This window comes from Rhinopithecus roxellana, chromosome 2 (assembly GCF_007565055.1).
Source record: "Rhinopithecus roxellana isolate Shanxi Qingling chromosome 2, ASM756505v1, whole genome shotgun sequence".
NCBI classification, from domain to species: Eukaryota; Metazoa; Chordata; class Mammalia; order Primates; family Cercopithecidae; genus Rhinopithecus; species Rhinopithecus roxellana.
The window spans coordinates 168,470,041-168,542,129 of record NC_044550.1 but is presented as its reverse complement, the minus strand read 5'-3'; the positions used below and the strand labels follow the sequence as shown (position 1 = coordinate 168,542,129).

Sequence of the window (72,089 nt, the reverse complement as noted above, 5' to 3'; positions counted from 1 at the left end):
CCTTTTTTTCTCTTTCCCTTTGTCTATATCTACAAATCTCCTACATGTTACTTTCCTTCAGATGATTGTCCAGCAGATATTCTGAGAAGAGGATCAATGACTTTCTTATGTAGTCCCATAGCATCTAGTTTTGAAAGGATGATAACACTCCAACCACTGACTTTTCCCATTACCAAGTCTGCATTGCTCCACTAGATTATAATAATCTTAAATAATTTTGTGTTATTCATTTCTGTCTCTCCAACAACTGCCAGAGTGTTATACACTCAGTATTCCACAAGTAGTATATATACATTCTCAAAGAGTCATATTTTAGTATAGGGAGGATTGATGAGGTCATTTATTTTCTGATGTGCCAAAGGAAGTTTTATGTTATAATGGTAGGTGCCAGAAATGACTCTATGTGGCTAGTTAAACAAGAGGCTTAAAAACACAGCAGAATGTAGCAATTACTGATCCCAACATATGCTTATCATAGTGAAATTTGGTCTTTTGATTTACCAATCTATTCCCTCCTTTATTGCTCTGCAGAGGATCTTTGACAAATCAAGTGGCTCATTTTTAAGCCAACAGATTATTTCACATTCTTAAGAGTAAAACAATAGCTAAAGATGTATTAAAAATTAATTCTTAAAATAAAATTTTTTTGATTTGGAAATATGTCAGCAATGCTTATTATGGAAGAATGAATCCACAAATCCAATGATGAAAATATTTTATTGAAATACAACTTTTATATTAAGATATGAACTCAGTCTCATTAAAACATTCTTTTATTTTGATCTCACTGCCTACTCATTTTCTGCCAATAAAATTTCTTAAATTTGTAATTCATAATCTATATCTAAATACAGTTAAATTCTTCTCAATGTATTTTCTCTGTATTGAGCTACGTTTTTAATTTCATGTGTCTTATACTATTTCTTTACAGCCTAATGTTGTACTTTTTACCAGTTCATTTTTCTAACTGAAGATATTAATTAGATAACTGTTTACATTTATATTTCTAAAACTGATTTTTAAAATTACATAAAATATGAGTATGGATTTATTAAATTTGATATGATGAAAAAATACATACATCTCAGTCTCAGTCATTAATTCTTGAGGACTAAATCCTATCTATACTTCCCAGGACCTGAAAAAGGAAGAGTTCAATAAATATTTGTTTAATTAATGTAAAAAAAATGGGCACATGTATTAAACTGTGAACTTGAAGCTATCAATTATATTCTCATTTGACTGAAAGATTCTAAATTGTTAAATTGTCCATTTATATTTAAGTACTGCATTGTTGACATAAATACATAATAATAATTTATAAAATAATTGGTGAAAAGAAAACTCCAAATTCTCTGTTCCATTCTTCTTTCCAACTGCTTTTTCTTCTTTTATTTTTTTTTTCACTGAGAGTAAAAGGAGGCACTTATAGCAAACCGTGTTTTGTTTTAGTTAGTAGAGTATATGTTTTATCTGTTTCCTCCTGTTTATTACATGAATGTTAAGATCTCTACCTTGACCACGGTAGTATATCACAAAAAGTAAAAGTGTCATGGAAATGTCAACAACTTGTTTTAAAAACAAAGCAGTCCAGGCGCAGTGGCTCACGCCTGTAATCACAGCACTTTGGGAGGCCAAAGCTGGCGGATCACTAGGTCAAGAGATCGAGACCATCCTGGCCAACATGGTGAAACCCCATCTCTACTAAAAATACAAAAATTAGCTGGGTGTGGTAGCAAATGCCTGTAGTGCCAGCTACTCAGGAGGCTGAGACAGGAGAATCATTTGAACCTGGGAGGCAGAGGTTGCAATGAGCTGAGATTGCGCCACTACATTCCAACCTGGCAACAGAGCAATACTCTGTCTCAAAACAAAACAAAACAAACAAACAAAAACAAAGCAAACAATTTTACTAAATACACATAGAGATAGAGTATTGTGTTAGTTCAAGTTCCTCCAGCACAATGCCTGAGACAAGGACTCGGGTGTGGGTAGTTTATTTGGAAGGTAACCCCACGGGCCTTACTGATGGCATCTTTATTGAGAAGCAGACTGAATGCCTCTCAGGTCATCCAATTGAAAGATGAAAGGCTGAAACATTATCTACCAGAGTCTGCCTGCTATCTAGTGCCGTAGAGCTGTTCCCCACTCTGAGATGAAATTTCTTCAGTGTCTAGAGCTGCATAAGCCTTGGTGGAGGTCTTGGGAAACATTGAAAAGCCAGAAACGTGCTTGAGGTTGCTGCTTATAGTCAAGGTAAATGAGTACTTTTGGAAGAGTTGAGTGAAATCAGAGATAGTGCAAAGAGTTGTGACACTGGCACCCAGATCACCTGCATAACAGTCTTTGATAGGACAGACTGAAGATTGAATGACGCAGACACAAATCCTACTCTTCAGGAGCTTCTGATATGGTAACGTTAAAATATGCAAGACTTGGTTATTAAACGTATGGTTTACTGTTTAACTGAGGTTCTAAAATAGAGAATTATTTTTAACACTCCACAACAAACCTTTGACTAAAAACCATTTACCTCTGCATGACAGTATGACAGTATTTTCCTTCTGGGCAACAGAAAAAGGCAGTGACATTCAGTGATAAGAAACAGTGCTAAGATATTATTATTAATTATTTATAAATATCTTCATAATCAGACCATGCACAGTGGCTTACGCCTGTAATCCCAACACTTTGGGGGCTGAGGTGAGCCAACAGGTGGGCCTAACATCACCTGATGTCAGGAGTCCAAGACAAGCCTGGCCAACATGGCAAAACCCCATCTCTATTAAAATTACAAAAATTGGGGACTACAGGCGCCGCCACCAAGACCGGCTAATATATTTTTTTTTTTTTCAGTAGAGATAGGGTTTCATTTAGCCAGGATAATCTCGATCATCTGACCTCGTCATCCGCCCACCTCGGCCCCCCAAACTACTGGGATTACAGTCCTGAGCCACCTTGCCCCTTATTTTCCTTTTGTAAACTTTTGAAATAAAAGACGTCAAGCTGCTGTTAAATTCTCCCAATCGAGGGCAGAGCAAGATGGCTGAATAGGAAAAGCTCCAGTCTCCAACTCCCAGTGTGAGCGACACAGAAGACCGGTGATTTCTGCATTTTCAACTGAGGTACTGGGTCATCTCACTGGGGAGTGCCGGACAACAGGTGCTGGTCAGCTGCTGCAGCCCGACCAGCGAGAGCTGAAGCAGGGCCAGGCATTGCCTCACCTGGAAGTGCAAGGGGGAAGGGAATCCCTTTTCCTAGCCAGGGGAACTGAGACACACAACACCTGGAAAATCAGGTAACTCCCACTCCAATACTGCACTTTAAGCAAAAGGGAACACCAGGAGATTATACCCACACCTGGCCGGGAGGGTCCCACGGCCACGGATCCTCCCTCATTGCTAGCACAGCAGTCTACAATCTAACCTAAACGGCAGCAGAGAGGCTGAGGGAGGGGCGCCCGCCATTGCTGAGACTTAAGTAGGAAAATAAAGTCGCTGGAAAGCTCGAACTGGGTGGAGCTCACAGCAGCTCAAGGAAAACTGCCTCTCTCTGTAGACTCCACCTCTGGGGACAGGGCACAGCTAAACAACAAAAGGGGAAGCAGCAGAGGCCTGTGCAGATGCGAACGACTCTGTCTGACAGCTTTGAAGAGAGCAGTGGATCTCCTCACACGGAGGTTGAGATCTGAGAATGGACAGACTGCCTGCTCCACTGGGTCCCTGACCCCTGAGTAGCCTAACTGGGAGACATCCCCCACTAGGGGCAGTCTGACACCCTACACCTCACAGGGTGGAGTACACCCCTGAGAGGAAGCTTCCAAAGTAAGAATCAGACAGGTACACTCGCTGTTCAGCAATATTCTATCTTCTGCAAACTTTGCTGCTGATACCCAGGCAAAAAGGGTCTGGAGTGGACCTCAAGCAATCTCCAACAGACCTACAGCTGAGGGTCCTGACTATTAGAAGGAAAACTATCAAACAGGAAGAACATCTATACCAAAAACCCATCAGTACGTCACCATCATCAAAGACCAGAGGCAGATAAAACCACAAAGATGGGGAAGAAGCAGGGCAGAAAAGCTGGAAATTCAAAAAATAAGAGCGCATCTCCCCTTGCAAAGGAGCGCAGCTCATCGCCAGCAATGGATCGAAGCTGGTCAGAGAATGACTTTGATGAGATGAGAGAAGAAGGCTTCAGTCCATCAAACTTCTCAGAGCTAAAGGAGGAATTACGTACCCAGCGCAAAGAAACTAAAAATCTTGAAAAAAGAGTGGAAGAATTGAGAGCTAGAATAATTAATGCAGAGAAGGTCATAAACGAAATGACAGAGATGAAAACCATGACACGAGAAATACGTGACAAATCCACAAGCTTCAGTAACCGACTCGATCAACTGGAAGAAAGAGTATCAGCGATTGAGGATCAAATGAATGAAATGAAGCGAGAAGAGAAACCAAAAGAAAAAAGAAGAAAAAGAAATGAACAAAGCCTGCAAGAAGTATGGGATTATGTAAAAAGACCAAATCTACGTCTGACTGGGGTGCCTGAAAGTGAGGGGGAAAATGGAACCAAGTTGGAAAACACTTTTCAGGATATCATCCAGGAGAACTTCCCCAACCTAGTAGGGCAGGCCAACATTCAAATTCAGGAAATACAGAGAACACCACAAAGATACTCCTCGAGAAGAGCAACTCCAATATACATAATTGCCAGATTCACCAAAGTTGAAATGAAGGAAAAAATCTTAAGGGCAGCCAGAGAGAAAGGTCGGGTTACCCACAAAGGGAAGCCCATCAGACTAACAGCAGACCTCTCGGCGGAAACTCTACAAGCCAGAAGAGAGTGGGGGCCAATATTCAATGTTCTTAAAGAAAAGAATTTTAAACCCATAATTTCATATCCAGCCAAACTAAGTTTCATAAGTGAAGGAGAAATAAAATCCTTTACAGATAAGCAAATGCTTAGAGATTTTGTCACCACCAGGCCTGCCTTACAAGAGACCCTGAAGGAAGCCCTAAACATGGAAAGGAACAACCGGTTCCAGCCATTGCAAAAACATGCCAAAATGTAAAGACCATTGAGGCTAGGAAGAAACTGCATCAACTAACGAGCAAAATAAGCAGTTAATATCATGATGGCAGGATTAAGTTCACAAACACAATATCAACCTTAAATGTTAATGGACTAAATGCTCCAATTAAAAGACATAGAATGGCAAACTGGATAAAGAGTCAAGACCCATCAGTCTGCTGTATTCAGGAGACCCATCTCACATGCAGAGACATACATAGGCTCAAAATAAAGGGATGGAGGAAGATCTACCAAGCAAATGGAGAACAAAAAAAAGCAGGGGTTGCAATCCTAGTCTCTGATAAAATAGACTTTAAACCATCAAAGATCAAAAGAGGCAAAGAAGGCCATTACATAATGGTAAAGGGATCAATTCAACAGGTAGAGCTAACTAACCTAAATATATATGCACCCAATACAGGAGCACCCAGATTCATAAAGCAAGTCCTTAGAGATTTACAAAGAGACGTAGACTCCCGTACAATAATAATGGGAGACTTCAACACTCCACTGTCAACATTAGACAGATCAATGAGACAGAAAGTTAACAAGGATATACAGGAATTGAACTCATCTCTGCACCAAGCAGACCTAATACACATCTATAGAACTCTCCACCCCAAATCAACAGAATATACATTCTTCTCAGCACCACATCGCACTTATTCCAAAATTGACCACATAATTGGAAGTAAAGCACTCCTTAGCAAATGTAAAAGAATAGAAATTATAACAAACTGTCTCTCAGACCACAGTGCAATCAAACTAGAACTCAGAACAAAGAAACTCAATCAAAACCTCTCAACTACATGGAAACTGAACAACCTGCTCCTGAATGACTACTGGGTACAGAATGAAATGAAGGCAGAAATAAAGATGTTCTTTGAAACCAATGAGAACAAAGATACAACATACCAGAATCTCTGGGACACATTTAAAGCAGTGTGTAGAGGGAAATTTATAGCACTAAATGCCCACAAGAGAAAGCAGGAAAGATCTAAAATTGACACTCTAACATCACAATCAAAAGAACTGGAGAAGCAAGAGCAAGCACATTCAAAAGCTAGCAGAAGGCAAGAAATAACTAAGATCAGAGCAGAACTGAAGGAGATAGAGACACAAAAAACCCTCCAAAAAATCAATGAATCCAGGAGTTGGTTTTTTGAAAAGATCAACAAAATTGACAGACCGCTAGCAAGACTAATAAAGAAGAAAAGAGAGAGGAATCAAATAGACGCAATAAAAAATGATAAAGGGGATATCACCACGGACCCCACAGAAATACAAACTACCATCAGAGAATAACATAAACACCTCTACGCAAATCAACTAGAAAATCTAGAAGAAATGCATAATTTCCTGGACACTTACACTTTTCCAAGACTAAACCAGGAAGAAGTGGAATCCCTGAATAGACCAATAGCAGGCTCTGAAATTGAGGCAATAATTAATAGCCTACAAACCAAAAAAATTTCAGGAACAGATGGATTCACAGCTGAATTCTACCAGAGGTACAAGGAGGAGCTGGTACCATTCCTTCTGAAACTATTCCAATCAATTGAAAAAGAGGGAATCCTCCCTAACTCATTTTATGAGGCCAACATCATCCAGTCACCAAAGCCTGGCAGAGACACAACAAAAAAAGAAAATTTTGAACCAATATCCCTGACGAACATCGATGCAAGAACCCTCAATAAAATACTGGCAAACCGGATTCAGCAGCACATCAAAAAGCTTATCCACCATGATCAAGTGGGCTTCATCCCTGGGATGCAAGGCTGGTTCAACATACGCAAATCAATAAACGTAATCCAGCATATAAACAGAACCAAAGACAAAAACCACATGATTATCTCAAAAGATGCAGAAAAGGCTTTTGACAAAATTCAACAGCCCTTCATGCTAAAAACGCTCAATAAATTCGGTATTGATGGAACATACCTCAAAATCATAAGAGCTATTTATGACAAACCCACAGCCAATATCATCCTGAATGGGCAAAAACTGGAAAAATTCCCTTTGAAAACTGGCACAAGACAGGGATGCCCTCTCTCACCACTCCTATTCAACATAGTCTTGGAAGTTCTGGCTAGGGCAATCAGGTAAGAGAAAGAAATCAAGGGTATCAAGTTAGGAAAAGAAGAAGTCAAATTGTCCCTGTTTGCAGATGACATGATTGTATATTTAGAAAACCCCATCGTCTCAGCCCAAAATCTCCTTAAGCTGATAAGCAACTTCAGCAAAGTCTCAGGATACAAAATTAATGTGCAAAAATCACAAGCATTCTTATACACCAGTAACAGATGAACAGAGGGCCAAATCAGGAATGAACTTCCATTCACAATTACTTCAAAGAGAATAAAATACCTAGGAATCCAACTTACAAGGGATGTCAAGGACCTCTTCAAGGAGAACTACAAACCACTGCTCAGTGAAATCAAAGAGGACACTAACAAATGGAAGAACATACCATGCTCATGGATAGGAAGAATCAATATCGTGAAAATGGCCATACTGCCCAAGAATATTTATAGATTCAATGCCATCCCCATCAAGCTACCAATGAGTTTCTTCACAGAATTGGAAGAAACTGCTTTAACATTCATATGGAACCAAAAAGAGCCCGCATTGCCAAGACAATCCTAAGTCAAAAGAACAAAGCTGGAGGCGTCACGCTACCTGACTTCAAACTATACTACAAGGCTACAGTAACCAAAACAGCATGGTACTGGTACCAAAACAGAGATATAGACCAATGGAACAGAACAGAGTCCTCAGAAATAATACCACACATCTACAGCCATCTGATCTTTGACAAACCTGAGTGAAACAAGAAATGGGGAAAGGATTCCCTATTTAATCAATGGTGCTTGGAAAATTGGCTAGCCATAAGTAAAAAGCTGAAACTGGATCCTTTCCTTACTCCTTATACGAAAATTAATTCAAGATGGATTAGAGACTTAAATGTTAGACCTAATACCATAAAAACCCTAGAAGAAAACCTAGGTAGTACCATTCAGGACATAGGCATGGGCAAGGACTTCATGTCTAAAACACCAAAAGCAATGGCAGCAAAAGCCAAAATTGACAAATGAGATCTAATTAAACTAAAGATCTTCTGCACAGCAAACCATCAGAGTGAACAGGCAACCTACAGAATGGGAGAAAATTTTGCAATCTACTCACCTGACAAAGGGCTAATATCCAGAATCTACAAAGAACTCAAACAAATTTACAAGAAAAAAACAAACAACCCCATCAAAAAGTGGGGAAAGGATATGAACAGACATTTCTCAAAAGAAGACATACATACAGCCAACAGACACATGAAAAAATGCTCATCATCACTCGCCATCAGAGAAATGCAAATCAAAACCACAATGAGATACCATCTCACACCAGTTAGAATGTCAATCATTCAAAAGTCAGGAAACAACAGGTGCTGGAGAGGATGTGGAGAAATAGGAGCACTTTTACACTGTTGGTGGGATTGTAAACTAGTTCAACCATTATGGAAAACAGTATGGCGATTCCTCAAGGATCTAGAACTAGATGTACCATATGACCCAGCCATCCCACTACTGGGTATATACCCAAAGGATTATAAATCATGCTGCTCTAAAACACATGCACACGTATGTTTATTGCGGCACTATTCACAATAGCAAAGACTTGGAATCAACCCAAATGTCCATGAGTGACAGACTGGATTAAGAAAATGTGGCACATATACACCATGGAATATTATGCAGCCATAAAAAAGGATGAGTTTGCATCCTTTCTAGGGACATGGATGCAGCTGGAAACCATCATTCTTAGCAAACTATCACAAGAACAGAAAACCAAACACCACATGTTCTCACTCATAGGTGGGAACTGAACAATGACATCACTTGGACTCGGGAAGGGGAACATCACACATCGGGGCCTATCATGGGGAGGGGGTGGGGGGAGGGATTGCATTGGGAGTTATACCTGATATAAATGACGAATTGATGGGTGCTGACGAGTTGATGGGTGCAGCACACCAACATGGCACAAGTATACATATGTAACAAACCTGCACATTATGCACATGTACCCTAGAACTTAAAGTATAATAAAAAAAAAAGTAAAAAAAGAAAATACAAAAATTACCAGGGCATAGTGATGTGTGCCTGTAATCCCAGCTCTTTGGGAGGCTGAGGCAGGGAAATCTCTTGAACCAGGGGGCCAGAGGCTGCAGTGAGCTGAGATTGCGCCGTAGCACTTCAGCCTGGATGACAGAGTGAGACTCTGTCTCAAAAAAAAAAAAAGTTTTCATAATCAGAACATAACAGGTATATGCAGATAAGTGTATTTTTATAGAATAGTAAAATTTTTCATATATAACTTTAATAGTATCTTCCCTGAACAAAAATGAGAATAATGTGTTTAAAAATTACTTATCTTGAAGACATACTTCACTTTTACTGCTTCATAGGGAATTCTATAATTGGCAGCCTAAACAAAAGTATGCTACATTTGTCATCTAAAATTGTTCTCATTTTCCATGGATTTTAAACTACTTAAAAGTGGACTATTGTATTCAAATATTTTTCATGTTGGACAAAAGAAGAGCTAGTTAAGGTATCCAATGCAGGTATCCAATGCAATTATAAGGTCTACTATGCAAATAAAAATTATATCTTTATAATGAATTAATTACTAATGCTAATGATAAAAAGCAATAACACCAACATTAATAATATTAGTTAATATTTATCAAACACTTACCACGTACTAGTTATTGTACTAAATTATTTGCTTACCTTGTCTAATTTAACCCCTCTGCAATTATACTAAGTAGATACCATTATTGTAATATAAAATCATTATTGAAAATTATAATTATTACTAAATACAATTAAGAATGAAGGTTCCTCATTTTTCTCAGAGTAAAAGCAAGTAGATATGTATCAGCATATAATGACACACACCGTGTTGCACACTGAAAATTACTTGATCACACTTCTCTTCCACCTTTCTCTTACTCCATTATAGAAACCCTGGCCAACTTGCTCATCCTAAAGCAAACCAGGCATCTCTTATGTACTGGATGTTCCATCTACTTGGATCAACTTTGACAAAAGGACGTGTGACTTCTGTCTTCCCCTCCTTCTATTCTTTGCTCATATTAAGCTTGCACCTTCTTATTGAGGCCCACACTCATCATTGCATTTACAATTTTGATCTACTCACTCTCCTCCATTCCCCTAACCTTGTCCTTCTCTGTTTTTCCTTTATGACTTGTCACCTTCTAGCATATTGTGCTAGAACTGAGAAATATTCTGCTAGAACTAAGATTGGCAAACTACATCCCATAGGCCAACTTCAGCCCAACTCCTTTTTTTTCTAAACAAAATCCTGTTGGAACAAGGAAATGCTCATTCAATTATATATTATCTATGGCTATTTTTGTGATACGGTGGCCAAGTTGAATAGTTGCAGCAGCAATTCTTGACCTGCAAGGCTGAAAATGTTTACTCTAGGTCTTTTCACAGAAAAATCTGCTGGCCCTCATCACAATATACATTTCAATAGGTGAGAGAATCACACTTTGTTCACATCTGTATTCCAATTTTAATTTGAAAAACAAATTAAAAATTTTTGAATAAATTAATTATTTAGCCCATTCTTCTTTATTAGACACCCATACACTAGTGCTATTATAAATACTTTGTCAAATATCAACATAATGGAGGAGAAAGATTTTAAGGCAGAGAAAATAACAAAATTGTTTTAAAAATTTAGGTACAGTAGATTCATCATATAACTGGATAGATAAATTTGACTTTTTTTTATGCTAGAGTTACATCATTCTCAGCAAACTATCACAAGAACAGAAAACCAAACACCGCATGTTCTCACTCATAGGTGGGAGTTGAACAATGAGATCACTTGGACTCGAGAAGGGGAACATCATACACCGGGGCCTATTAGGGGAGGGGGAAGCGGGGAGGGATGGCATTGGGAGTTATACCTGTTGTAAATGACGAATTGATGGGTGCTGACGAGTTGATGGGTGCAGCACACCAACATGGCACAAGTATACATATATAACAAACCTGAACGTTGTGCACATGTACCCTAGAACTTAAAGTATAATAATAAAAAGAAAAAAGAAAAAAAAAAGTTCTGAAAGAAAGTTTCTGGAAGTTTCCAATAAAAAAATAAATAAATAAAAATAAAATATCTTCCACCTTTAAGACAATCCCTAACGCTGCCCAAATAGATTATGTTAATGAAAGATGTTTATAATTTCCTCCTTTTTTGAAAATGATTTATTACAAAAAACTTCTTGAACAGCAAACCTCCCACTGAATGTACTTACAATTCTTCTGAACACATTCTGACCATCTTTATTTCATATGATCTCTTGGTGTTCTCAATGCAATTGCTAAATGTTGCCACAATTGGAAACCTATATACTTTTCTCCTTTGAGTTACATACTCATCTGTATAAAATATATCTCCTTGATTATAATTATTTTAGACCCCTGATGGCAAGAAACATGTCCTTTTTAAAAAATATTACATATTACCCTTAAAACAGTACTTTATTAGATGTTCAAAAACATTCTGAATGAATGAATCATGAAAAATAATGAAAAATAAATTTACCATGTAACACACACTTGACTCATGGTTGAAATATTTTGTCTATCTGGTTGGCACTTCCAGCAGATAGCTTCATCCTTTGCTCTCTCATTTTTTCCAAAGTCTGTTGAACATTATCTTAGAGAGACTTTCTGGGACTATCCTATATAAGAAGACAAACCAGGTCCCCCCTTTGACCCTTGCAATACATCGCCCTACGTTACTTATTCTCATAACCCTTGTACTCTGAATATTCTCTCATCTTTCTGTTATCTATTGTCTATTTATCATTCCCAAACCTAGAATAATGTTCTCATGAGGGGCAAAGATTTTCATCTGCTTTAATTTTTCTGTTTCCCTAGCCTATCATATAGTGTCTAACATAAAGTAGATATTTTATAAATACCTTTTATTTATACTACCAATTGCACCTTTCTAAAAATAGTAGAATAATGACCAAATGATATTTCAGTCTTTCTTAAATGTTAACTTGTTGTGTCATTTACTCCATGACTCTTAAACGTAGAATATGTGAATAAAATATTATTTAAATTTAGCTATTAATTTTAAGTTATAACTGGTTTTGTTTAGCTCCTATTCGAAAGTAATAAACTGAAATTTAATTACTTCAAAGTGTTGCCTTACCCCTTTATAGGTGACTTGTAACCCAATAATTAATTCAACATTTATTAAGAATATTGATACGGCATTTTCTCGGTTATAAGTGGGAGGAAAATATTGAGTACTCATGGACACAAAGAAAGAAAAATCAGAATTGGGGCTCACATGAGGGTGGAGGGTGGGAGGAGGGTGAGGATCAAAAAACTACCTAGTGGGTACTATGCTTATTATCTGGGTGATGAAGTAATTTGTACACCAAATCCCTACCAAACCTGTATAACATGCAATTTACCTGTATAACAAACCTACACATGTACCCCTGAAACTAAAATAAAAGTTAAAAAAGAGAATATTGGTATATAATTTTTACAAAGTTCTGTGAAATACCTAGAGGAGATAATGTCATTTTTTATAAAGGAACACCAATAGAAAATGTTTTCCTTTTACTTTTGCCTTTAAATTATTTAATGAAAATTTAGAGACAATTAACAATTTTATTTAAAATGTTGATTATGAAAATGCTACCTAAAGGCTCAAAAATTTTAGGGCATTACAAAGATACTCATTTTAGATTAAGGAAGAATAAGCACAGCTTAATACACATTAGTCACCAGCCTTTGTTCCTGTGATGCTTACATTTCCTTTATTTATTTTTATTTTTGTTTTTCTCAAATTTAGGTTTTTATTTATTTATTGACAGGGTCTCACTCTGTTGCCCAGGCTGAATTGCAGTGGTACAATCATACTTCATTTCAGCCTGTAACTCCTGGGCTCAAGTGATCCTCCCACCTCAGCATCCGCACTAGCTGGGACTACTGATGTGCACCAACATGCCTGGCTAATTATTTCTATTTTTGGTAGGTAGAGGGTCTCACTTTTTGTTGTCCAGGCTGATCTCAAACTCCTGGCTTCAAGCAGTCCTCCTGACTCGGGCTCCCAAAGTATTGGCATTATAGGCATGAGCCACTGCACCTGGCTCCCTTCTTTTTACTTTTCTAGTGATTTGGGGCAATTTCAACACAGAGGAGTATGAAATACACAAAACCTAACAACCAACTAGTATTTAAATTGTTTTATGTTTATCCACAGCATCTTGTAGAGAAACTATACATCTAACAACCTGGAAGAAGCTTTCTATGTACCATGTAAATGCTCTATGTATGATATTGCTCTAACTTGAGCCATGGGCTGATTGGAGGAGAGAAGGCTCTTGGATCCATGGGAATGCAACCAATGTATTAGATGACCACCTGGCTCAAGGAGCTGTCTTGGAGCAATCAGATATAGTTCTTGAATATATAAAGCAAAAAGCACAGGCAATTTTAGAAGACAATGGTAAATATGCAAACTTTGAGCTCATTCAATTATTCATTGATTACACTAATGTTTTTTGAACCCCTGCTACATGCCAACTGTTATCCCAAACACTGGGGATAGAACAGTAAAAAAAAACAAAATGTAAATTTAATACATCCATAAATATATATTCTAATGAAAGGAGAAAAAAAATAACAAAGAAATAAATAAAATACCTAGTATGTCAGATGGTGATTACAAAAACCACAGAAATCAACTGAGTGGGATAGGAGTATAGGGAGTACAGAAGGTGGGGTACTGCCTCGTAGACCAAATAAATATATTAAGATTTGATGTTGGGAAATGAGGCATGACCCGGGAGACCTGCGCCTTCTGTGATGTTTCATATTAACAGATAAAACAAGTAATGGAATTGATTTTTATGATTATTTTATATGTTATTGAAGATGAGGTTGTAAGTGTTGGAGGAGAGGTGGGCAGCGGCGGACTTGCAGAAGCACACAGAGTTCTGAGAAATCTGCTTAATTTACCGAATAACTATGTTAAACCAAAGAAAGGTCAAGTTCATCTAGAGCAGGCAGAGCTGCTGAGCACCTCCTCGGTTGCTGTCAATGGAGGTGTGGGTAAACGTAGGGAAGGCAGCCTCATCCGGAGCACGTGTTGCCCTGGGGCACCTTGGAGATCTCTTGACTGTCATAATAAACAGCTGGGTTGGAAAGTTGAGTGGAACATATAAAATATAATTAAGCAAATATCCAAAATCCAGGAAAATGGAATTTGCAGATTTTTTCTCCAGGTCCTGCCAGTGTGAAGAAAGTGAGTGTGATTTTGTAAGTTGAAGTTTTAAAAAAAGTGACTGCTATGGAAAATGTGGAAATGCCAGACATAATATTTTGTCAGTGGTTTCCATTCAGTTAATTACACCCTTCATTATTCAAAGAAGCTGAGATAAACATCGCTGACTTTCTGTGATTCCTGAAACTTCCTGAATTTTTGGAATATTGGTAGTTTTCAGTGACCTTTTTCTTCTAGCCCTTCCACATATTTTGTAAGCACCTAATTCCCTGTGTTAAATCCTTTCCTGCCTGAAAAAAAAAAAAAAAATATATATATATATATATATATATGTACGTACATATGGATATATATGTACACACACATATGTAATTAAGTCTGTTTGCTTGAGTCTACCTTGGCTCATACGGCAATGGGGTTTAATTTAATAACAGAAGATCAAGCAGACATGCAGCGTGAAGCAGAAGTAAAGAATATCATGTAGACTCTGATGAAAGAGAGGACATTACCTGTTTCCTGATAACATTTTTTCCCCATAAATGCCTTTTGTACTTCATTTTCTGATCACAGGTTGATATCTGTGTCTTTATAGTTAGCTCCTTTATTCTAGCCCATTTGAGTGGTTTCCTTTTATTGATTGCTATGCTAATTGGCTAGGGTTGCATAATAAAGTATACAGATTGGGTGGCTTAACCAATAGAAATTCTCAAACTCTGGAAACAGGAAGTCCAAAATCAAGGAATGTCAGAAGATTTGGTTGCTTCTGAGGGTCACGAGGGAAGATTCTGTTTCAGGATGTTCTTAGCTTGTAGGTGACCATATTCTCCCTTTATCCTGACATTGTCCTCTCTCTGTGACTTCCTGTGCCCCAAATTCCTTTTCTTAAAAGGACACCAGTCATGTTAAATTATGGTTCATCTTTACAATCTTATTTTAAATTAATTACCTTTTTAAAGACCCTCTCTCCAAATATAGTCACATTTTGAGTTACTGGGAGTTAAGACGTCAACGTATAAATTTTACGAGTGACAACATTTAGCCCATTACAGTTACTAAAACAGTATTTATTCTGAAACCTCAGAAAATTACTTTCAAGACATAGAATAATATTCTAATTGAAACATATTTATAGAATTCTTATCATAGTCCAAGATCTCTGCACAGCATATATATAACTTATAAAACAACTATAGAAAGTTATTATGTTTTTATCTTCATTTTATATGGTACTCAAGGGTCTGAGATGTTAGGTAACCGGCCCCATGTCACATTTCTATTCTGGTATCAGTTAACAGTGAGTTATTTTGGATGGCTGTAAACGGGGCGGGAAGAGATGGAAGATACACTATCAGAGATAATAATAGCAATGATCTCATTGAAACAAATGGTTTCCACCCCAATAATCTGAAAATTGTATGTTGTCATACCTGGAAACTGTTTTGCTGTTGAGAATTATGTTTCTTGGTTTATTTGTTTCTGTGTTTTTGCTTCTTGTTCTTTGCCTTTCTACCTATCTGATGACATAATTTTATTTTATTTATTTATTTATTTATTATTTTTTTTTTGAGACGGAGTCTCGCTCTGTCGCCCAGGCTGGAGTGCAGTGGCGCAATCTCGGCTCACTGCAAGCTCCGCCTCCCGGGTTTACACCATTCTCCTGCCTCAGCCTCCCGAGTAGCTGGGACTACAGGCGCCTGCCATCTCGCCCGGCTAGTTTTTTTTTTTTTTTTTGTAGAGACAGGGTTTCACCCTGTAGGCCAGGATGGTCTCGATCTCCTGACCTCGTGATCCACCCGTCTTGGCCTCCCAAAGTGCTGGGATTACAGGCTTGAGCCACCGCGCCCGGCCGATATAATTTTAGAACTTCCCAGGCCACACCTGTAATTTTGATTCGTTGATGTTGATAATCTGGAAAATGTCAGTAGTGAATTTACCAAAGGATCTAAATTCGTCTTACAGAACCAATATTGACATATACTGCTACAAGAAATGTATTAGTTTGAAATAATATGATTTTTTTTGTTTTATTCTCTGGGAAGAATTTGGCATGATTGATCCACATTGGGTGGAAAGCCATAAGCTGCAAAGACAGGGAGGAAGAGAGACAGAAAGCGAGAAAAAGAGTTTCTGTAGTTCAGTATTTCAGGAAATAGTAGATATTTGTTTTCACAATGATTTATTTGGTATCATAGTAAGTGAAACTGCTAAAGAATCCTCAGATTTACTAAACAAAACACAATTTACCTATATAATGATCACCTTGAGTTGGAAAAGGGAGAGGCTCAATAAAAGTATCTTCACTCAAAAGTTTACTCTGTGATTAGAAAGTCTCCAAAGTTAGTCATTCACACAAAAACTATTTGAATCACTATAAAAGATGTTTAAATTTTTATTTCTAAGGTTCGCTAATACATTTGTTTTGAGCAAGTTATTAGTTTGGTCATTTGAACCAGTAGAAATGTATAACATAACTATTTTGTGCCCAGAATCTTCTTAGGTACCAGAAGAAACATAAAGAAAATCTATACTTCAATTCTTACCCACAACTGAGTTACTGTCTTCTGAAGTCAAAGATCAGTTTTTATTAACACAATAAAATACTATCAATTTAGGTGACTTTAACAGTAATAAAAAAATCTCTCCAACTATTTCAATAAAATACCTCGTTATACTTTTTCCATGAATTCTAGATTTTGAAGTATTTTCCAAAAAATTTGACTTCTACTCCCAATTAAAAATAAATAAATTCCTAAATGCTTGGAGCGACAATCATATCTTTTATTGTTCTTGTGTTTCTTATATGTATGGCTAATGTAAATTTTGGAAATCAGCACTAACTTTAAGAACAAATAAAAAATGATGTGTATAGATGCCCATGAGGAGAAGTTTCTGAGCAATGTGAAACATATATGAACTCTAAAAGAAAAGTAGGTTTTCAATAAGAGTTGGGCAAATAATTATGAAAAGTGAATGCAATTGCGTTGGTCATTATTTTAAGTCATCTGTATATTATTCTGTACGCATAAGAAGCGATGATATTTCCTTCCTGCCATGTGTGAAGGAAATGCTAGAGATATGGATGGTGATTAAAAGATAAACTTGGCTTTAATCTATACCTTTTCTTTGTTGCCAATTGATTGCCAGCTCCAAGAGTTAAAAGAATGTCAGCCTCATAGTGGGCCACATAAAGGGGCAACCTGATGAAATAGAAGAGAAATAAAAATCCCATTGCAAGATGATTATGGAATCATGTATAAACCATTAAAGGTTAATGAGCTCTCTAGAGAAGATGAATTATGCTGTGGAATCTGTTGTCTGCTCATAATCCATTTTCAACATAATCCTAGTTGTGAAGATTTGACATATTACAGGTAATTTGAGGTGAATGTTAACTGTGAAAATGGTAATTGAAGTAATGCGAGCTCTCCACTGGTGTTAAAAGAAACATCATTCGGTCAAGATATGAAACAGAAGAATTTAAAATTTAGTGGTTAGAAAACCCAGAGCACACATTAGTGATCAAAAAGTAAAGTAAATAACCAAAGAATTGATCTATGATTTCATTCATTTAGGCATGAAACAAAGTAAGACCTATCGTTTCATTCCTCTTTTACATGAATTTTCAAGTATATCGCTAAGCAAATTATTTTGTTTAGTTAAATAATGTAATGATAGGAAAAGACAAATGATACAAAGAAAAAAATGTTTAGCAGAACAAATTTGAAGCACCTAGGTAGCTTTAACTGAAAGTAGAGGAATACAGCATGATGTGAGTTCAAGACAGTCCATTTCTCTTTTGTGTTTTCTCTAAGGTCACACACTCTATGGGAAGATGAGGACTTACTTCATCTACTAGAGGTAGTTCATTCATTAATTAGGGAAATGAGTTAATGTAAAAATAGTTTGTAAAATTAAATTGGTGAAATTAGTAAAATTATTCTTTCATATAAAAAAGGTAAGCCTCTCAAAAGATTTTTGTTTTTGTGCATATGCTATCAAATTTTAATAAAATTGTGGGGTTTGCAGAGGACATTTATTATAGAAAACATAAAAAAAAAACCCGAACTTTAATTGCAGACACTGCTGTCCCACTAGCTATAGCTGGCTCAGGAATAAAATCTTCCAGCCCTTCTTCTCTGTTAAGAGTGTATATCGGGCGGAGCAAGATGGCCGAATAGGAACAGCTCCAGTCTCCAACTCCCAGCGCGAGCGACACAGAAGACCGGTGATTTCTGCATTTTCAACTGAGGTACTGGGGTCATCTCACTAGGGAGTGCCGGACAATCGGTGCTGGTCAGCTGCTGCAGCCTGACCAGCGAGAGCTGAAGCAGGGCGAGGCATCGCCTCACCTGGAAGCGCAAGGGGGAAGGGGATCCGTTTTCCTAGCCAGGGGAACTGAGACACACAACACCTGGAAAATCGGGTAACTCCCACCCCAATACTGCGCTGTAAGCATACAGGCATTCCAGGAGAATATATCCCACACCTGGCCGGGAGGGTCCCACGCCCACGAAGCCTCCCTCACTGCTAACACAGCAGTCTGCCGCGATCTATCCGCAAGGCAGCAGCGAGGCTGGGGGAGGGGCGCCCGCCATTGCTGAGGCTTAAGTAGGTAAACAAAGCCGCTGGGAAGCTCGAACTGGGTGGAGCTCACAGCAGCTCAAGGAAGCCTGCCTGTCTCTGTAGTCTCCACCTCTGGGGACAGCGCACAGCTGAAGACCAACAGGGGAAGTAGCAGGAGCCGGTGCAGACGCGAACGACTCTGTCTGACAGCTTTGGGGAGAGCCGTGGATCTCCCAACGCGGAGGTTGAGATCTGAGAACGGACAGACTGCCTGCTCAGGTGTGTCCCTGACCCCTGAGTAGCCTAGCTGGGAGAAATCCCCCACTAGGGGCAGTCTGACACCCCACACCTCACAGGGTGGAGTACACCCCTGAGAGGAAACTTCCAAAGGAAGAATCAGACAGGTACACTCGCTGTTCAGCAATATTCTATCTTCGGCAACCTCTGCTGCTGATACCCAGGCAAACAGGGTCTGGAGTGGACCTCAAGCAATCTCCAACAGACCAACAGACAGTCCTTCTGACTGTCAGAAGGAAAACTATCAAACAGGAAGGACACCTATACCAAAACCGCATCAGTACGTCACCACCATCAAAGACCAGAGACAGATAAAACCACAAAGATGGGGAAGAAGCAGGGCAGAAAAGCTGGAAATTCAAAAATTAAGAGCGCATCTCCCCCTGCAAAGGAGCGCAGCCCATCGCCAGCAACGGATCAAAGCTGGTCAGAGAATGACTTGGACGAGAGGAGAGAAGAAGGCTTCAGTCCATCAAACTTATCAGAGCTAAAGGAGGAATTACGTACCCAGCGCAAAGAAACTAAAAATCTTGAAAAAAGAGTGGAAGAATTGACAGCTAGACTAATTAATGCAGAGAAGATCATAAACGAAATGACAGAGATGAAAACCATGACACGAGAAATACGTGACAAATGCACAAGCTTCAGTAACCGACTCGATCAACTGGAAGAAAGAGTATCAGCGATTGAAGATCAAATGAATGAAATGAAGCGAGAAGAGAAACCAAAAGAAAAAAGAAGAAAAAGAAATTAGCAAAGCCTGCAAGAAGTATGGGATTACGTAAAAAGACCAAATCTACGCCTGATTGGGGTGCCTGAAAGTGAGGGGGAAAATGGAAACAAGTTGGAAAACACTCTTCAGGAAATCATCCAGGAGAACTTCCCCAACCTAGTAGGGCAGGCCAACATTCAAATTCAGGAAATACAGAGAACGCCACAAAGATACTCCTCCAGAAGAGCAACTCCAAGACACATAATTGCCAGATTCACCAAAGTTGAAATGAAGGAAAAAATCTTAAGGGCAGCCAGAGAGAAAGGTCGGGTTACCCACAAAGGGAAGCCCATCAGACTAACAGCAGATCTCTCGGCAGAAACTCTACAAGCCAGAAGAGAGTGGGGGCCAATATTCAACATTCTTAAAGAAAAGAATTTTAAACCCATAATTTCATATCCAGCCAAACTAAGTTTCATAAGTGAAGGAGAAATAAAATCCTTTACAGATAAGCAAATGCTTAGAGATTTTGTCACCACCAGGCCTGCCTTACAAGAGATCCTGAAGGAAGCCCTAAACATGGAAAGGAACAACCGGTACCAGCCATTGCAAAAACATGCCAAAATGTAAAGACCATCGAGGCTAGGAAGAAACTGCATCAACTAACGAGCAAAATAACCAGTTAATATCTAATGGCAGGATCAAGTTCACACATAACAATATTAACCTTAAATGTTAATGGACTAAATGCTCCAATTAAAAGACACAGACTGGCAAACTGGATAAAGAGTCAAGACCCATCAGTCTGCTGTATTCAGGAGACCCATCTCACATGCAGAGACATACATAGGCTCAAAATAAAGGGATGGAGGAAGATCTACCAAGCAAATGGAGAACACAAAAAAGCAGGGGTTGCAATCCTTGTCTCTGATAAAACATACTTTAAACCATCAAAGATCAAAAGAGACAAAGAAGGCCATTACATAATGGTAAAGGGATCAATTCAACAGGAAGAGCTAACGCTCCTAAATATATATGCACCCAATACAGGAGCACCCAGATTCATAAAGCAAGTCCTTAGGGACTTACAAAGAGACTTAGACTCCCATACAATAATAATGGGAGACTTCAACACTCCGCTGTCAACATTAGACAGATCAACGAGACAGAAAGTTAACAAGGATATCCAGGAATTGAACTCATCTCTGCACCAAGCGGACCTAATAGACATCTATAGAACCCTCCACCCCAAATCAACAGAATATACATTCTTCTCAGCACCACATCGCACTTATTCCAAAATTGACCACATAATTGGAAGTAAAGCACTCCTCAGCAAATGTAAAAGAACAGAAATTATAACAAACTGTCTCTCAGACCACAGTGCAATCAAACTAGAACTCAGGACTAAGAAACTCAATCAAAACCGCTCAACTACATGGAAACTGAACAACCTGCTCCTGAATGACTACTGGGTACATAACGAAATGAAAGCGGAAATAAAGATGTTCTTTGAAACCAATGAGAACAAAGATACAACATACCAGAATCTCTGGGACACATTTAAAGCAGTGTGTAGAGGGAAATTTATAGCACTAAATGCCCACAAGAGAAAGCAGGAAAGATCTAAAATGGACACTCTAACATCACAATTAAAAGAACTAGAGAGGCAAGAGCAAACACATTCAAAAGCTAGCAGAAGGCAAGAAATAACTAAGATCAGAGCCGAACTGAAGGAGATAGAGACACAAAAAACCCTCCAAAAAATCAATGAATCCAGGAGTTGGTTTTTTGAAAAGATCAACAAAATTGACAGACCGCTAGCAAGGCTAATAAAGAAGAAAAGAGAGAGGAATCAAATAGATGCAATAAAAAATGATAAAGGGGATATCACCACTGACCCCACAGAAATACAAACTACCATCAGAGAATACTATAAACGCCTCTACGCAAATCAACTAGAAAATCTAGAAGAAATGGATAATTTCCTGGACACTTACACTCTCCCAAGGCTAAACCAGGAAGAAGTTGAATCCCTGAATAGACCAATAGCAGGCTCTGAAATTGAGGCAACAATTAATAGCCTACCCACCAAAAAAAGTCCAGGACCAGATGGATTCACAGCTGAATTCTACCAGAGGTACAAGGAGGAGCTGGTACCATTCCTTCTGAAACTATTCCAATCAATAGAAAAAGAGGGAATCCTCCCTAACTCATTTTATGAGGCCAACATCATCCTGATACCAAAGCCTGGCAGAGACACAACAAAAAAAGAGAATTTTAGACCAATATCCCTGATGAACATTGATGCAAAAATTCTCAATAAAATACTGGCAAACCGGATTCAGCAGCACATCAAAAAGCTTATCCACCATGATCAAGTGGGCTTCATCCCTGGGATGCAAGGCTGGTTCGACATTCGCAAATCAATAAACGTAATCCAGCATATAAACAGAACCAAAGACAAGAACCACATGATTGTCTCAATAGATGCAGAAAAGGCTTTTGACAAAATTCAACAGCCCTTCATGCTAAAAACGCTCAATAAATTCGGTATTGATGGAACGTATCTCAAAATAATAAGAGCCATTTATGACAAACCCACAGCTAATATCATACTGAATGGGCAAAAACTGGAAAAATTCCCTTTGAAAACTGGCACAAGACAGGGATGCCCTCTCTCACCACTCCTATTCAACATAGTGTTGGAAGTTCTGGCTAGGGCAATCAGGCAAGAGAAAGAAATCAAGGGTATCCAGTTAGGAAAAGAAGAAGTCAAATTGTCCCTGTTTGCAGATGACATGATTGTATATTTAGAAAACCCCATCGTCTCAGCCCAAAATCTCCTTAAGCTGATAAGCAACTTCACCAAAGTCTCAGGATACAAAATTAATGTGCAAAAATCACAAGCATTCTTATACACCAGTAACAGAGAAGCAGAGAGCCAAATCAGGAATGAACTTCCATTCACAATTGCTTCAAAGAGAATAAAATACCTAGGAATCCAGCTTACAAGGGATGTCAAGGACCTCTTCAAGGAGAACTACAAACCACTGCTTAGTGAAATCAAAGAGGACACAAACAAATGGAAGAACATACCATGCTCATGGATAGGAAGAATCAATATCGTGAAAATGGCCATACTCCCCAAGGTTATTTATAGATTCAATGCCATCCCCATCAAGCTACCAATGACTTTCTTCACAGAATTGGAAAAAACTGCTTTAAAGTTCATATGGAACCAAAAAAGAGCCCGCATTGCCAAGACAATCCTAAGTCAAAAGGACAAAGCTGGAGGCGTCACGCTACCTGACTTCAAACTATACTACAAGGCTACAGTCACCAAAACAGCATGGTACTGGTACCAAAACAGAGCTATAGACCAATGGAACAGAACAGAGTCCTCAGAAATAATACCGCACATCTACAGCCATCTGATCTTTGACAAACCTGAGAGAAACAAGAAATGGGGAAAGGATTCCCTATTTAATAAATGGTGCTGGGAAAATTGGCTAGCCATAAGTAGAAAGCTGAAACTGGATCCTTTCCTTACCCCTTATACGAAGATTAATTCAAGATGGATTAGAGACTTAAATGTTAGACCTAATACCATAAAAACCCTAGAAGAAAATCTAGGTAGTACCATTCAGGACATAGGCATGGGCAAGGACTTCATGTCTAAAACACCAAAAGCAACGGCAGCAAAAGCCAAAATTGACTAATGGGATCTAATTAAACTAAAGAGCTTTTGCACAGCAAAAGAAACTACCATCAGAGTGAACAGGCAACCTACAGAATGGGAGAAAATTTTTGCAACCTACTCATCTGACAAAGGGCTAATATCCAGAATCTACAAAGAACTCAAACAAATATACGAGAAAAAAACAAACAACCCCATCAAAAAGTGGGGAAAGGATATGAACAGACATTTCTCAAAAGAAGATATTCATACAGCCAACAGACACATGAAAAAATGCTCATCGTCACTCGCCATCAGAGAAATGCAAATCAAAACCACAATGAGATACCATCTCACACCAGTTAGAATGGCAATCATTAAGAAGTCAGGAAACAACAGGTGTTGGAGAGGATGTGGAGAAATAGGAACACTTTTACACTGTTGGTGGGATTGTAAACTAGTTCAACCATTATGGAAAACAGTATGGCAATTCCTCAAGGATCTAGAACTAGATGTACCATATGACCCAGCCATCCCACTACTGGGTATATACCCAAAGGATTATAAATTATTCTACTACAAAGACACATGCACACGTATGTTTATTGCGGCACTATTCACAATAGCAAAGACTTGGAATCAACCCAAATGTCCATCTGTGACAGACTGGATTAAGAAAATGTGGCACATATACACCATGGAATACTATGCAGCCATAAAAAAGGATGAGTTTGCGTCCTTTGTAGGGACATGGATGCAGCTGGAAACCATCATTCTTAGCAAACTATCACAAGAAGAGAAAACCAAACACCGCATGTTCTCACTCATAGGTGGGAACTGAACAATGAGATCACTTGGACTCGGGAAGGGGAACATCACGCACTGGGGCCTATCATGGGGAGGGGGGAGGGGGGAGGAGGGAGGGATTGCATTGGGGAGTTATACATGATATAAATGATGAATTGATGGGTGCTGAGGAGTTGATGGGTGCAGCACACCAACATGGCATAAGTATACATATGTAACAAACCTGCACGTTGTGCACATGTACCCTAGAACTTAAAGTATAATAAAAAAAATATATATATATATAAAAAAAAAAAAAAAAAGAGTGTATATCCACGTTACCTTCCCTCTGGATTCAGCAGGTATTTAATCTTCAATATTGTCACTACCAAAGGATAGTTTCAAAACTAGTATTATTTTATTATGTGAGGCAATATAATTTCCCTTTCTATAAATATCAACAATCTAGACTAAGTGCTACCTTTTCACCACTTTCTTTTCTATAACATTTTTCTCCTACACACAAAGAGTTATTGACCACTGAACAGAATTTATTTTTGACTTATAACATAGGGCACGAGATTGTCATTCCTTTTTATTCAACAACTTTATTGAGCTATAATTATCATATAATAAACTGCACATCTCTTAAGTCTGCAACTTAATATGTTTTAACAAACTAATATAATTGGAAAACTATTACCATAATTAAGAAAATGAATGTATCAGTCACCCCCCGAAATTTATCTGTGTCCCTTTGAGTGACCTCTTTCTTACCTATTCCTACCCCTTACTGCTACCAGACAAACTCTGATCTCTTTTCTATAACTATGGATTAATTTGTTACTTTAGGATTAAAATAAATGAAATCGTATGGTATGTATTTTTTTAAGTCTGGCTTCTTTTACTCAGAATAATTACTTTGAGATTCATCCATAGTGAATACGTATTGTAGCATGTATCAATAGTTCATTTATTTTTATTTGCTGAGTACTAGTTCATTGTATGGATACATCATAGTTAGTTTATACATTCATACATTGATGGACATTGTGTAATTGCCAGTTTGGGGCTGCTGCAATAAAATCTCCAGTAAACATTTGTTATTCGTATATTTTACAGACATATAAAATTTCATTCCTCGTGGACAAAAATCTAGAACTGAAATTGCTGGGTCATATGGTAGAGGTACCTTTAACTTTTCCAAATAAAGACTTCCATACAAAATGGTGTTAATAATTAATGTATACAAATTGATGAGTTTCAACATAATTATACACCTGTGAAACTATCACCACAATTTATGCTATAAACGTATTCACTACATTCAATAGGTTACTACTCATGATGATGATGATGACAAACATGCTAATAATAATGATGATGATGAATAATATGCCAATAATAATGATGCTGATGATGAATAATTATATGCTAACAATATTTAGCATAAGATCTACAGTCAGCAAAATGTTTAATTATATAGTACAGTATTAACCATAGTCATTGTGTTGTATAGTATTTTTCTAGGGCTAATTTATTTAATGTAACCAAAACGTTTTACACTTTGACTAATAACTCCCCTTTCCCTTACTCTGGGCCCTGGAAAATAACATAATACTGCCTGCTTTTCTGAGTTTTACTGCTTTAGATTTATAATATAAGTGATATGATATAGTATTTGTCTGCCAGTGTCCGGTATATTTCACTTAGGAATTATTGTCATAACATAACATTCTATATTATGACATTATGTCCTAACATAATGTTCACAGAGGCAATTTTTGTCTCCCAGTTTCATCTGTGTTGTTGCAAGTAGCAGAATTTCCTTTTTGTTAAGGCTGAATATTTTATTGTACGTAAATACCATATTTTTTAATCCTTGTTTCCATCCATGGAGATTTAGGTTGCTTGCATGTCTTGGCTACTGTGAAAAACGCAACAATGAACATGGAAGTGCAGATATCCATCTGAGATGCTGAATTCAATTCTTTTGGATACATATTAAAAAGTAGAATTGTTGGATTATATGGTAGTTCTATATTTAGTTTTTTGAGGAACACCCATATTGTTTTCTGCAGTTGCCACACCAGTTTACACTGCCACCAACAGTGTGCAAAGATACCCTTTCCTTCACGTGTTTGTCAAAATTTGTTATTTTTTATTTATTGGATAAAAATGATCCTAACAGATGTGAGGTGATATCTCATTGGAGTTCTTATTTGCATTTCCCTAAATGATTAGTAATGTTGAGCACATTTTCATATATCTGTTGGTCATTCCTGTATCATTTTGCAGAAATGTTTATTAAGTTTCTTTTTCCATTTTTAAATCAGGTTGTTTGCATTAATTGTTGTTGTTTTTGCTATTGAGTTATAGAAGTTCCTTGTATATTCTGGATATTAATCCTTTCAAAGATATGTGGTTAGCAAATATTTTCTCTTATTTCATAGGTTGATCTTTTATTTTGTTGATTGTTTCATTTTCTGCACAGAAGCTTTTTTGTTTAATGTAATACCACTTTTCTCTTTTCAGTGTCACATTTTACACTTTTGGTGTCATGTAAGAAACAATTGCCACGGTCAATATTTACAAGCTTTTTCCTCATGTTTTCTGCTAGGACTATTTTGGTTTCAGGTCTTATGTTTAAGTCTTCAATACATTTTGAATTGATTTTTGTATATAATATGAATAAGGGTCTAATTTTATTCTTTGACATGTAGATATTCAGTTTTCCCAGCATCATATCTTACAGACTGTCCTTTTCTCATTATGTATTCTTGGTTTTACTGAGAAAAATCAGTTGACTGTATAGTGTGGGCTTATTTTTTGGTTCTGCTTTCTGTTCCATTGGTCTATATATCTATTTTTATGTCAATATCACACTCTTTTGATTATTGTAGCTTTGTAATATGTTTTGAACTCAGGAGATGTGATGCCTCTAACTTTGTTCTTATTGCTCAATATGTCTTTGTCTCTTTGTGGTCTTCTGTGGTTCCATAAAAATTTTGCATTTTTTTTCTATCTCTGTAAAAAAATCCACTGGTATTTTGATAGGGATTACATTAAATCTGCAGATCCCTTTGGGTAGTATGAAAATTTTAACAATATTTAATTCTTCCTATCCATAAACATAGAACATCTTTTAATTTAATTGTGTCTGATTTAATTTATTTTATCAGTGCTTTATAGTTTATAATGTACCGGGCTTTTTCTTCCTTGGTTAAGTTATTTTTAAGTACTTTAATCTTTCTGATGGTAATGTAAATGGGATTGTTTTCTTTATTTTTCAGAAAATGGTGTTAATGTATAGAAATGAAACTAGTAATTTTCATATGTTGTTTTGAATTCTGCAACTTTGTTGAATTTGTACATTAGTTCTAATAGTTTCTTGGTGGTATCCTTAGGGTTGTTTAGATATGATTATGTTATCTGCAAACAGATACAATTTTCCTTTTTCCTTTCCAATTTAGATGACTTTTGTTTCTATTTCTTCTTTAAATGCTCTGGCTAGAACTTCTAATACTATGCTGAACAGAAATTATGAGAGTGGGTATCTTTGCCCTATACCAATTCTTAGACAAAAAGTTTTGTTTTTCACCAATGAGTATATCGTTAGCTTTGGACTCTTCATTTTTAGCCTTTATTGTATTGAGGTAAGTTCCTTCTACATCTAATGTCTTGAGAGATTTTATCATGAGAAGATGTTAAATTTTGCCAAATGATTTTATGCATCTATTAAGATGGTAATATGATTTTCATCTTTCATTCTGTTAACGGGATGGATTGCATTTATGGATTTGCATTTGTTGAATGTTGCATCCCAGTGATAAATCCCCTTTGTCTTTGTATTAGTCTGTTTTCTTACTGCTATTAAAAAAACTGCCCAAGACTGGGAAATTTATAAAGGAAAGAGATTTAATTTACTCACATTTCAGCATGGCTTGGGAGGCCTCAGGAAACTTACAATCATAGCAGAAGGTGAAGTTACCTTCTTTGCAAGGCAACAGGAAGGAAAAGTGCTGAGTGAAGTGGGGAGAGCACCTTATAAAACAATGACATCTCATGAGAACTCTCTCGTTAACATGAGAACAGCATGGAAAACTGCCTCCATGGTCCAATTACCTGGTCTCTCCCTTGACACGTGGGGATTATGGAATTACTATTCAAGATGAGATTTGAGTGAGGACAAAAAGTCTAACCACATCAGTCATCATACACTCCTTTAATATGCTGTTGAATTCAGTTTGCTAGATTTTTTTAAAGGATTTTTTTGTATCTGTGTTTTTCAGGGATATTGGCCTGCAGGTATTTTTGTCATGTCTTTTTCTGGTTTTGGTATTAGGGTAATATTAGCATCACAAAATAGTTTGGAAGTTTCACTCTTCAATTTTTTGGAAGAATTTAAGAAGAACTGATATTAATTTTTAAACGTTTGACAGAAGTCAAGTGTGTGCTCACACTTGTAATCCTATTACTTTGTGAGGCGTAGGTGGAAGGATTGCTTGAGTTTAGGAGTTTGGGACCAGCCTGGAAAATATAAGGAGATCCTGTTTCTACAAAAAAATAACTAAAAATAAGCAGCCAGACATGTCTGTAGTCCCAGCTACTCTGGAGGTTGAGGCCGGGGGTGCTCACTTGAGCCTGGGAGGTCAAGGCTGAAATGAGCAATGGTTATGCCACTGCACTCCAGTCTAGGCAACAGAACAAGACCCCGCCTCTAAAAAAAATTGAAAGTAATAATTAAAAACTAAATATTTGCTAAGATTTATTCATAAAGCCATCTGGTGTTGGGCTTTCCTTTGTTGGAAGGTTTGTTCATTCGGGCTTTCTATTTCTTCTTCATTCAGTCCTATAAAGTTGTATGTTTCCAGAAATGTATCCTTTTTTTTCCTAGATTGTCCAATTTGCTGGCATATAATTGTTCTTAATAGTTCCTTATAATCTTTCTTGTCCTGTGGCATTGGTTGTTATAACTCTTCCTTAATTTCTAAGTTATTTATTTGCATCTTCTCTCCCTCTCTTTTTACCCTATTTTAGCTAAAGTTTTGTCAATTTTATTTATCTTTCAAATAACAAATTCTAAGTTTCATTAATATTTTACATTAATTTCCTATTCTCTTTTATTCATTTTTGCTTTGATATTATTTACTTCTTTCTGTTAACTTTGGCTTAATTTGTTCTTATTTTCCTATTTCCTTGAGGTGTAATGTTAGGTTATTTAAGATCCAACACATTTTTAAATAAGTTGAAATATCTATGCAAATCAGAATAATGTTGACATCATATATAAATTATTTCTTACCTTTATGTTTGTGCTCTTGTCAACTTGCATATATGAAGTCTCATTATTATTATCAATGATGAAATAGTAAAAGTGAATATTTATTGAAAACTAGCAACTCTATTGCTCCAGTTATTGTACTAAGCACTTTATATGTTTCTTTTTTTAAATATCTTAGCAACATTACAAAGTTTGTATTATTGTTATTATTGCTATTACACAGTAAAGTTGCTGACATTTTTGTGGTCATGTAATTAGTTCAAAATCACACAACCAATAAACAGAGAAAGTAAATATTTAACACAAGAAGTTTTCTTTTAGAAATTGAATGTTTTCGAGGCTGGGCGTGGTGGCTCATGCCTGTAATCCCAGCACTTTGGGAGGCCGAGGCAGGTAGATCACGAGGTCAGGAGATAAAAGACCATCCTGGCTAACACAGTGAAACTCCCCTCTCTACTAAAAATACAAAAAATTTAACCGGGCGTGGTGGCAGGCACCTGTAATCCCAGCTACTTGGGAGGCTGAGGCAGGAGAATGGCGTGAACCCGGGAGGCAGAGCTTGCAGTGAGCCAAGATCCTGCCACTGCACTCCAGCCTGGGCAACAGAGTGAGACTCCATCTCAAAAAAAAAAAAGAAAAAAAAAAGAAATTGAATGTTTTCACGTTATTGTTTTGATCCTCTTATCTTTAAAAAAAATTAAAATAAGACAATTATTATGTTTAATTTTAATGTTTAATAAAAGTGATCAGAAATAGATTTGAAGTCATTATATAAGGACATAAGATGTTAAATACTGTATTTTAGTTCTCCAGAGAAATATATATATATATCTTTATATATATATTAATATGTTATAGCTCTTTATAATTTTTTCAATATCTACAATGTATATCTAAATGAACATGCGCACATACACACGCACACACACACACAGACAGGTGTGTGTGAAGGAGGCAGACAGAGAGAAAGAGAGAGAGAGGTTTGTTTTAAAGAATTGGCTCATGTGCCGTGTGTACTCACATGTCCCAGTAGGCTGGAAACTCGGGCAGAATTTCTATGTTGCTGTCTTCAGGAGAATTATTTTTACTACAAGATCCTCAGTTGTTGCTCTTATGACCTTCAACTGGTTAGATGACTCTCATTCACATTATGAAGGGCAATCAGCTTTACTCAATTTATTGATGTAAATGTCAACCACATCCAAAAATTACATTGACAGCAACATTGAGACTGATGTTTGACAGAGCAACTGGGCACAATAGTCAAGCAAAACTGACATGTAAAAGAAAACACCACAGATGTCTAATTTGTCATCATCGCTCTGTTTTTCTAAGAAATCTAAAATAAGTAAGCCAAGAGTAATTCAGCTGGTGCTTTCCGAAGGATATTAGAAAATATAAGTGTGAAAGGACTGTAGCGGGGAGACACTGGCTTCTTCCTTTTAACCAGTCAGACTTCTTTGTTAACAAAAGAAATCTTACATATTAATTTTTTCGAAGGTACCTATAGTTTTCTTGGTTTGTTAGTATATTTATTCTGTTACTTTCCATCAAACATGCCTAACTGTCCTAGATTTCATTAAGTTTAACCTTAAGAAACAAACAAGTGTTAAAATCTATTAAAAAAAAAAACAATATTCTAAACAAAACCATTTCTTAAGAAGGCTATCTTAAAGAAAACAGCAACAATACTTTTCCTTAAGAATCTCAACTTAATTCTAAAACTAAAATTTGCCTTAAAATTGCTCGTATATCATAGTACAAATACTCAGTGCTACAACTGTTATGTTGATTAATGTTCACATGCTATATTTGACTAAAGACATTAAGGTTGATCTAGAGATGAGATGTCAAGGACTTACATAATTCCTTTTATTTCATAATTATAGTGGTTTAAAACATTTATGATTTCATTTCATACCCATTCTTACATTAAAAGTGTGCTGAAATTCATTTACATTTGAATAATTTTGAATGATTAAAATATGCAAAAATCTATATTTAACCTAAATACTATATTTATGATTTTTACATCCCTGTTGCTTTTGCACAAAGAGGGTGATCATTAGTTGATTTCGTTCAACAGACTGGTACGTGTTTTAAAAGTTCTCTGCTCTTTGAAATGCTTTATACTCCTTTGAAAATGTTAACATTATGAAAATGGAAAGTTTCAATTGGTAATAGACCATAGGAAAGAAAGTTTATGATGGACACAGGGATGGAAACAGCACATGCTGGGGCCTGTCAGTTGGGTGGAGGGAGGGAGAGCATCAAGAGAAATAGTTAATGAATAGGGGGATTAATACGTAAGTGAAGGATTGATGGATAAAGCAAACCACCATGGCACACGTTTACCTATGTAACAAACGTGCACATCCTGCACATGTATCCTGAAACTTAAAATAAAACAAAATTAAATTAAATTCTAAAAGGAAAGAAAGTTTATGTAGATGTGGACTACAAAAAGGACAGTTTTCACTGACAGATAGATAATGGTGATTCTAACACCAAATTAATGGGAAAAGAAAGGCAAGGTATTTCTTCCTGGATCTCAGTTTTCTCCTTTGCAAAATATAAAATAGTATGAAATTAGGGATAAAACATATAAACATTCTTAAATTTTGTTTGCCTCATTCTTATGTTATATTGTAATACATCACAAATATATGAATGTGTACATATGCATAGATATGCTTCTGCAAGATGGAAGTGTCAACATTTTAGTTTGTAAATAAAAATAAACAACAACAGCAAAAACGTCAAATTGGTTCGTATTTTATTAAGTAATAAAACAATTCACTTTGTGGATATTATTTCTACAGAATATAGAAGAGATTCTAAGCTTAAATAAGGCAGTAAATGTGCAAAAATATATGCTATGGTCTATGCTTATGAGTGGGAAAAGCAAATATTATACAGTGTGCTAAAAGTGTTTGACAGTAGAAAGGCTGAAAAGTTATGAAAGACACTGAGTTTGCAAATGTTATTCTCAGAACTGTGAGAGCAGTTCTGGGCATGGAAAAGGAAGTGCATAATAGAAACATGATCAGAATCCCTGAAATCCCAGAGACAAATCTATCTGTATTTTCGTGTGCTTCCATAATAGGGTATCACATTTCCATTTGGGTGCTGAACTTTCCTGCTGCTGTCAGGCATTTAGTATCTTTCCAAATTTAGACTTTAAAATAAAAATCAGCATTTCTACTCCAACTTTTGCAAATCCTCTGAAAGAGGCAAATTAAATAAAACACTGACTGTGAATACTAAGGCAAGTGGAATTTTCCAAACATTTTATGTTAAAATAGAATAGTAGAGAAGACAATGAAACGGTGGTCCTTAAATTATTTGTTTTGTCTTATGCACTTTTTCATGTATGCCAGATTTTCTGATTTTTTGTATTGTCTAACTTAAAATTTTTAGAAGAGGAAACTGTTCTTCTCTTTCAGGATTTTAAATATGCGGTTTAAAAGCTGAATTGATGTCTTTATAAAGCAAAGGAAGACACAAAGTTATTTAAAAGAGAAGACCACAAAGATAAAAAGAAAACTATGTTTTTACGTTAAAAAAATAGTAATACAGGCATTGGCTTGTTGTGAGAGCTCAAAAATCATTTTTCCATTCAAATAATTTCACAGCATGCATTAACTCTTTCTCCCAGGCATAAGTATGATGATTTTCACTACTGTTATGAATAGGGTAGAATTGGGATCGGCAGAAAGATAATCCTGTATATATATGGGATATGTTTTCCATCAGATCTTAAGACATGTAACCATTAAATATTTACTTGTAGTGGGCAGACCATTCTTGCTGAGTCTATTCTGGTCATTTTTCAAATCCTTCCAATCCAAGGCAGCATCTTTCTTTCCTTTCATTTCTCTTTAGAGGAAAAGCTTAAGGGAAAGATTTTTCTGTGCTGGTGCTGATGCTGTATGTTCCAGCAGATCTTCAAAGAAATGTAAGATAATTGATCAAAGTAAGGAATAAAATAAACTTTTTTTCCGAGCTCTACTTGATTACCTAAGCATTACATTTTTATAAAGATAAAATTTATACAATTCAAATATATTTAAATAGCTTTTCATTGATCAAGAGCTATCATCAAGCCCTCACTTACACTGTGTGAATGACTGCATGGACAAGCATACATTTTTTTCATTAATAAACCAGTATTTGTGCATTTGTTTTCTTCTTTGACTATAATATGTTCACTCATTTGGAATTGGTATTATCTTATCTCGAAGTTACAGAATACTGCCTTTATTTTAGATGAGTCATGATTAATATGAATTATTAGCTCAAGATCACATTTCTTATGTGGAAGAATGTATTGATAGTTCACAGTCTCTCTCTTACACACGTTTGATCTATAAGCAAATAATTTCAACTCTGCCTTGTGACATGTCCAGAGCCTATCATTTCTCACCATGTTCATTTCTATCATCCAGGTCCAAGACAGCATTAAACCACGTGGTACTTCTGACAATAGCATCCTAATTAATTTCCCAATAGTCAGTTTCCAACACAATATCCATAGTGAAATTTTGAAAGATTTCAGACCATACTATTTATCTGCTCTAAGGACACAATGATTCTTCTCTGACCATTCTAAACCAAATGGCATTATCACCCTCATTTTCTCTCCCCAAACCCCTTCCAGATGATTTAATCTTCTCTAGAGCACTCAGAACCATGTGGCATCATACATTTCTGTACATTTGTTAATAATTTATGCTCCATAATATAATATAAAGAAAGGTTAGTCAGGAACTTTATTTTCTTTGTTTTTGTATCTCTAGTGGCTAGAACACTGCCTGGTTCGTGATAAGCTCTTCATAACTTTCAGCTGAATTAGTAAATAAAATTAAGAATTTATTGAAACTCGTGGCTCTAACTAAAATACAATGAATCCAATAGATGTGTATTGGTTTAAACAAAAAAAACCCTGTAATTTCATTTAATATAGATCACATTTGTCACTCTTATGGGATAATTACATAGCAATCGCTACATTTTTTTGTCTGTCTCCTATGCTACAAGGTAATATGGCAAGTATTATGCTACAAGGTAATATGGTAAGTGAATACTTACCTTGAGAAGCTGAACCATGTCAAATTGATTCCAGAGCCCATGTTATGCAACAGTGAACAATGCCCAATTTAAGCATTTTGAGGTAAGTGTTCTTGCACCAAAACCTGCATTGGGCAACGTGCAGCAAATCTATAAACTATTTTCCCAAATCCCTAAGTTGTACTTCACCAGATCCTTTTCCCCAATCTCAAATAACTTTGGTTATCACTATGCTGCTTCTATTTGTTGCATGCTTTTTATGATCGGGGTATGGCTTTTCAAATTGTGATCCTGACCCTACCTGGCATTATTCAAATCACCTCCATAATCATTATCTCCTTTCATCCAAGACCTCACATGTTTCTCACATGTCATCTTTCTTTGTGGACTTCAGTTCCACCTTGTTCGTCATTTCATATAATGAAACATTCCTGTAACGTCATACAAAATGACTTGAACCACTTTTGCAGTTCATTCGGGAAATGCCTTTGCTTTTTCTTCTGAGACTGGCTCATAGCGTATACTGTAATTCAGATTAATTTGTTCACTTTGAGAGAAGTTAGTTGTTTCTTAGATGAAACACACCATTTCACACTTAATATTAGAGTAATACAAAACAACAGTGACTTCCACTTGTTTATACTAGCAGTTTGCAATCTGGGCTTACTGATACCCAGAAAGTAGAGGTTCCAAGGACTCATATAAATGGTCTTCAAAACTGGTGTGTGTGTGTGTGTGTGTGTGCGCGCGCGCGTGTGTGTGTGTGTTTGTGAGTGATTTCCAAGAAGAACATTCATAATTTTCATAAGATTGTCATCAGATTGTCAAAGGGGACTCTGACAATAAAAAGCTTAAGATTATTCACATTTTATATTGTCATTGTACTTATTTAATTAAATCTAAAGCACCTAAGGTTTATACATTTTTTTGTGCAATTTTTGTTTTCCATTTCATCCCAATGTGTATAGAGTTGCCATTATTTTTTCTATCTGGCCTCATTTGCTTAAAGTTTTACTACTCATGCCCCAGGCAAAACTGAGCCTTTTGTATTATATTTTGTTTCTTGAGGCACAATTGTTTTCTATGAAGGAGATAACACATCAAACATACAGAGTGGGCACCTTTGTCAAGGAGGTGTGTGGTGGAATGTGAGATGTGAGTTCTGTTCTGCCCACAGCCTTTGTCAGCCAGCAGCAAGGAAAAAAAAAAAAAAAAAAAAAAAGAAGGAACATAAAAGTCTCTTGTTTGAACAGAAAGGGTATAGATAGGAGTTACCATCACTTAAAAAAAAAAAAAAAAAAAAAAAAAAACAGCAACAGCAATTTTGTTTGCAGCTGCGTTTTCCTGACAAAGTAAACATGACTGTACTGTTTCTCACCATTTGTCTTTCTCTCTTAGTGAGGAGAAAGAAAAACTCACACTCTGCTGATGAGTTAAATTATTTTTTGAGGCGAAGGTAATAACAATTTTTTTCAATTTTTTTGCAAGCATTAGTATTTGATCTCCACTAAGAAAGTTGATGCACGATATTTGCTGATTATTAATCAGCAATATCTCTTTTTTGCCCATAATTTATCACATTTACAAAATTTTCCTCACCCTATAAGATCAAGAATTCCTAGTGTTTGACAGAGCTTATGTGATACATGTGTGTGTGTCTGTGTGTGTGTGTGTGTGTGTGTAAACGATGGATCACAGTTCAGATATACAGAACAAAATATCATCAATATATAAAGTTATTTATTCTTTAAAAGGTATTTTATCTGTTGTTTGACATTTATTGAATGTTGTTAGGCTATTTGGCAATGTATAAAGCAGAATAATACATTCCACCTTTAATCATCATTTTCAGGTCAAATTATCACAATCTTAGTGGCTTAAAACAATGGAAATTCATTATCTTATAATTCTGGAGATCAGAAATGCAATAATGAGCTAAACTCAACCTGTCTGTGGTGTGGTTTCTTTTAGGAAGTTCTTGGGAGGTATATTTTATGGCTTTTTCCAGGTTTCAGAGGCTGCCTGCATTAAACAGCTCCTAAACTCCTTCCTTCTCCAAAGTCAGCATTTGATGGATAAGTTCTTTTCGCATCACATCACCCTGACGCTGACTCTTCTGCCTTCCTTTTCCACATTTAAGAACCTTTGTGAATGTGTTAGACCCATCAAATAATCTGGAATAATCAATTTTAATGACTGCTAATTAGCAACCTCCATTATATCAGCAAACTGAATTTTGCTTTGATATTTTACATAACATATCCACAGATTCTGGGGATTAGGGTGTGCACAGCTTTAAGCACAGGCTCTGTGTTTTCTGCTGTGCCAACTATTCTGTGGAGTTGAGGGAGGGAGGAACAGGTCAGAAATGGAGATATCTTTACAATAAAGTTATACATTAACTTAATAAAATGGCTTTATTAGAGTTGCTACTAAAATACTTCTGTGCCAAAAGAGAGAACAACCTCCAATAGCTCAGGGAATCCTGGGGGATAGAACTGTTGTTATTTTTGACTCTATTCGTCAGTATTTTTTAAGTAAAAATTCCCTTACTACCAGATATCAGTGAATGTGAGAGGCGCTAGCTTTAGCTCTACATTGATCTAATTCTCATTAGGCTTGAGTTATGGTTTAATCCCACCAGCAACACAAAAAATTTAAAAAATCATTGTGTATAGAATACATTTTTATCTCGGAAAAAGTCTGAAGAACTGACATTTTACTTATCCCCTGACAATTCCTCTCAAGATCCACGAGTACATGGAATGCCAAATTTGTTTTGCATGGTGTGAGTCACCTTATCTCGGCATTGGGGAAAATATTTATTGAAAGTCTAGAAGAGTTGTTGTGTATTAGACACCAGATATACAAAGATGACAAAGACTTAGAGCATTTCTGTATCATGCACCACCATGCTAGAAGCACACGCAAGAGGAAAGGACATTCAGATGGCTTCAGACTCAAACATCTCATAGGAGGTGATACTTGATTTGATTCTTGGAAAAGAAGTAAGATTTCTATGTGACTAAAATGTGAGTTGGGATAGTGGGTTAACAGCATGTGAAAAGAGGAAATAGCATAAGAAAAACTCAGCAAGCATGTAAAACATCAGACTAATGTAGAAGTTCGATTTCTGAAATCTGAAGGTTCCAGGATATGTCTATAAATAGAATAGAATAAAAGGTATACAACATAACTATGAAATTGATTTTTAACAGACAAATCTGTTATAATATGTAAGGAAGTCTTCCATATGTACACATATGTAATAATGGCTTAGAGTACATGAGTAAACTCTTAAGTTCCTTTCCAAATACTATTTATTCTAAGTGGAGTAATTAGCATGGAATTACACTGAAAAATGTTAAAAACTGAAAAACTTCTGCCCTGTCATGGCAGTGAAGGCAGACAATATTCCAAAAATATATAATTATGATTGAATAATTTCAAATAGGAAGACTGACAATATAAGAAATACAAGAAGACATAATGCCAGTTATGAAAGGAGGAGGTGACATTTGAGTAAAGTTCACAATAATGAGAAGGATCCAATAATATATCTAGGGGAAGAAGATTTTAATTACTGTAAGGAGAACCACAAAGTCCTACAGTTGTTATAAAATGATGAAAATTAATGCAGATATATACAGCTAGTTATATATTTTATTCTTCAAACCAGGACATCTTATGGGTAAAAAAATTTATTAAGGTATTTATTCATTGACAGAATTATTTATTTTGCTTCTTAGTCATCAACAACTATCCAAACATTATCCTTGAAAATGTAATTATTTCTAAAACAATTTTAAATAACATATATCCATATTAGTTGCATATGCATTTTAGCAACACTATGTCAATTAAGGCAAAATATATCACTTATATTAAACTTATATAAAAATATATAACTTATATTAAAGTATATGCATTTTAGCAACACTGTATCAATTAAAGCAAAATATATAACTTATATTAAAGCATGAAGTAAAAAATTTTTTCTTGTTATGACTTCATGTACTTGAGTTCATTTCCTTCATTTGTCTCTTCTTAGACAATAAGTATTTTTCTGAAAAATACTATTAAAAATGATAATGGTATTGAATTATCACCCAAATAATAAAATAAATATTCATGAATTCTATACATAATTAAATAATAAAGTGGGAGAAGGATTTTTTTTTACAGAGTATTCCATGTAACATATACAGAAAGAACGAAGAAAATACAAAGTGCAAAACTTTAAGGAGAAACAACATATTTGCAAAGCCTCAAGAGTAACTCCCCAAATTATTAATTAATTGACATAGTGGTATGTCAACAAATTGTTTAACATTTTTATCTTTATGAGGTGGCATTTAATTACTCTCTTCTTGAAAATGGGCTGGAGATAGTGATTTGCTTCTTATAAGCAGAGTATGGAGAAGAAAAAAACAGTGACTGTAGCAGATAAATATGGTGGACACCTCTTTTTTTTTTTTTTTTTTTTTTTTTTTTTTTTTTTTTTTTTTTGAGACGGAGTCTCACTCTGTCGCCCAGGCTGGAGTGCAGTGGCCGGATCTCAGCTCACTGCAAGCTCCGCCTCCTGGGTTCACGCCATTCTCCTGCCTCAGCCTCCCGAGTAGCTGGGACTAGAGGCGCCTGCCACCTCGCCCGGCTAGTTTTTTGTATTTTTTAGTAGAGACGGGGTTTCACCATGTTAGCCAGGATGGTCTCGATCTCCTGACCTCGTGATCCGCCCGTCTCGGCCTCCCAAAGTGCTGGGATTACAGGCTTGAACCACCGCGCCCGGCCTGGTGGACACCTCTTAATCAAGAAGTCAAGGTGAACATCAATAGTCGTAAGTCATACTGATATCATATACCACCTGAAATATGAGTGTCATTTTACCTCTGCTGTATCCTTCCACAAAATTCATAACTATAGTATCATCATGAGACAATATTAAACCAACTAAAGTTGAAGGACATTCTACAAAATACATGACCAATACTCATCAAAAGTGTCAAGGTCATGAAAAACAAGGAAATACTGAAAATGTGTTTACAGACTAAAGGAGACAAGGGGACTTGATTACAAAATAAAATGTGATTTTTGAATTGGATCTTGAAATAGTAAAACGATATTAATTTAAAAAGTGATTAAATCTAATTAAAGTGCTATAGATACTAAAAATGTGAATAGTCTAATAATAATTTATTAGTTTCTATATATATTATGGTTCCATAAGATGTTAATATTGAGAGATGCTGGGTGAAAGCTATATAAGAACTCATCTGATCTTGACAACTACTTAGTAATTCTAAAAATACTTCAAAATACTTTTTAGAAATTATTTGTAGGATAATTTAATAAAAATAAATTTGTTCTTATTTTATCTCTACCTCAAACAAGTGTATTTTTTCTTTTGTTTTCAGTTGTATAGTCTGAAAAATGTAGGATTAGATAAAGTAATTCACCTATGATGCTTTCTTCAGTATTCTGTGATTTCATTTGTAAGATTTTAATTATGTAGAGCCATAATCATGGCTCTTTGCCAAGCATAGTGCTAGAAGCAGATATAGAGATTGTGTGGAAGCTGACCTTCAAAATGGCCCTAGATGGTCTCCACTTCCTGGTACCCATTCCCTTGTGTGTGGAGTTGAATGTGGGCAGTGTTTGCTGAATCACTACCAATAAACAGAGTATGAAAGAAGTGATGGGGGTGTTAGTTCTTAGTTTATAAAACAGTGCAATTCATCTTGGAATCTCTCTCTCTCTTTCTCCTTCTCCTTTTTTCCTCCTCTTCTCCTTCTCCCCTATTCCTCCTTCTCCTCTTCCTCCTCCTCCTCGCTGGCTCTGAGAAAATTCAGATATCATGTGATACATCCATGTGGAGAGTTTCAGGTGATGAAAATGTGAGGTCTGAAACAATAATTTTTGTTCAGTAAGGGTTTATGTTTTGTGTCCATTCTATCTAATTATATAATTAATGCAAAAAAATAATAAACTATTATACAGAAGGAAACTGTTCTCAAATGCATTTTTTTAGGGATTGCGACATGTCTCCTAATTATGATGTCTATTAGAATAGAGTAAGGCTTTGGTTATTTTCATGATCTTCATAGTTTCATTCTACATAGCAGATTAACTTTCATTTTTAAAAATTTTCTTGGCATTTCAAAGATTTTTTTGGGGGGGAGTTCCTCCAGTCATCCTAAAATGGGAAATCTCATGTTACTTGTTTATTCATTTCTGCTTGTTTCAACCTTATACCGATTTCATCCTTTCCTTTCTTGTCACCCATAAATGTTTCTTAACACAATATTTAAGGACAAAATTTGGCTAAATAGAATATCATCTAATGTAACACCTTCTCAAAAATCACGTGCATCTATACATTTACACTGATCAGTATATTTTTCTTTAGAATCATTTTATTGATGTAGAATATAGCATCATTAATATTAAACAAAAATGTATAAGAATGTTTTAATTTTATGATGATGGAATATCAACATGGCTTATAATATTTTATTAGCTTGAAATTAACACATCTAATTCTTGCAAAATTCATATTCTTCATAGTTTCAGAAATAGTTAATGTTTTTAATAGGTCAAGTATGAAAAGTTAACTTCTGCTACTTTTTTTCATTTCGAATATTGAGGTTGATAATTTGAGACATTAATCTTAAACTTTCAAGGAAATTGCTAGTTGGACTAATATAAACTATCATGTCATTTCTGGAATTAGCTATTTAATTAAAATTTTCATTCATCTTCTTGAAAGTAGAATCAACTAAGAGGAAAAATTTAACCTTCAAGAACCTATTTCTAAGAAAATTATTAAACTTAAATTAAAAAAAAGTATTGGTTTGTGTTTCTTGTAGATATTTTATCTTCACAGTTGAGATTTAATTATATGAGAAAAATTTATGGAAATATGCATATAAGACAATGCTGCCTCAAAGTTGATTTTGTTTTATTTTGTTTTTAATGAGTAAACTTAGGATTGATAACTGAATTTAATAAATATATAGCTTCATTCAAAAATCTCCTTTACACATACATGCGAAACATAAAATACAGTTTTTATTTGTGCCTTCAGTGATTATTATTTTAATAGAATTCAATTTTTGTTAATTAAGTATATGATAAACTTTTATCTGTTCTTTAAAAAATCTGCAAACTTCTCTTTAATAAATTAACTTATAGATCCAAAATCTAGCTTCATATTTAATGAGCTCTTATGAACATCAGCAACACCAATATTTTAAATAACTTTGAAAACCCAAAGGCTTATGAGGTATTGGCAACTTTGCTCTTTTAATCATATGGTGAATTGAGTGACCTGCTAAGAGTTGAAATAAACAATCTCACCAGCAGACTCAAAATCCGCTGAAGAATATGAACTAAGATCTGCATTTTATTCAAATATATGAAATGCTTTTTTAATGCAAAGAAAAAAATAACTTGGGAAGTGAGCATATAACTGTAACTGCTAATTCTGCCTCTTCCTGCTGTTACAATGATTTGAACAGTGGAGAATATTAAATGAAATCCTGAAGTAATAGAAAGAACGATTGTGTTAAAAATGCTGAGACATAGGTCAACTGAGACTTGTGATGTTATTACCTTTCTGCTTGGCAGTTCCTCCGCAATGCAATAGCTGATTGCAGAGTTCAGCAGGAAGGAAGATAATGCAATGATGATTCTAATTTTCATGTAGCTTTTCTTCGTACTTGTAGAATATCCTACTTCACATTGCTTCAAAAACCAGGAACTGCCACACTGTGCTTTGCCACTTGCAAGTAGGAAATAAACGTTTAAAAGGCATTTATATTCCAGACTGAGTTAGGGTGTCTGGAAAATGAAAGAACGGAAACAAAGATTAAGAATATGTTAGTACTAGCAGAAGAACAGAATTAACGGATTAGCCAAGGAATCTAAAGTGTTTCCATTATTGCTCTGCCACTTATTGGATGTAATCTTAGGCAAGTTATTTAGTATCTCTGTGTCTTAGTTTGTCAGCTGTAAAAATGGTGTTAATAATAAAAATAATAGTATCTACTTCAACATTTCGTCAGGCAAAGGAGTGTTGATATATAACAAGACGTCTATTTTTACGCCTCCAAAGATTCCCTTGTCTGGTTTTTTTGAAGTAATAAATAAAATTTTCTTATTTAGAAAAAAAAAAAAAAAAAACACACATCAGCTTTAAAAAATATGGAAAATAAAGAAAATAACAAATAATAAAATATAATCATGCTGAATACCAAAATTCAGAAGTAACTATTATTTCGTCTAATTATTTTATTTATATAATAGGAATATCTTCCTTATAGTAAATATGCTTTTACAATACCATTTGTAAGGATTGCATAGTGTTTATTTCACTAGGTTACATCATAATTTATCCACTATTTAATATCTAAGGAATCCTCAACTTCTGATCCTCTAAGTACACAGCAGTGAACACATACCTCTTAGTGTAATTGGGAAAGTTAAGTTGGGTAATACATATAGACAATAACATTTTTGAGTTCTAAGCAAATGTTAGCTATCATTATTGCTTAGTAATTACAATTGAAAGTATTTTAATTTTGTTATAACTCTTTTACAACTTTCATTATATATTGGGGAAACTCAGACGTGCTGAATTATTAACACACATATTATACACATTATTAAGATTTTAAACCTAAAAAGCATTTTTAAATTGAAGTTAAGCATATCTGTTTTAACTACATTTTTCTTTTTTTCCCTCTGAGGACATTAAATTCTCAGAATCCCTTCTCATTTTTCTTTCCTATTTCAAAAGACTCACTTCAACAGTCCTCCAAGCAAAGACTTAGTACACCCTTTAAATTACATGATTATACTATGCACAGTCTCATTTATTACCTGCTATGCAGTTAATAGGATTATTTTGCCCTGAACCATCTTTTAATATATTTGGAGGTGATTTTCTAATGCAAATAATTTAATTTTATATCTATACTATAGGGAAATTATTTTAGTTTGCAGCGATGTGAAATGCAAACTGTGGAAAGTACTAGTGAGAAATTCTGAATAATTATTTTGTTTTAGATTTTAAAAACAAACATTTGCTCTATTCTTTACTAAAAAATACATAGCATGCAAATACCTGCAATTCAAAATTATTAATATGGTCTCTAAATATGAACTTACATTTTTAAACAATATGCAACATTTTCATATAAAGGCTAGGTTAAAATATTCTGAGATTTTTGTCATGTGCTGCCAGTCCAAGATTCCAATAAAACAAAGATGTTGGGTATATTTCTTAGATTAGGGTCCTCTGACACTTGTAAAACAAAGAACATACTGTCTTTAATGATGAAATCTTTATTAGGATGTAAACTTGTGAATTTTATTGACTGCATAGTTCATAGCACATACATTGTTCCTGTCTTGACATTCACTTATTAATTATTATTTCATATTATACACTAATATGTACATCCATTGTCATAGGACTATAAGAACTTATTTTAACATATGATAAAGTAGTACAGATTACTATGACACTTTTAGTAACTAATGTAACTTCTAATATTATTCTGAGGTCCATCTCTATTTACAATTCAAATGACCTGTGTTAATTTGTCTAAACAAAATAATACTTGCAACATAGAGAGTATGCAAACAATGGAAACCAGTCTTTTTTTTCATGAGCATTATCATTATTTATTGTCAGGAATGCAATAGATTTCAAGATGTTATGATCAATCTGGAGAATTGTAGTAAGAATCTGAAGTTGTGTCTGAGCATCAAAGTAAAGGTGTCAATTGGTAATGTTTGTTTAAAAAGTAATAAATTTAAAGGAGATTAGTAATATCTATGCTGTGTATTAATCATGCCCAGTAAAGTCACTTTCTCACACCAAATTTTTCTCATTTTCAATTCCTCTTTGGCTTATTATTTCTTTATTAGTCTTTATTTCAATTATGTATTATTCTTTATTTCTTTATTATTCTTTATTAGGAAGCTGCAAGAAATAGAATCAAAGAATAGTGTAGGGCAAAATATAACAATAAAAATCATTTAATTTGATTGGATTATATGACTGGCATTCTCAGTGTTACACGTATGTTCATGTTCAGAAATAGGTAGACATGGGGCTCTCAAACTTATCTAAGAGTAATCTCTTTTTTGGCTCTGTGTTGCCTTCCTTCTTTTTTTTTTTTTTTTTTTTTTTTTTTTTTTTTTTGAGATGGAGTCTTGCTCTGCCACCCAGACTGGAGTGCAGTGGCGCAATCTCACCTCACTGCAACCTCCGCCTCCTGGGTTCCAGCAATTCCCTGCTTCAGCCTGCTGAGTAGCTGGGATTACAGGCACCCACCACCACACCTAGATACTTTTTGTATTTTCACTAGAGATGCGGTTTCACCATCTCGACCAGGCTGGTCTTGAACTCCTGACCTTGTGATCCACCTGCCTCGACCTCCCAAAGTGCTGGGATTACAGGTGTGAGCCACTGCGTCAGGCTGTGTTGCCTTCATTTCAATGCATTATCTGCCTTGGTGTTGGCAAATGTGATTACCAAAATTTTCAAGTTTTGTATTATCAGTTTATAAAAGCCAGCAGAAAGGAGTGTCTTTACTCAAAACTATGGAAGAAATTATGCTGTACTCTCATCCCTATAGTGAAAAGGGGTAATTAGATTCAAAAGAACAGCTTGGACTAATGGTAAGAAGGAAATGGACCATCAAAGGAAATGTAGCCTGTGTAACGGAATGAATGTTTAGGTCCTCCCCAAATTCATATGTTGAAATCCTAAGACCAATGTGATGGTGTTAGGAGGTGGGACCTTTGGAAGTTGATTAGGTCATGAAGGCAGAATCCTCATGAGTGTGATGCGTGCCCTTATTTAAAAAAAAAAAAAAAAAAAAAAAAAAAAAAAAAAAAAAAAAAAAACCTAAAGATGGACATCTGTGAACCAGAAAGCTGGATCTGCATAAACAGAGATAAATTCATGTATATGGAGAAGACAATTGAATATCGTCAAGATGTCTTTCACTAAAATGATCTGCAAATTCAAAGTCATTTCTGTCAAAATCCCAGCTGTCATTTATAAAAATGTACAGCTATAAAGCTGTATACACTGATACTTAAAGGTATATGAAGACATGAGGATGCAGTATAGCAAAAATAATTTTGAAAAAGAAGTAGAAAATTGAAGGACTGAAACTATCTAATTTCAAAATTTGTTATAAAGTCATAGCAATTAAGAGTACACTGGTAGAAGGATAGATATGTAGATCAATGGAAATAAACTGAGAGTTTACAGATAAATTTTTACATCATGGTAAATAGATTTTATACAAAGATGTCAAGAAAATTTAATGGGATTAGAAAACTCTTTAGCAAATGGCAGTCTGTCAGACAGCCACAGGCAAAACAATTTTGACCTTTACTTTAGATCATACACATATATGTAATGGCTAAAACTATACACAAGAATAATGATTCATACAAAATTAAAATGTAAATTGAATTCCACCAAAATTAAAAATATTTATAATTCAAACAACATCATTAAAAAATGAAATGACAGGCCATAGATTGAAGGGAAATAATTACAGATTCTATATCTGAGAAAAGGCTTATTATCTGAATATGCAAAATTTTAAAACTCATAAAATATTTTTACAACTCCCATTTTCTTAAATGTGAAAAAAGTTTTAGTAGACATCTTAATAAAGATTATATAAAAATAACAAACAAGTACATGAAAACTGGCTCAGTAACATTAGGAAAATAAAAATTGAAACCACCATCTGATACTACTAGACACCTACTAGAGATTGATTATATTATAAAGACAGACAATGCAAAATATTTCTGAGTATTTAGATCAATGAAAACCACCATACATTTCTTGTAGGAATGTGAAGTAACAGTGACACTTTGGGAAATATTTTGGCAGTTTCTTTAAAAATAAAATATAAGAAACAGAAAACCAAATACCACACGTTCTCACTTATACGTGGGAACTAAGTGATAAGAATTTGTGAATACAAAGATGGGGACAACACATATGGGGCCTATCAGAGGCTGGAATGTGGGAGAAGGGAGAGAATCAGGTAAAATAACTCATTGGTACTTGGCTTACTACCTGGGTGCTAAAATCATCTCACAACAAACCTCATGACACAAGTTTACCTATATGACAAACCTGCATAAGTACTTACCCCTGAACTTAAATGTAAAACTGAAACAACAACAACAATGACAAAAACCTAAGTCCAAGTAGAAAATCAAAGTACAATAACATCATGCAACTACAATTACTGATAAAATGCAAAAGGAGAAAATATTGACCATTGAATGGGCCAAGGAGTAAATGAAACTCCTTCTGGTGAGAATGTAAATTGTTGCAATCATTTAGAAAACTGTTTCCACTTTTAGGTGTGTACCAAATAGCAAAGATTACATCTATACACATGGGAAAGATATGTAACAGAAAGTTTATGACAGCACAACTCATTGTACTTAAACATCAGAAAGAACCAGAATGTTTAACAATCATGTAATAAATTAATTTTCATGTTCATTGAATGGACCACTGTAAAACAACTGGAATGGAAAATCTACAAATAAGCTTGAGAATATGGATAAATCTTACAAACATAATGTTGAGCAAAACACAATGATATATAAAGAAAGAATATACAACGAACAAAGGACAAATATATATGATTTGCTTTAATGCGACCTCCAGAGCAAATGCCAGAGAAAAGGCAAGTAGGCAAGGCAAAAAAAAAACTATTTACAAACCAATGTGAGGGAGGTGCGAGGTTCACCGGCCTCCGGCGGTGGAGGCCGACAAAGTCGCTCCGGCGTTCTCGGGCGAGGTTCCTAGGTCCGCACAGGAGGAGGGGCCGAGGAAGTTCGCTCCGGCCTTCTCTGACGAGGTTCCCGGGTCCCGCGCAAGAGGAGGTGCCGAGGAAGTTTGCACAAGTGTTCTCCGAGGAGGTTCCTGGGTCCCGCGTAGGAGGAGGGGCCAAGGAAGTTTGCACCGCGAGCCCAGTGGGAGCGGCTTTTATGTCCTGGGCCCGGGAGTGGGAGGGCAGTGGGCGGGACATAGGCGGGTCGGGGGCGGGTCGGTAGGCGTGGCTAGGTGGGTTCCGGTTTTTCTCCGTCGGAGGTCGGGTTGCGCCTGCGCAGTCCACCCGTGTCTTTCCCGGGCGTGGGAAAGTTGACGGTGAAGAACCGGGAACTGCGCCATCTTGCCTCCGTTTGTCCAAATAATATATATTTGTGTAAATATGTATATAGTTTGTATATTTCATGCAATTAATGTCAAATTCCATTAATCTCATGTAACATGAAAGTTTTTCTTGATTTGATTTGTTCTTATTTCTATTTGTTCTCTTTCATTTACTTCTCTTTTTTTGCCTTTCTCCTTCTTTCTTTTTCTCTTTAATAAGTCCATCTATCCATTTCTTATTCCTGGAAATATTAAATGAAAATCTCCCTATTTATTATACATATCCAATTTATTGTGTACAACAAACTTAGTTTCTTCAAACAGGTCATTTTAAAAAGTGATAGACTATTTTAACAGAAGTTCCAGGTGAGCAGAAAAAATAAGCAGGGTAGACAGAGTTCCACATACTACCAAGCTAACCCCTCTCAACATAGTTCCCACAAATACTAGCATCTTGCATTGGTGTGCTATATAGTTTGGAAATTTGTCCCCACCCAAATCTCATGTTAAAATGTAATCCTCAGTGTTGGAGGGAGGACCTGGTGGGAGGTGTGTTTGTCATGGGGGAAGATCCCTCATGAATGGTTTGGGCCAACTTCTTGGTGATAAGTGAGTTCTTGCTCTGAGCTCCCACAAAATCTGGTTGTTTGAAAATATGTGAGAAATCTCCTCTTCAGTCTCTCACTTGTTCCTGCTTTCTATGTATGACATGCCTGTTCCTGCTTCACCTTCTGCCATGATTGAAAGCTCCTTTGCTGGGCATGGTGGTTCACACCTGTAATCCCAGCACTTCGAGAGGTTGAAGCTGGCAGATGGTTTGAGTCCAGAGTCCAGGAGCTCAAGAGCAGCCTGTGCAACATGATGAGACCCCCTGTCTCTTAAAAAAAAAAAAAAAAAAAAAAAAAAATTAACTGAGTATGGTGGCACATGCCTATAGTCTCAGCTATCTGGGAGGTTGAGTCAGGAGGATCACCTGATCCCAGGAGGCTGTGGCTGCATTAAACCATGATTGTGCCATGCCACTCTAGCCTGGATGACAAAATGAGACCCTGTCTCATAATAATAATAATAATAATAATAATAATAAATGAAAAGAAAGAAAGCTCTCTGTTTCCTGAAACTTCACCAATGCCAGAATGCTTTCCAGAAAGCTAGCAGAACTCTGAGCCAATTAAACTATTTTCTTTATAAATTACCCAGTATCAGGTGTTTCTTTATAGCAATACAAGAATGGGCTAATACAGTGTGGTATACTTATTTTAGCTGATGAAACAATATTGATACATTATTACTAACCGAAGTGCATAGTTTACTTTGGAGATGTTTGTGTATATTAGTATTCACTGGTTGGTTTGTACAACAATATGGGTTTTGATAAATACATAGTGTCAAGTATGAACCATTACAGAGCCATTCAGAATAGTTGCCTGCCCTGACTCCTGAAAATCCCTGTACTCTACCTATTTATTTCTTCCTCCTTCCCTCTGAATTATTCGCAACCACTGATCTTTTTACTACTTCTATAATTTTGCCTTTTCCAGAATGTTATGCAGTTGGAATCACACTGACTGACTGAAATAAATCACAGACTGACTTATTTCACTTATCTATAACAATTAAAATATCCTCTATCTTTGGTCATGGCTTGATAGCTCACTACTCTTCAGCACTGAATAACATGCCACTGCATGGATATACCACTATTTGTCCACCATCTTTTCATGTTTCGAAAGTCATCTTGGTGGCTTCAAATTTTTGGTGATTATGAATAAAGCTGCTCTAAACAGTCATGTGCAGATTTTTGTGTGAACATATGTTTTCAACTCACTTGCATGAATAACGAGGAGTACTATTGCTGGATCATAGGACAAAATTATGTTTAGCTTTGTGGCATTTTTTGGTATAAAATTGATAATTTCTTTCACACTGCCTTACCAGTTTTCATACCTACACCTCTGTCATCCTCTCCAGCTTTGGGGTTGTCAATGTTTTGGATTTTAGCCATTTCTAGTACGTGTGTGATGATATCTCATTGTGACTGTAACTCCTAATGACATGATGCATAAAGAATGTGAACTCATCTATTTAGCTGCTGCATACTGTTCCATGCTACAAAAATACCATAATTTTCTGATTAAAGTATATTAGCTACTGTTTTATTCACTATTGTAAATAATATTGTAAGAAACATATTTAACATGTATGCCTCACACTTACATAAATACTTAGGACAGATTCTTAGAACTAAGATCGGATGGCCAAAAGTATGCAAATTTAAACATTGACAGTTAATATCAAATTGATTTTCAAAAACTCTGTGACAATTTATTCTTCTTTACTTTTGTTTATTGTGTCCTAAATATTTTTCTTCTCTTTTACTAAAAAAAGGTACTGTCATTTTCCTAACTTTTGTTAGCATTTTAATACAATAGTAACAAGGGAAGGGATACATAGATAAACATTTGCTGAGTAACTGCCTATCTCAGATCCTTGAGAAAAGGCTTTCTTTCATTTGTCTGGAGATATCATTCCAGCTTTTAAATTCGATTGCTCTTACCATGGGCATATAGTTCAGTGATCTGAGCCACAATCTACCTAATCTGTTCTTGGTTAGGTTTTTCATGGCCATTTTTATTGAAAATACACATCAATCCTAGAATTAAAGACAAAACATTTACTGCCACGTTAAGTAATCTTAACAAACTATAGATATTCTTTATACTCTGTCCAGTATTTCAACTTTTCACAAGTATATTCATTGATACTTTTAATACCACCATTGATTTTCAAATTTTAGAAAATACAAATTCTTTTGGTAAAGAAAAATCACAGATTTTGATTTTAATTTGGAAAGTCACACTGTGGCTTTGCTTTAGTGTACTAACTTTTGGTCTCCAAGGTTAATTCTTCCTATTAAGTTATTTCTCTCTTATCTGTCTAACCTCTATATCTTTGGTCTTATGAGCATCCATAACTCCTGCCTATTTGTCTAATTAAATGGATGATTAATCCCTTTTCCAAGTCATTAATAAACTCTAATATTGACTGCATCCAGAAAAGATTAGTAGTGTCCTTGCCGGGCGCTACCTCTGTGAAAAGAAAGAGGCTGTAACTCCTGATCTCCAACCTCTCCTCCTTTCTGATCTTCCTTTTCCTCATTACTAACCTCTCCCTCTCAGCTATGTTTTTTTTTTTTTCATTATCAAAAAGAATTTCATGCCCTGAGAGGTTTGTGTGTCTATAGAACTTTTCTTTAGAAATCAGTTCAAACCACTTACCTGTCATCTTTTCGGTTAATTCTCATAGTTCACTGTAATGTCTCCAAGAAGCAAGTTCTATACTGATAGTCCCATTTTGCATTGAATCTAAAGAATAAAGAGACCAAGTACACTTTTAAGGACACATCACAAGAGATAAATCGAATTAGGAATAAACTTAAATTTTTCAATTGATTCTTCAACAGTTATTTACTGTGTCTCTTTTATAAGGGCTCAAGTATAACAGAAAGCAACCCTCTTACCTCTTCCCTAATAAAATGTATGATGTTTCAGTAAGCACAGAAAGAGACATAAGATATTACTAGCACTGCTGTATTATTAAAATAATAGGAAAATATATTTTATATGCTTCCACTTTTATTTCCATGTTTAATCAGTAATTAAATACTGTATGTGCAGAATTCACTAGTTTCACATTTCCCCTTATTTTGCCAAAACTTTGTTGGGAAATTCTGTCAAGCCTGAAATAAAAAATAAATCTGCAATGTTACTTGTTAGCTGTTGAATCACTACCAATACTTGGTAAATTTAAAAGCAGTTTTTCCCAAAAGTTTCATTCTAGAAACAAAAATTATGTTTTACTTGCAATAATTTAGAGTAAATAAAATATTTTCATATGTATTCTCTTAATCTGAGCACCTGTTTGAAATTCATATAATCATTCACATTTTATAAATGAGGAAACTGGGGTCAGATAGTTTAAAGAATTTTAAAGAGTTAAGCATGTCTTAATCCTTAAATAAAAGAACTAAAATCAAAATCCAGATGTTCTTGCTCCAAGTCAGTAACATTGGCATGTTCATCGGAATAATACTTACTAAGGTTTTACCATATGCCAGGAACTATTTTAACCGTTTTATGTGTATTGTCTCATTTAATAATTAAAAGCACTAAATAAAATAACTATTAGTAATATTCTAGGCTTACAACTGAAAAATTGTAGGTATTAATTCCATGGCTAGTTGAGTTAAGATGGGTATACAATCCACATGTCTGCACCCCATACAATTCCATATTAATTCCATAGCTAGTTGAGATAATTCTGTACTAATTTCATAGCTAGTTGAGAGTTAAGATGGGTATCCAATTCACATGTCTGCTCCATAGCTAGTTAATTCCATACTAATTCCAAAGCTAGCTGAGGGTTAAAATGGGTATACAATTCACATGTCATCCCATAGCATGACGTTCACTTTCTGTCACTTCCTGACACCAATTAAATCAAAAAGGATCAAGAATTTAATGTCTATTTTATTAAATTAAGGCCAAAATAGAGCAGCTGCTTTTCACTTTTCATAAACCCTCCTGTATATTCTATACCTTATAAGTCAGGGGGGTGACCTTATTGCCTGATTTACCAAGGTGTGGTCTGCAGAGCAGTAGCAATAAGTTCACTTAAGAGATTATGGGAAAGGTAACACCTCAGGCCTTGCCTGCCAGGCCTATTGCATCACAGTTGTCATTTGAATAATACTCCCAAGGTGATTTTATGTGGATGTTAAAACTTAGAAAGTATTGCCTTAGTGTACCAGCAATGACCAAAAACAATTTTGAAAATTACAGATATAGTGAAGAATATTTTTAATTTACTTATTTTCGATTAGGTTTGTGGCTATTTAGAAATATAAAATATCTTTGCTCATCATATCTTTGAACTTCGTACTGTTCCATGGTTTTATATATTTGAAAGAAATTTGAGAAAACTAATCTTACATTAGGCTGTGTTGATTCTACTTTTTCTTTTGTCTTCTAGATTTCACTATAAAGTCCCATTCAGATTTAATATATTGTTAACAGAAATATTTTGTATATATCAGCAAATTGTGCTACCTTGTTGAGAAACAGCAAGGCAGATATTAGCTTAGTAAACTTGAAGCACTAATTAGAAACTTGTTTCCTAGGGAACATCTAAAATCATATGCTAGAAAATCATGAGAGATAATACATATAAACCAAAATCTTTTCTTTTCTTTTCTTTTTTTGAGACAGAATCTTGCTCTGTTGTCCAGGCTGGAGTGCAGTGGCGCCATCTCCGCTCACTGCAAGCTCCACCTCCCGGGTTCACGCCATTCTCCTGCCTCAGCCTCTCGAGTAGCTGGGATTACAGGTGCCCGCCACCACGTCTAATTTTTTTTTTTTTTTTTTTTTGTATTTTTAGTGGAGACGGGGTTTCACCCTGTTAACCAGGATGGTCTCAATCTCCTGACCTCGTGATCCACCCACCTCAGCCTCCCAAAGTGCTGAGATTACCGAGTGAGCCACCGCGCCCGGCCGAGTCAAACTATTTATTTGAATATTACTGTATAGTCATACAGTATCAGTATAGTCATATTTTTTTACTCACCTTAACTTTGTGTTCTAAGTTAACATGGTCAGAGGAAATCTTTTCTAAAAATGTGATTTGCATCTGTTTAGAAAAAATAAAGAAGTCTCACATATACTTTTATATCATTGTAAAGCTTGGAGATCTAAAGAAAAAAAAAGTTCTTTAAAATGAGAGAAAAAAGTTGAACATTTCAGTCCAGTTGAATACAAAATATTTCTGCAATCCACTCAACTACGGAGGCTATGAATGTATGTTACATTTCTAAATGTGAGGAGATTTATACATAGAATCTTTAATTTTTTGTTTTGTGTCATTTGGAAGGGTTACAGAATTTAAGAGAGTTTTTATCACCTGTTAAAGTAAGACTAGTGTTCTGTCTACATTTTTACCCTCAGGCAACAAGTTGACAAATGGACATGAATCTCACCTCTGAGAGTTTCATAAGCTGGTATTGTCCTGACATTGCAAAGTGTTTACCACAAAAATCCTGTACATCCATCACCCAGGGCCAGCGTTTGCCTGATTCTAATTCCACTGACATTGAAATCTAAAGCTCTCTGTGAGTCATTTATCACACTTATTAAAATGTTCCATTGTGAATTGGAATAGCAATTCACTATTATTTCAGAGTGCTGCCCAAGGGGCATTCTATGCAGCAAATCTTAATGCTTTATTGAAATAGTAGTTTGGTTTTAATAAATGATTCTTTGCAAAGGTATCTTGCTTTCATTATGAAAGGTGATGTTGGCTTTCTAAATCTGGTATCCGTGCCTAAGATTATGTAGATATCTCTGTTTAATATTGCATTTTCCTGCCCTAAATAGTCCATCCCTAATATTTTAACAAGGATATATCAATTGGATTAATTAGGCTATTGTTTAAGGGGTATCTTTGAAATTCTCTTTGAAGTGGAGTCAATTTACCAACATATATTGAATAACTTTGAAATAACAGATATATTTCATAGGAATAAAAATACATTTTTTTCATGAGAAAGGAGGCATTTTCACAATAGATAGAGCAGAACATTTTTGAATAGATCTTACTATTTTGTACAGCAGACTTTCTCCCACATCAAGATTTCTTACTTTTTTTTTAGAAACCTTTGACTACATCACTGCCCACTCCAAAGTTCTCTCTCTCTCATATTCATTCTTGCTGTCTATTATTTGCTCATGGTGACTTTGTGAATAGCGCTATCTACTTGACATCTGACTAGAGAATGAAAAATAAGTAATTTCGTAAAAGTTCTAATTCCCTTTTTCCCACTTGAAGGTTCAGTCACTGTGAATCCAAAACAATAGATTCTCTTTTACTTTGGAAAGAAGGAAGATTTTCATAACGTCAAATAACATATAACAATATAATTGGTATAAATTGATGGTGTTTCCTTTGATAGTCGAAACAGGACATTATGCATTTTCATACTTGTATTCCCTCATTAGACAATACAATCATTAAGCTATAGGCTAAATTATTTAACCATGGCTACACAGCAAATAAGAAGAGACCAAAAATGCAGCTTTTAACACTATCCCTGCTGCTAGATTGTGTTTCTCAACCTTGACATGTCCCTATAAATACCTGCTTATTATTTCTTTTTAGTCAGGAAAATTGACTTGGAGACTAACTATATATGTACTTGAATATATATATATATATATTCAAATCTGACCCAGTAACTTTACAGCAATTTAACATCCTGAACCACAGGAGATTTAAAGTTTGAAGGTGACTTTAATTTTGTTGCCCTGCCATCTGATAATTCTGAAATATCTATATGATAAATGTACAGGGGAGTATGCTCCCCATCTATAGCTATAAGCAAGAAAGATGGCATATGATTAGATTTCTTATGCTAGACAGCAAGAAGAATGTTAGAGTCTTTGCGTCTGAATGAAAGTGACTCAGACTTCTGCAACCATTAAGTCACCACTTTAGTCTCCATTTTTAACATGTTTTTGGTAATCAAAGTGGAGAAACACTGGATTTTGTTTTAGAAGATTGCCATCTATATACTGTGATTTCAAGCGTGTCTCATAAATGTGGGAGAAAGGAGAATCTGTATGCACAGAGTGTTCTTTTCTTTCTCAGAATAAACATTTGAAAATGGATCCAGAAATTGTCATAAAGATTCCATTGATTTCCCCTTCTTTCTCAGGAGAGTATCCAGCAGTACCAAAGCTAAATTAAAAAATAATAATAATCTGAAGAAAAGATAGGCATAGGCAGCCCATAATGGAGCCCCTATGCTGATTAGCAAAATCAATTGTATTGTTTTAATTCCCATTTTCTGAAATCTCACTTTTAAGAAGCAGGAGAAATTCCAAAATCTTGCACAATTCTGACACATATACACTCCCTCAGATGGGAAAACTAAATCACAGAGCATGTGATACTCTGTTTATACAAAGGACTGACCATAAATATTGGCAGTAAGCACAAATGATTTATTAGAGAGGATGCTGGGTAGATAATTAACCAGGGTTCAAAAACAATTATCAAATAAGAAAGGATTCTGTCATCTTTTTCTGAACAGATAAGGTATACCCCAAAATTGATTTTAAGAAAACAATTATTTTTCCAATCCTAATAATTTTAATAGGATGAATTCATTACTTATTTTATTCTCCAAAAGAAGGTGGCTGCAGTGTGTATTTCCACTTGCACCACTTTAAATCTGTTAAGTTGAAATCTAATTTTCTTTCCAGTTGCACATACTCAAGACCCTCTGAGAACAATTGGATGGTGATGACTTTAAGTTATAGGTAATTCAATACTTGAAAGAAAATGAGAGTTTAAGCAAAACAAAAACAAAAACCTGAAAATAGAAAATAAAGCAAAGTTACTCTAAATTGATGCTGAAGATTGATTCATAATATATTTCATGTAAATTCTTACTATATAAATAATAATAATGCCCAGTGATGTCCTGTTTTTAAATAACTAACCATTAAAATTACTACCATTAGAAATATTTGATAGCTTTATTAGGAGCACACGAATCTCCTCATATAGTGCTAACATGTTTTCCCAACTCTGTTTCCAATTTAAAACTCATAAAAGTTTGGCCTTTGTCTTTTCTGTTAAGTATCATTAGTTGGAGAAAATCATTTATTTGATTGTAAATATTAATATGGAGGATTTTTAGTAGATATGTTTTTCATGTTTCTGTTTCAAAATAAACATGTATATGAATAAACTCACGTACCCAGCATTAATTGCCCCGTTAAGGTGGTATAAAATAAATGGGTATATTTCAATTTATCTAAATCTTACATGAACAAAGGCCAAAAAATAGTTAATATTAAATTACAATAAAGGGATGGGCTTTTGAGAAAGTTCTAGTGTTTTTGATGAAATATTTATTTAACATTTACTTAATGTCTTAGAGCCTTATCAATTTTTTTGTACAGATTTATATATGTTAGCACATGGAAAATGACTAGACCTGAGTCTAATACATGCTTAGTAAACTCCCAAGATACAAGCTACAAATAAATTCAAATGACTAATTGTTAAACTGGAAATTTTTTGAAATCAGACTTTAAGTCTGGATAAAAGCCTGCAGCGTACAGATATGGCAATGCTCAGGGTAAATTTATAGCTTAGATTTTTATACTAATGAAAAATAATTTTTTTAAACCTTCTTGTTGGGGAAGTTAAAAGATAATATGTTGTATTGTCATTCCTTTGCCTCTCTGGATGGTGGTTAATTGGTAAACTATGGAGACTAAAAATGCAGAACCCCATGTCCCTTTGTTTATTAATTTTATTTCTAGAAATGTAAATACACTTACACACAATAAAGACCTACGTTCAAAGGTATTAATTGTGCCGTTTATGGCAATCATTATGTTATTATTTTCTAGGTTTGGTGAGTTATGATCAGAAATGGGTATCTGTACTATTTCTACTTTTTAAATTTTGTTGGATTTCTTTTTATAAAAGAGAAAATATTTTTAATATTTATTATATATTATTTATTATCTATTTTAATTTTTTGTTGTTGTTGTTTTTGAAACGGAGTTTTGCTCTGTCGTCCAGGCTGGAGTATAGTGGGGCGATTTCAGCTCACTGCAAGCTCCGCCTTTCGGGTTCACGCCATTCTCCTGCCTCAGTCTCCCGTGTAGCTGGGACTACAAGCACCCGCCACCACGCATGGCTAATTTTTTTGTATTTGTAGTAGAAACAGGGTTTCACCTTGTTAGCTCGGATGGTCTCGATCTCCTGACCTTGTGATCCGCCCGCCTCGGCCTCCCAAAGCGCTGGGATTACAGACATGAGCCACCGCGCCCGGCTTATTTTAATTTTTTATATTTAAAATATATTTTTGATATTTTAAAAAATATTCTCTGGAAACTGGAAATTAATTCTGGTCTTGTTTTAAATGTATTATACTTGATATATCTTGTTTAGATTTACCTCAATAATCAGTTAACGTACATTTATATAAACAAGTGCTAAACATTTTGCTATTTCTGTGGACATTTCATTGCCTACGAAAATTTAAATTTATAGTCGAATTTTATAACTTTTATGAGATTTTCTGTTAGAAATAAGACATTAACATCCAATGCATTCTTTATTGTGTTTAAATTATGTATTTTAAGCAATACCCTGGCCTGGTAGAAATTTATTTAGTTATTATGAAAATGAATGTTGATGAATTTTAAAAAGAATTTTTAAATGTATTAAGTTACAAATATGCTGAGAGAAACTTACTTCTAAGTATATAGAAGAGAAACTTATTTCTATATACTTACTTCTATAGAAACCCCTTGTATTTCCTGACACTCAAAACCTGTTGCATTTGTCACACTATAAATTAATATGTTGTATTCTCACTCATAAAAATTAAGCAAAAAATACATCTATTTGCTCGACTTTGTTGGAAAGCCAGGTATAAAGATATAATTGCACAATGGTTAAGGTTTGGGGTATTGGAGAAAAAACTTGGATGGGTGCCTAGATTTCACAGTTTACTAAAAATAATGGGGAATTCACCTAATCTCTCTCAGCCTCAGTTACCTGGTTGGTTTGCTTAAGAATCAGCAAAAATAACACATTAACAATCCCTGTTGTGCCCAACGTGTACCAGTTTTTTGAGGGGTAAAAGTATGTAGATTTAACAGCTCGATTTAGCCTATTTTTATGTTATTCAGATGTTTTAAATACTTTTTGTTCACTTATATAAAACTGTGAGAGCTAAACTGAGTGTTCCTTCTATAAATATTTTTTCTCTCTATTTTTCCTCATATTTTAAGCTTCACATATATATATAATGTTTTGCTCATTTATATTATATAATGGTAAGTTTTATGCTTCGTAGATATTCTAGAATTTTTCATTTTGGGATATATACTTAGTCATTAAAAAATAAACATTTTATTTTAAATAAAACATTTTCCCCTGATTATAATTTAGCTTCATTTAAAGGTAGTGAATCTTGAATTTCAGGTTTTTATTTGCCTAGTATCACTTTGCTCATTTAAACATTTTCAGTCTTCTTTGTACGTTTTTGTGTTGTCTTTTAATGCAACATACAAACAGGTTTTCTTTATAAGCCCTTGTATTTCCTCTCTAGAGATGGAGTTTATCCCAGTTATGTTCATTATTGTCACAGATATATTTGACGGTCGCATTTGATATTTATTCTGTGCATTATCTTTGTTGTAATAATGGTTCTGTTCATTTTTCTTTAAAAATTTTACTATATGGCCTGTGTTTTCTGTTTTTTTTTTTTTTTTTTTTTTTTTTTCTCTCTAAGTATATCTTTGGGAACTCTGTAAGGCTCTCAGAATTTGTATTTTTCACTGTCTTTTGTGTCTGACTTTTAGTTTGGCTGAATATAAACATTTCTGTTACAGTTCTTTTATTTCATTCTCACTTCCTTCCTTTTGTTCTTTATTTTTGCCTTTATTTATTTTTCTTCCTTTTATTAGACTTTTGTAAAAATTTATTTATCTTCCTGAAATGATATTTACTTGGGATTAGTTTAATACAATATTATTTGTTTATTTTTTCTTTATAGATGATTTGAAATTTTGCTTAGTTGCTAAAACATTTCTTAACTTTCATGATGATTACCTTTACTTGGAAATATCTCACAATTGATGGTTCTGTATCAATATTTTGGGAGTTTGTCTTATTTTTTATTTTATAAGTAGTTCTTGAATTATAAAGTATATTAAAATTTTTGAATACACCAAGTATGTTTATACCAAATCTTATTTGCCTCTCTTCTACATCAAGCATTTATCTGTTCCATATAATTATGGCTTTATTTTTAATTTTTCTATCATTTATCTTTGGTTACTTATTCATACCTTTTTTACCTGTTTTGTCAACTGTAGATTAAATCTTTCAACCACATAATTCTTGTGAAATGATGATATTTGCATACTAGCTCTTCTCTTGACTCCATTCCAGTGGCTGTCTTCTCACTTTCACTCTTACATTGTTGACATGTGTTAGCTGGAACCAGCTCTAACTATTATGGCTATAATTTAGTTCTCCATGCTTTTCCAAGGGAAAGACCTCAGCAATTGAAAATCAATCTCTATTATTTGTATGATCATGATTATATAATTATATTTCACTGCATAATCAAATAATATACTATTATATTTCTTCATATATAATATTTTCATTATTAGTGCTTCCGTAATTTGAAATTGCCTTCATTTTCTTCCTGCACTAATTTGTTTCACTATTGCTGCAAGTCTTATCATCCAATTCTTGAGTCTTATTTTTTGAGATACCTCTCCCACTTTTGTCCCTCTGGCAGCTTTCCTCAAAACACACTGCTCTTCCTCAGAAAAATATAAAATTATCTTCAGTTTTATTGCTTGATTGAGTCAAGTGTCACGGTTATTTTATAGCCTCATTTTGCTATTCTATATCCTCAAAAATTTCTCAAGATACTTTTGGAAAATACCAAATGGTATTCTCTAAATGTATGGAAAATAAAGTTGTGAATCCTTGCTTATCTGAAAATGAACTGATTCTGTCTTCACCCTTAATTTCTGTCCCAATTATCTATTTCTAAATAAACTACCTCCAGCCTTTTGCGATTAAACAGCCATTAAATATGTCACCATTCTGTGGGTCTAGAATTTTTGTAGGACTCCACAATGACTTATCTTTAATTTAGAATGCTTGTTGCTTCAGCTGGGGCACCAAATCTGTACTTGAATTCTTAGATAATTTCAGCTTTCTTTATTTCCTCTGCATTGAGCAACTTCTGATTTACCCCTCATTTTTTTTTTTTTAATATACTTTAAGTTCTAGGATACATGTGCACAACGTACAGGTTTGTTACATATGTATACTACGTGTGCCATGTTGGTGTACTGCACCCATTAACTGGTCATTTACATTAGGTATATCTCCTAATGCTATCCCTTCCCCCAGCCCCTCCCCACAATAGTACCTGGTGTGTGATGTTCCCCTTCCTGTGTCCAAGTGATCTCATTGTTCAGTTCCTACCTATGAGTGAGAACATGCGGTGTTTGGTTTTCTGTTCTTCCGATAGTTTGCTGAGAATGATGATTTCCAGCTGCATCCAAGTCCCTACAAAGGACATGAACTCATCCATTTTTATGGCTGCATGGTATTCCATGGTGTATATGTACCACATTTTCTTAATCTAGTCTGTCACTGATGGACATTTGGGTTGATTCCAAGTCTTTGCTATTGTGAATCATGCCACAATAAACATATGTGTGCATGTGTCTCTATAGCAACATGACTTATAATCCATTGGGTATATCCCTAATAATGGAATGGCTGGGTCAAATGGTATTTCTAGTTCTAGATCCTTGAGGAATTGCCACACTGTTTTCCACAATGGTTGAACTAGTTTACAATCCCACCAACAGTGTAAAAGTGTTCTTATTTGTCCACATCCTCTCCAGCACTTGTTCTTTCCTGATTTTTTAATGATTGCCATTCTAACTGGTGTGAGATGGTATCTCATTGTGGTTTTGATTTGCACTTCTCTGATAGCGAGTGATGATGAGCATTTTTTCATGTGTCTGTCGGCTGTATGAATGTCTTCTTTTGAGAAGTGTCTGCTCATATCCTTTGCCCACTTTTTGATGAGGTTGTTTGATTTTTTCTTGTAAATTTGATTGAGTTCTTTATAGGTTCTGGATATTAGCCCTTTGTCAGATGAGTAGACTGTAAAAAGTTTCTCCCATTCTGTAGGTTGCCTGTTCACTCTGACGGTAGTTTCTTTTGCTGTGCAGAAGCTCTTTAGTTTAATTAGATCCCATTTGTCAATTTTGGCTTTTGTTGCCATTGCTTTTGGTGATTTAGACATGAAGTCCTTGCCCATGCCTATGTCATGAATGGTGTTACTTAAGTTTTCCTCTAGGGTTTTCCTGGTTTTAGGTCTAACATTTAAGTCTCTAATCCATCTTGAATTAATTTTCGTATAAGGAGTAAGGAAAGATCCAGTTTCAGCTTTCTACTTATGACTAGCCAATTTTCCCAGCACCATTTATTAAATAGGGAATCCTTTCCCCATTTCTTGTTTTTCTCAGGTTTGTCAAAGATCAGATGGCTGGAGATGTGTTATATTATTTCTGAGGGCTCTGTTCTGTTTCATTGGTCTATATCTCTGTTTTGGTACCAGTACCATGCTGTTTTGGTTACTGTAGGCTTGTAGTATAGTTTGAAGTCAGGTAGCGTGATGCCTCCAGCTTTGTTCTTTTGACTTAGGATTGTCTTGGCAATGTGGGGTCTTTTTTGGTTCCATGTGAACTTTAAAGCAGTTTTTTCCACTTCTGTGAAGAAAGTCATTGGTAGCTTAATGCGGATGGCATTGAACCTATAAATTACCTTAGGCAGTATGGCCATTTTCACAATACTGATTCTTCCTATCCATGAGCATGGTATGTTCTTCCATTTGTTTGTGTCCTCTTTTATTTCACTGAGCAGTGGTTTGTAGTTCTCCTTGAAGAGGTTCTTTACATCTCTTGTAAGTTGGATTCCTAGGTATTTTATTCTCTTTGAAGCAATTGTGAATGAGAGTTTATTCATGATTTATCTCTCTGTTTGTCTGTTACTGGTGTGTAAGAATGCTTGTGATTTTTGCACATTGATTTTGTATCCTGAGACTGCTGAAGTTGCTTATCAGCTTAAGGAGATTTTGGGCTGAGACAATGGGGTTTTCTAAATACACAATCATTTCATCTGCAAACAGGGACAATTTGACTTCTTCTTTTCCTAACTGAATACCCTTGATTTCTTTCTCTTGCCTGATTGCCCTAGCCAGAACTTCCAACACTATGTTGAATAGGAGTGGTGAGAGAGGGCATCCCTGTGTTGTGCCAGTTTTCTAAAGGAATGCTTCCATTTTTTGCCCATTCAGTATGATATTGGCTGTGGCTTTGTCATAAATAGCTCTTATTATTTTGAGGTATTTTGCATCAATACCGAATTTATTGAGAGTTTTTAGCATGAAGGGCTGTTGAATTTTGTCAAAGGCCTTTTCTGCATCTATTGAAATAATCATGGGGTTTTTGTCTTTGGTTCTGTTTATATGCTGGATTAGGTTTATTGATTTGCGTATGTTGAACCAGCCTTGCATCCCAGGGATGAGGCCCACTTGATTATGGTGGATAAGCTTTTAGATGTGCTGCTGTATTCAGTTTGCCAGTATCTTATCGAGGATTTTTGCATCGATGTTCATCAGGGATATTGGTCTAAAATTCTTTTTTTTTGCTGTATCTCTGTCAGGCTTTGGTATCAGGATGATGTTGGCCTCATAAAATGAGTTAGGGAGGATTCCCTCTTTTTCTATTGATTGGAATAGTTTCAGAAGGAATGGTACCAACTCCTCTTTGTACCTCTGGTAGAATTCGGCTGTGAATCTGTCTCATCATGGACTTTTTTTGGTTGATAGGTTATTAATTATTGCCTCAATTTCAGAGCCTGCTATTGGTCTTTTCAGGGATTCAATGTCTTCCTGGTTTAGTCTTGGGAGAGTGTAAGTGTCCAGGAAATTATCCATTTCTTTTAGGTTTTCTAGTTTATTTGCGTAGAGGTGTTTATAGTATTCTCTGATAGTAGTTTGTATTTCTGTGGGGTCAGTGGTGATATCCCCTTTATCATTTTTTATTGCGTCTATTTGATTCTTCTCTCTTTTCTTCTTTATTAGTCTTGCTAGCGGTCTATCAATTTTGTTGATCTTTTCAAAACACCAACTCCTGGATTCATTGATTTTTTGGAGGTTTTTTTGTGTCTCTATCTCCTTCAGTTCTGCTCTGATCTTAGTTATTTCTTGCCTTCTGCTAGCTTTTGAAGGTGTTTGCTCTTGCTTCTCTAGTTCTTTTAATTGTGATGTTAGAGTGTCAATTTTTGATTTTCCAGCTTTCTCTTGTGGGCATTTAGTGCTATAAATTTCCCTCTACACACTGCTTTAAATGTGTCCCAGAGATTCTGGTATGTTGTATCTTTGTTCTCATTGGTTTCAAAGAACATCTTTATTTCTGCCTTCATTTCGTTATGTACCTAATAGTCATTCAGGAGCAGGTTGTTAAGTTTCCATGTAGTTGAGCGGTTTTGATTGAGTTTCTTAGTCCTGAGTTCTAGTTTGATTGCACTGTGGTCTGAGAGACAGTTTGTTATAATTTCTGTTCTTTTACATTTGTTGAGGAGTGCTTTACTTCCCATTATGTGGTCAATTTTGGAATAAGTGCGATGTGGTGCTGAGAAGAATGTATATTCTGTTGATTTGGGGTGGAGACTTCTGTAGATGTCTATTAGGTCTGCTTGGGGCAAAGTTGAGTTCAATTCCTGGATATCCTTGTTAACTTTCTGTCTCATTGATCTGTCTAATGTTGACAGTGGAGTGTTGAAGTCTCCCATTATTATTGTCTGGGAGTCTAAGTCTCTTTGTAATTCTCTAAGGACTTGCTTTATGAGTCTGGGTGCTCCTGTATTGGGTGCATATATATTTAGGATAGTTAGCTCTTCCTGATGAATGTATCTGTTTACCATTATGTAATGGCCTTCTTTGTCTCTTTTGATCTTTGATGGTTTAAAGTCTGTTTTATCAGAGACTAGGATTGCACTATATTTTCTTTCTCCTTTTTCTGAGTTGTGGATATTTCAGCTTTTTAGTGAATTTTGTGTTTCTGCCTTGTACTCTTATTGTATAATGGAAATTCATTCCTTTTTTAAAAAATTATGATAGTATTTGCTTAAAAAGTTGTTGCCTTGGTGACGTTTTTATTGATGTTCTTTATCTGCCAAAGTAGTTATTTTTTTTCCATCTTTCTGCCTGTTTGTTAATTTCTTTTTTTTTCCCTTGTTATATATGTAGAGATCCATTTTAGTTTATTTACGTTTTGGCATTCTTTTGAATGAGATAAGTTCTAAGTGGACCAGCTATTAGTAAAAGCTTTATATTGGGGCAGGACGAGTACCCTGTTATACAGGATCTGGAATTCTTCTTATGATATATGGTTGTTGGTGTTATTTATGTACCATAGCCTTCACTTATTATGGTCAAACTAATACACACAGCACCACAGCCCACAGATATTTTTCACTCAGAAGGTGAGTATTATGGACACTCAGCAGAGTAAATCTAAAGAATGAGAACAAGGAAGTTTCCCATCTTTGTTACAGTGGCATTTAACATCAGCTTAAAATCAGAAAATTACTCTCTAAAGGATTTAGGGATCTTGATGTCATCTGTGATGTTCAGATTAAATCTCTTTTTGTTTTGACATGAATGGAGGCTTATAACATTCCTATTTCCTTTATTTTTCATTCTAGCCAGTCTTGCCAGTAGTGAACATGTCCAGAGTCAGTGGTCATCCTTATCTGTAGACAAACAGGTTTATCCCAAGTAAGAAGGTAGACAGACAAGCTGGGGCCACCAGACCTTATTATACACATGTTTATTTTAGTAATATTAAACATAACACTAAAAACAGAAAACTTCAAGCAACAGATTAATAGATTTAACTGTGAATACTTAAAAAATTAACAGAAAATGATAAATCATAAAATTTGAAATACATGTATGATATATTTGTATAGAAATTATTAATTACACCGGTAGAAAAGAATGGTAATGTATGTATCATATATGAAAACAATTTAGTGACTGGGCATGGTGGCTCACACCTGTAATCCAAGCACTTTGGGAGGCTGAGGCTGGTGGATCACTTGAGGTCCAGAGTTCCAGGGCAGCCTGGCCAACCTGGCAAAACCCCACCTCTACTAAAACTACAAAAATTAGCCTGGTGTGGTGGCACATGCCTGTAACATCAGTTACTTGGGAGGCTGAGGCAGGACAATTGCTTGAACTGCAGGAGTTTTCAGTGAGCCAAGATCACAACACTGCACTCTAGCTTGGGCGACATGGCAAGACTCTGTCTCAAAAAAGAAAAGAAAAAAATTTTAAAAAGAAGAAATATAAACGTTCAATTCAGATAAAAGGCTTTGGGTTTGTGCTCAGTTGCACCAGGGTTGAACCAAATATACATCAAAATGTAAATAATGTGTAATTTTAGAAACATTATCAAATATCCAAGGGTACCATGTACAAATTGCTGATTAAAATACAAGTCAATTCAGCCATGTACATGAATCTCTACAAATATTTGTAATATTTTACTGAATAATTCAACCTAGGATTCTAGTCAGAAAATGTTTGGCCTCATTCAGATAGGGTAATCAGTTATAGTCTGTCTGAAATTTAAATGAGGAACTTTTCTATTGAAAAAGCTAGTAACTTTCAAAAAGTGGGGAAGTCCAAGAAAATATTCTATGTCCTTTATACTGCATTCTCAGTATCAGATTTAATAATTCCACATGTATTGTGCCTTCATGAGACAATTGCTCTCTTGTGCTTCAAAATAAGTAAGAGCTCTCCTGTCACCCTACCCTGTGGTCCACATTTATTTAATTTTTCTCTCTATTTAAAAATCTTAGTGGCTGGCAAGACGGCCAAATAGGAACAACTCCAATCTGCAGCTCCCAGTGAGACCCATGCAGAAGGCAAGTGATTTCTGCATTCCCAATTGAGGTCCCTGGCTCCTCTCACTGGAACTCGTTACACAGTGAGTGCAGCCCACGGAGGGCAAGCCAAAGCATGGTGAGGCATTGCTTCACCCTGAAAGTACAAAGGTTCAGAGAACTTCCTCCACTAGCCAAGAGAAGCTATGAGGGATCGTGCCATGAGGAAGGGTGCATTTCAGCCCAGATACTACGCTTTTCCCATGGTCTTCACAACCCACACTCCAGGAGATTCCCTTGAGTGCCTACACCACCAGGGCCCTGGGTTTCAAGCATAAATATGGGTGGCCTTTTGGACAGACACTGAGCTAGCTGCAGGAGATTTTTTTTTTTTTTTCATACCCCAATGGTGCCTGGAACGTCAGTGAGACAGAACCATTGACTCCCCTGGAAAGGGAGCTGAAGCCAGGGAGGCAAGAAGGCTAGCTCAGCAAGTCCCACTCCCATAGAGCCCAGCAAGCTAAGATCCACTGGCTTGAAATTCTTGCTGCCAGCACAGCAGTCTGAAGTCAACCTGGGACGCTGGAGCTTGGTGTGAGGAGGGGTGTTTGCCATTACTGAGACTTGAGTAGGTGGTTTTCCCCACACAGTTTAAACAAAGCTGCCTGGAAGTTCAAACTGGACAGAGTCACCTGAGCTCAGCAAAGCTGCTGCAGCTATACTGCCTCTCTAGATTCCTCCTCTCTGGGCAGGAAATCTCTGAAAGAAAGGCAACAACCCCAGTTAGGGGCTTATAGGTAAAACTATCATCTCCCTGGGACAGAGCACTGGGGGAAGGGGCAGCTGTGGGAGTAGCTTCAGCAGATTTAACAATTCCTGCCTCTCAGCTCTGAAGAGAGGAGTGGGTCTCTCAGCACAGTGCTTGAGCTCTGCTAAGGGACAGACTGCCTTGTCAAGTGGGTCCCTGACCCCCGTGCCTCCTGACTGAGAGACACGTCCCAGCGGGGGTCAACAGACACCTCATAAAGGAGAGCTCTGTCTGGCATCTGGCAGGTGCCCCTCTGGGATGAAGCTTCCAGAGGAAGGAACAGGCAGCAATATTTGCTGTTCTGCAGCCTCCACTGGTTATACCCAGACAATCAGGGTCTGGAGTGGACCTCCAGGAAACTCCAGCACACCTGCAGTAGAGGGGGCTGACTCGTGGAAGGAAAACTAACAAACAGAAAGGAATAGCATCAACATTAACGAAAAGGGACATCCACACAGAAACCCCAACCAAAGATCACCAACATCAAAGGCCAAAGGTAGACACATCCACAAAGATGAGGAAAAACCAGTGCAAGAAGGCTGAAAATTCCAAAAACCAGAATGCCCCTTCTCCTCCAAAGGATCAAAACTTCTTGGCAGCAAGGGAACAAAACTGGATAGAGAATGAGTTTGGTGAATTGACAGAAGTAGGCTTCAGAATGTGGGTAATAACAAACTCTTCCAAGCTAAAGCGGTATGTTCTAACCCAATGCAAGGAAGCTAAGAACCTTGAAAAAAGGTTAGAGGAATTGTTAACTAGAATAACCAGTTTAGCAATGAACATAAATGATCTGATGGAGCTGAAAAACACAGCACAAAAACTTTGTGAATCATACACAAGTATCAATAGCCAAGTCAATCAAGTGGAAGAAAGGATATCAGAGACTGAAGATCAACTTAATGAAATAAATCATGAAGACAAGATTAGAGAAAAAAGAATGCAAATGAATGGTAAAACCTCCAAGAAATATGAGACTATGTGAAAAGACCAAACCTACGTTTGATTGGTGTATCTGAAAGTGATGGGGAGAATTGAACCAAGTTGGAAAACACTCTTCAGGATATTATCCAGGACAACGTCTTCAACCTAGGAAGACAGGCCAACGTTCAAATTCAGGAAACACAGAGAACACCACAAAGACACTACTTGAAAAGAGCAACCTCAAGATACATAATCATCAGACTCACCAAGGTTGAAATAAAGGAAAAAATGTTAAGGGCACTCAAAGAGAAAGGTCAGGTTACCCACAAAGGGAAGCTCATCAGACTAACAACTGATCTCTTGGCAGTAACCCTATAAGCCAGAATAGAGTGGGGGCCAATATTCAACATTCTTAAAGAAAATAATTTTCTTGGGAGGCTGAGGTGGGTGGATCACAAGGTCAGGAGAACGAGACCATCCTGGCTAACACAGTGAAACCCCATCTCTACGAAAAATACAGAAAATCAGCAGAGCATGATGGTGGGCACCTGTAGTCCCAGCTACTCAGGAGGCTGAGGCAGGAGAATGACATGAACCCGGGAAGCGGAGCTTGCAGTGAGCCAAGACCGTGCCTCTGCACTCCAGCCTGGGTGACAGAGCGACACTCCATCTCAAAACAAAACAAAACAAAACAAAACAAAACAAAAACCAAAAACAAAAACAAAAACAAAGAATTTTCAGCCCAGGATTTCTTATCTCACCAAACTAAGCTTCATAAGCAAAGGAGAAATAAAATTCTTTACAGACAAGCAAATGCTAAAAGATTTTGTCACTGCCAGGCCTCCCTTATAAGAGCTCCTGAAGAAAGCACTAACTATGGAAAGGTAAAACCGGTACCAGCCACTGCAAAAACATATAAAATTGTAAAGACCATCAACACTATGAAGAAACTGCATAAACTAAAAGACAAAATAACCACCTAGCATCATAATGACAGGATCAAATTCACACATAACACTATTAACCTTAAATGTAAATAGGCTAAGGCCTAACTTAAAGACACAGACTGGCAAATTGGATAAGACCCATCAGTGTGCTTTAATCAGGAGACCCATCTCACGTGCAAAGACACACATAGAATCAAAATAAAGCAATGGAGGAATATTTACCAAGCTAATGGAAGGGGGAAAAAAAGCAGGGGTTGTAATTCTAGTCTCTGATAAAACAATCTTTAAACCAATAAAGATCAAAAAGACAAAGAAGGACACTACATAATGGTAAAGGGATCAATGCAACAAGTAGAGCTAACTATCTTAAATATATATGCATCTAATACAGAAGCACTCAGATTCATAAAGCAAGTTCTTAGAGACCTACAAAGAGACATAGACTCACACACAACAATAGTGGGAGACTTGAACATCGCACTGTCAGTATTTGACAGATCAATGAGGCAGAAAATTAAAAAGGATAATCAGTACTTGAACTCAGCTCTGGATCAAGTGGACCTAATCAACATCTACAGAACTCTCCACACCAAATCAACATAATATACATTCTTCTCAGTACCACATCATGCTTATTCTAAAATTGACAACATAATTGGAAGTAAAACACTCCTCAACAAATGCAAAAGAACAGAAATCATAACAGTCTCTCAGACCACAGTGCAATCAAATTAGAACTCAGGGTTAAGAAACTCAATCAAAAGCACAAAACCTGGCAGAGACACAACAGAAAAAGAAAATTTCAGCCCAATATCCCTGATGAACATTGATGCAAAAATCCTCAATAAAATACTGGCAAACCGAATTCAGCAGCACATCAAAAAGCTTATCCACCACAATCAAATTGGCTTCATCCCTGGGATGCAAGATTGGTTCAACATATGCAAATCAATCAATGTAATCCATCTCATAATCACAACCAATGACAAAAAAAAAAACACAGTATTATCTCAATAGATGCAGAAATGATCTTTGATAAAATTCAACACCCCCTTCATGCTAAAAACTCTCAATATACTAGGTACTGATGGAAAGTACCCTCAAAATAACGACTTTTTAATGACAAATCCACAGCCAATATCATACTGAATGGGCAAAAGCTGGACAATTCTCTTTGAAAACCGGCACAAGACAAGGATGCCCTCTCTCACCACTCCTATTTATTATAGTATTGGAAGTTCTGGCCAGGGCAATCAGGCAAGAGAAAGAAATAAAGCACATTCAAATAAGACAAGAGGAAGTCAAATTGTCTTTGTTTGCAGATGACATGATTTTACATGTAGAAAACCCATCATCTTATCCCAAAATCTTTAAGCTGATAAGCAACTTCAGCAGTCTTGGGATACAAAATTAATGAGCAAAAATCACAAGCATATTTATATGCCAAAAATAGACAAACAGAGCCAAATCTTGAGTGAACTCCCATTCACTATTGCTACAAAGAGGATAAAATACCTAGGAATTCAACTTACAAGGGAGGTGAAGGCCCTCTTGTACGAGAACTACAAACCACTCCTCAAGGAAATAAGAGAGGACACAAACAAATGGAAAATCTTTCCATGCTCATGGATAGGAAGAATCAGTATCATGAAAATGACCACACTGCCCAAAGTAATTTATAGATTCAATGCTATCCCCATGAAGCTACCACTGACTTTCTTCACAGGAGTAGAAAAAAAACTCCTTTGAATTTCATACGAAACTGGAAAAGAGCCTGTAGAGCCAAGATAATCCTAAGGAAAAAGAATAAAACTAGAGGCATCATGCTACCTGACTTCAAACTATACTACAAGGCTACAGTAACCAAAACAGTATGGTCATGGTACCAAAACAAATATATAGACCAATGGAACAGAACAGAGGCCTCAGAAATAACACCACACATCTACAAACATCTGATCTTTGACAAATCTGACCAAAACAAGCAATGGGGAAAGGACTCCCTATTTAATAAATGGTATTGGGAAAACTGGCTAGTCATATGCAGAAAACTGAAAATGGACCCCTTCTTTACACCTTATACAAAAATTAACTCAAGGTGGATTAAAGACTTAAATGTAAGGCCTAAAACCATAAACACCCTAAAAGAAAACCTAGGCAATGCCATTCAGGACTTAGGCATGGACAAAACCTTTATGACTAAAGCACCAAAAGCAATGGTAACAAAAGTCAAAATTGACAAACAGAATCTAATTTAACTAAAGGACTGCTGCACAGCAAAAGAAACTATCATTACAGTGAACAGGCAACCTACAGAATGGGAGAAAATTTCTACAATCTATCCATCTGACAAAGGGCTAATATCCAGAATGTACAAAACACTTCAACAAATCTACAAGAACAAAACAAAAAACCCCATCAAAATGTGAGCAAAGGAGATGAACAGACACTTCTCAAAAGAAGACATTTATGCAGACAACAAACATGAAAAAAAAGTTCGTCATCACTGATCATTAGAGACATGAAAATCAAAACCATAACGAGATACCATCTCACTCCAGTTAGAATGGCAATCATTAAAAAGTCAGGAAACAATAGATGCTGGAGAGGAAGTGGAGAAATAGGAACACTTTTACACTGTTAGTGTAAAAGGATTATAAATTATCCTACTATAAAGATACATGTACACGTATGCTTATTGCAGCACTATTCACAATAGTTCAGACTTGGAACCAACCCAAATGCCCATCAATGGTAGACTGGACAAACAAAATGTGACATATATACACCAGGGAATACT

General features: G+C 35.7%; 1 long non-coding RNA gene across 1 annotated transcript; it reads left to right on the top strand.

The window, feature by feature from the left end:
* Positions 1-45,753: 45,753 nt before the first annotated feature.
* On the top strand, positions 45,754-54,346 carry LOC115892620. Its single transcript, XR_004052479.1, has 3 exons — positions 45,754-45,932; positions 46,703-46,901; positions 54,028-54,346. It is a non-coding gene; the product is annotated as an uncharacterized LOC115892620 (long non-coding RNA).
* Positions 54,347-72,089: the final 17,743 nt, after the last annotated feature.